General features: G+C 35.8%; 4 protein-coding genes and 1 long non-coding RNA gene across 8 annotated transcripts; 3 read left to right on the plus strand and 2 right to left on the minus strand.

Annotated features, from left to right (window-relative positions):
- The first annotated feature begins 5,518 nt into the window (after positions 1–5,518).
- Positions 5,519–6,725, plus strand: LOC104113120 (uncharacterized). Its single transcript, XM_009623220.4, has one exon. It carries the CDS (start codon positions 5,815–5,817, stop codon positions 6,415–6,417), a length of 603 nt encoding a protein of 200 aa, XP_009621515.1. The 5' UTR covers positions 5,519–5,814; the 3' UTR covers positions 6,418–6,725.
- An 8,291-nt stretch (positions 6,726–15,016) lies between these two features.
- Positions 15,017–35,702, plus strand: LOC104106331 (uncharacterized). 3 transcript variants are annotated; one of them, XM_018774220.3, is made up of 9 exons: positions 15,017–15,330; positions 16,243–16,329; positions 31,280–31,603; positions 31,708–31,943; positions 32,700–32,903; positions 32,974–33,066; positions 33,147–33,263; positions 33,365–33,794; positions 34,961–35,702. In XM_018774220.3, the coding sequence occupies exons 3-9, from the start codon at positions 31,291–31,293 to the stop codon at positions 35,008–35,010; spliced, it is 1,443 nt and encodes a 480-aa protein (XP_018629736.1). In that variant the 5' UTR covers positions 15,017–15,330; positions 16,243–16,329; positions 31,280–31,290; the 3' UTR covers positions 35,011–35,702. The 3 variants fall into 3 exon arrangements, with proteins under 3 accessions (XP_018629736.1, XP_009613151.1, XP_018629737.1); XM_009614856.4 differs by lacking the exon at positions 16,243–16,329; XM_018774221.3 differs by lacking the exons at positions 15,017–15,330; positions 16,243–16,329 and adding an exon at positions 17,071–17,276.
- A 4,282-nt stretch (positions 35,703–39,984) lies between these two features.
- On the plus strand, positions 39,985–47,057 carry LOC104106330 (uncharacterized). Of its 2 annotated transcripts, none has more exons than XR_688577.4 (3): positions 39,985–40,295; positions 41,548–41,752; positions 41,833–47,057. It is a non-coding gene; the product is annotated as an uncharacterized lncRNA (long non-coding RNA). The 2 variants fall into 2 exon arrangements; XR_011414732.1 differs by having other exon boundaries at positions 41,591–41,752.
- A 1,806-nt stretch (positions 47,058–48,863) lies between these two features.
- Positions 48,864–49,310, minus strand: LOC138907864 (uncharacterized). The gene has a single exon (XM_070198484.1). It carries the CDS (start codon positions 49,308–49,310, stop codon positions 48,864–48,866), a length of 447 nt encoding a protein of 148 aa, XP_070054585.1.
- An 8,202-nt stretch (positions 49,311–57,512) lies between these two features.
- On the minus strand, positions 57,513–58,729 carry LOC104106329 (WUSCHEL-related homeobox 5-like). The gene is made up of 2 exons (XM_009614855.3): positions 58,376–58,729; positions 57,513–57,948 (listed from the first exon to the last, which is right to left on the minus strand). The coding sequence occupies exons 1-2, from the start codon at positions 58,710–58,712 to the stop codon at positions 57,734–57,736; spliced, it is 552 nt and encodes a 183-aa protein (XP_009613150.1). The 5' UTR covers positions 58,713–58,729; the 3' UTR covers positions 57,513–57,733.
- Positions 58,730–72,089: the final 13,360 nt, after the last annotated feature.

The following is a 72,089-nucleotide window of genomic DNA, read 5'->3' on the forward strand; positions in this document are numbered from 1 at the left end:
TCTTTTCAAGCGCATTCCACAATTCTTTTAACGTCTCCACGCCACTGTATACATTATACAAATTATCATCCAGTCCGCTAAGAATATAATTCTTGCATAAAAAATCAGAATGCTTCCACGCTTCAATCACGATAAAGCGTTGATTCTCTGGAGTTTTATCTGGCAGATCAGGAACATCTTTCTTAATGAACTTCTGTAGACATAACGTAGTTAAGTAGAAGAACATCTTCTGCTGCCAGCGCTTGAAATCAATCCCAGAAAATTTTTCGGGTTTTTCTGCCGGTGCCAACGCCGGTGTTCGGCTTGTCGATGCGATGGCAGTCACCATCGGAACAGCTTGGTTTTCGCTTTCAGTCGCCATTTTTTCTGGAAAAAAAAATGACACAAACAAACATTTAATACACGTTTTCAAACTGGAGTAAAAATCATGTAGATTTTAATCTCCAACAAAACGCCATGAAGGCTTTACTCTCCAAAACGGGAGTACACAAAACCAAAAAGGTTTTAGTTTGCAGAATAATAAGAATAACACAAATACAGAAATAAATATTAAATTCCTTAAGATTGTTAGTCCCGCCAATATTGCTGTATTTGTAAATAATAATTCTGTAAAATATAAGTTATCATAATGAAACAGTAATTAATTCGAGCCCACTGAATTCACAGTGTTTCCTTAAGGAATTTAATCCCCTCCTAGTACCCAAGGTAATGGATTATTTTCTCCTAGGATAGAACGAATCACACACTGGTGTAGCGGTACTTCAAACCCCAGTGTTCCAGCGAACACAAAGTTCGGTAGCAAATCACACTTACAGTTGCTTTGTTTGAAGTTAAAACAATACAGAACAAAGGAGTAGAAATTCAGAAAATCGAATGGAAATGCTGAGAGGAAGGAGTGCAATGTATAGCCAAATCTGTTGAGCGATTTCAGTTTTGTGTCTTGTGTATTGTGTGTATCTTTCTTCAACAGCTGCTGCACATATATATAGCAGCCAGTGTTGAAGCACTTGTTTGTGGAGCAAGCACATTCATGGTGGGAAGAGCATTAGGCGGCTGCTATTGCAGCTGGTGGTCAATACACACAAATAAATTTGGTCCAAAAAATTAATCAATCAATCATTTGACCAAATCCGAAGCCGTAGCCGAAGTCGAAGCCGTAGCCGTAGCCGTAGCCGAAGCCGAGTCGAGCGAGCGACGACGATGACGGCGCGAGGCTTGCTTTCTTCTTAACTCTTTAAGAGCTACAAGAAGAGCAATTATATATATACCCACCAAAAATCTTTTCCTCTTCCAATATGGGACAATGTCTTATTGTCAAGAGGGGAAACTAATAAAATTTTATTTTCCCTCCATTTCCCATTCACCCTCATTTTAAGACTATTTCATCTTAAAAACAAAACCTCAACAGCTTCTCATCTACAATATAATTTTAATAATTAATTTTTATGTTCTGATTATTTGCAAAGACCCCTACCAAGAGAAGTAGAGAAGAGGATGGATCATTTGTAGTAGAGGTTGATAAGGATCTTACACAATTTTCAAGTGACAAGGTTAAAAGAGTAATTAAACAGGAGAAAAATCCATGAATGACTGCATTTACTTCATCTTAAATGACATTATTCATACAATTGTATTAGCAAGTACTTTGGTACGAAGGAGAAGTGGTTTTAGTTGTATTTTAATTTAGCTTTTACCATTTAGAATCATGATTTAATATCTGAAATTACTTGACTCTTTGGTGGTATCGACTTTATTTATATTAGAAGAGCTACTGGATAGTTTTGAAATATCGCATGTGAATGTTTATGCTATTATATCATTCAAAGAATAATAAGAAGGAACTTATGAATGTGAGTTAAGTGAATGAATCAAGTACCGAATAAGAATCTTTGTGTAGTTAAGGTTTCTGTATCTATTTGTGTTCGTGAGACTTCAAACTTCTGATATATGTTTTATGTATGAGATATTGAAGTCCAATAAAATAAAAAAACAGGAATAGATATTCCAGTATCTAAGCCACAACATCCCAGTTTAGTAAAATGGGAAAAATATTCCTAAAGTGTAACCTTTATGTATGAGATATTGAAGTCCAATAAAATGGAAAAATAAGAATCGATATTCCAGCCTCTAAGCCACGACGTCCCAGTATTTACTCGTGGACAACTGTATGATGCTCTTTCACGCGTGACATGTAGAAAAGGGTTGAAGATTTTAGTTTATGATAATGATGGTCAAATAACGAATGAAACTAGAAATATGGTGTATAAAGAAGTTTTCCGTAATTTAGTTTGAGATGTAGCTAGAGATGGTGGAATTCTCAGGTATTTACAATACATTTTTCTAATTTCTTGAATTGCTTTAGCTTTTGAGTAAACATTACTGTTGATTATATTTTTACTGTATTGTAGTTGTAAATGAATTGAAGATAATCATATAAAATATGAGAATTTCCTATAACAAGTGAACCTGATTACTTATCCAAAAAAGAACAAGAAAATAAACAAGTGCGACCTGATTTTAGCTCTAGAAGTAGTGAATGCTTCTGTGTGTCTTGGGTGATATAAAACATGAACATTTCAAGAAGATTTTCTGAATAAGACATTATAAGAAGGCCGATTTAGTGCTTTTTATGTGCATGAGAACATATAGACAAACCATACAAAATACAAGGAAGAAAGAGAGATCTGGTCCAGACCCTTTTCGCTTTCAATTATGAACTCCACTGTGGCAGATAGAGACTTGTGTAAATATCCTCTCGAAATGCCTACAGATGTCAGATACTACATTGGTATAAAATAGACATCAAAACAAGAAAGCTGAAACAGATTGATATAGGACATAGCAAATTCTTGTCAGAATTTACATGAATGCTAATGTCCCCACCATGATATGTTATCATAAAGTTTTTCCAAAGGTTCTTCTACTGGATCTTTCAACATGAAAGAAAATGGAATCTACGGAGGCAACAAAAAGAATAATCGGGGACTGGAAAGGAGTAAACAAAATGAAAAACAACCACAATGAATGGCTCAAGAAGAATAGTTTATAAGTAAATTTAGAGCCATATAGAACACAGGACAATGACGCGTTATACTACTGCCTTGTGTAGCTGGTAGAGGAGTTGATTTGATTTCCACTGATTCCTGGGACATTTTTGTTTCTCAACTGCTGTTTATAACTAATTCTCCTTCTTTTCTGACATAATCGACCACCGGAACAATTAAGGGAATTCTTTTTTTGATAACTTATTTTGGTGTTTAATTGCAAGGTTTATTTCCATGAAACACCCGACGAGGTCATTGATAACTTGGTAAGTATGTCAGTGTCTTTGAATGAAGAAGGAATGTTCTTTACCTGCAACACTAACTATTAGTGCAATTGTGTAGATTGAGGAGGGAATAATACTTAAAGATGCTGGTGGTTTAATGCTTGAACATCTGTAGACGTTGCCTCCATTGATATTGTGGTGCTTTAACAAATTATATAACTGTTACTAGAGGGTGTTATATGTTTATCCCTGAGGTTTTAACAAATTCTACATCATTCTATGGCACTCTCTCGAAGTTTCAATTATCTTACACAACTTCAAATTCTGGTGGCATTCTATGTCTCCCTATGGGGAATAGGAAATATCAAACAGAATGAATAACTCTCAATATCTCCTTAACTTTTCTATGTACCGAATACAAGTGGACAACTTGGTGATCTTCTTGTCTCGCCAACAGGCGAGAGAAGTCTCTCCTTTCAACAATATGTAGTTTATACTCTTTGTTCCCAATGAAGATTGGAACTGCTGATCACATCTTCTATATATCATTACAACAAAAAATATTTTTAGTGGTCACACTCTAACATAATGTCTAATGCCTTTTTAACTAGAATACACAGAGCAAGTTGGTGGTAGAGTTAGGAGACTTTATGTGTAAAAAGACAAAAGTTTAAGTATTTTCGACCAATATATTGTCTAGGGCTTTGAGGAAGCTATTTAAGATGAATGCAATAGAGTATATGTTGTCTATTTATGGCTCTCTCAAAGAGCTAAGCTACCCCTAGAAAAAGTGGAGCCTTAGAAAAAATTGATTTGCCTTAGAAAATATTGTTGTCTTGAACTAAAAGTGGCTCTCTCAAAGAGCATTTTCGACCAATATCTTTCTATCATCTATATCCTTAGAGAAAAACTGAATCAAAAGTAAGATGATAAAAAGAGTATTAAATTATTCTGATATAATACGCAAGTGCTAACCTACTTATGTAAAGTCAATAAAGAAATTTGGTTGACTTCAATGGGGACGATACCACCAGTTCTATCTTTGTTTTTTTTGTTAGTCCTTTTTTGTTCTTTCTCGTTCACTCTCTTTAATTTTCTCATATTTTTTGGGACTGAAGCGTAGTAATTGTTATTGTTTGTTTGTTTGATTTGCTCATTATTCATGTGAACAGAATTGCCTCCATGATCAAGGTCCAATCGGTATTTAATTGCTCTTCATCATTACCACGATAATGATATGCTTAAAAGAAAAATTATTGTATTTATGATACACTCTCATCTTCCATTTTCTGATTTGTATAGTTAAATGATTATCTTATTGGAAAATGAACAAGACACGGTTTCACACTTTAGCCAACTCTTCTCTTAAAAGTTGCATAAAGTCCCTATGCTTGATGTAGGCCAGATCAATGATGATTTATAATCTAAAGTTACTTGACTCTTTATGTTATCGACTTGATTGATATTAGAAGAGCTACTGAAAAGTTTTGAAATATCGCATTTGAACGTTTATATTGTTATATCATTCAAAGAATGATGAGAAGAAACTTTTGAATGTTATAGGTGAGTTAAGTGAATGAATCAAGAGCTAAATAAGTGTCTTTATGTAGTTAAGGTTTCCGTATCTACTTTGTGCTTGTGAAACATCAAACGTCTGATATATGTTTTATTAATGAGATATAGAAGTCACCCCTGTAAAATAAAAAAAAACGGGAATCAATACTCCAACCTTTACCACAGCATCCCAATTTAGGAACATGGGAAAAAGGTTCCTAAAGTGCACGATTAGAAACTATGTTATTTTTGAGTTTGAGATGGCTACATTTTAAATTCAGCATCTTGACCATATTTATGTACTATTTATATAGTAAATTTACCATACTTTCATAGCATTAAAATGAGCAAATAATTAAGAACAATATTATCATACTGATATTTTTTTTACCATCCGCGCATCGCGCGTGTTCTAATACTAGTTTTCTTAAAAACTAATCCAACCTAACCTTTTTTTTCAAAATTGTTTTCCGAACTTTTTCAAAATATAATTTTCGAACACTAAGTCAAAATAAAATCAATCTCCACTCTAGTTAAGTCAATTGTTGCTTTAACGTTTATAGTGGAAACTTTAAAGAGCAATAACTTTCAAACAAATGTACTACTATTAATAGAAAAGTAATTTTAAAAAAAAAAACAAGGAGTTCCCCGAGAAAAGAAGTAGATATCTTAAGAACCACGTCGTTTCGCTGTAATGAAGGAAAGGCAAAAAAGAAAAAGAAAAAACAGCTGGGTTAATTAACTCGCTGAAATGAGCACTACCAGTAGTACTCCAAATTTGTTAGAGAGATATTTTCCATTTCAACTGTCCAAGGGTTCCAAGCTTCCCCTTCTTCAGGTAATTGAAAAAACTAGGAGAGATAATTGAAAAATCTCCTCTTTGATTTCTTTTTCCTTTTCCTGATGGGACGCTATATGTAAATGCATATTAACTATTTGATGAAAGGAGTCACAGTATGTACTATTTAGTTTGACAACAGTATCACCAGAAAATGAAACGACGAGGTCATTTTCCCAAGGATCCAATCAAATTCGTATGCGTTCTAGTGTCTACTGTTTTTACTTTCGTTCTGTGTCTTTCTGTACTTAAACTTCACGAAATACCAGTAGGAACTAGTAATACAATCAATTCATCAGGAGTTACGAAAGTGAAGATGAATCCATTAGCAGCAGGAGCAATAGGGAAGTTGGGCGAAATGGTGATCGGAATGTTACCTCGCGATTTGGGGTTCACTTTATTTTTGCCATCTGAAAAAGCATTCGAGCGGGATCTGGGTTTGGGTCCCAATGAGTTGGTGGGGGAGAAGGGGAACGATACGTATGCAATACTAACTCGTGTACTGGGATTTTCAGCTGTGCCGAGAGCGATTAACTCGGATGATGTACAGTTGGGGAAGGAGATTGATTATGATTCTATATCGGGATATATACTGTATATATCGAAAGATTCAGATGGGTCATTAATAGTGAATAGAATTGCTTCTGAAATGGTGGATCTGAGAAGAGGGAAGATAGTTGTACATGTTATGGATGGGGTGATAATGGATTCAGAATTTGAGCAATCTGTACGACCTGGTTCCGAGGAGGATAATTGAGCTCAGTTTCGTGAATTATTGATTTTCTGATTACCCCATTTTTACTTGGGGAAAAAATTGTGAAGCTTTTACTGAGTACCGATTGATGCATTTGGGATGGCGCAGGTGGATCTATAAAGATAAAGAGGAAAACTTTATTGACCTTATTAAAAAATATTGGGCTTTGTGTAGTTTTTTTTTGTTGTTGTTGATTTTGGACTTTTTCAAGCTTATGTTTTGCTGCTGCTTGTTTGTTACATTAATTTAGCCTGTTATAATTGCTACACTATAATATTATTGTAAAAAAAGAAAAAAGGTTATAGCTGTTACACTATACTTTATTTATCGTCTTGTAGGAGAAAAAATAAATCTGTTATAACTCTACCAAAGTCAGCCCATCATAAGTGATGGAGTACTTTGCAGTTAATAAGGTTGTACTGATAGATGATAGATAATAGCAGATGATACTGAAAAGGGCCAAAAATACCTTTCAACTATTGAAAATGGAGCATATATATCCTCCGTTTTAGTTTGAGTGCAAAATTACCCTAACCGTTATACAATAGGATCAATAATACCCCTGGCTAACTGAAAAGTAAAAAAAAAAAGTGAGAAAATTTAAAGATTGACTTTTCTTTTCTTCTTCCCCTCCCAATTCTCTCTCCATGCTTTTCATTCTGTTCGTTGCCCCTTTTCTTTTCTTTCTTTCTTTCTCTCTTTTTACCCCTTAATTCAAATCAATACAAGAAAAAACCTTCAGAATTCCATTTTTCTTTACACAAAAATCTAACCCATTTTGCTTTATATGTGCACACAAGTTCCATCCACTAGCACCACATGTGACATACACTGCACTAATTGTTCTAGCTGAAAAATTTTTGCTCTTGGTATCACTCCTACACGCTAGTTTTCTCCGCTCAATATCCTACATGCAAGTTCATGTTGAATTTTAAGCAACTTATATGCAGTACAAGAAAAACTTTAAAAGGTTGCAATTTATCTTGATGGCTATATTGCCACTTGCTGAATAATAATACTTGAAGGACATTAAAACTTGACAGCCAAAACCAAAATTTGTTCAAACTAGTTCCTTTTTCAATAAGAAATGACTTGTATACAAATTCATTTACTTGACAACCTAATATGTCATCAACGCACTCCGCAATAGTATACACATTAGTTAATGGCTGTTTTTTTTTTAGATACAACCGGTGGTCGTGGGTGAAACTTGAGTGTAGTAGATAAAGCAAAATGGGTTCAATTTTGTGTGAAGAAAGATAGATTTCTAATAGAATTTTTCTGGATTTGACTTATTTGAATTAAGAGGTAAGGAAGAAACAAAGAAGAAGAAGAGATAGGGAAGGGGTTGGCAGCGGACTTAATGAGAGGAGGCATAGAGAGAGAATTGGGAGGGAAAGAATAAAAGAAAAAATCAAACTTTTTCTTATTCTAAATATTTTCTGAATCATGTTTTTTCACTTTTTCGTTTGTCAGGGGCATTATTGATCCTATTGTATAACGATGAGAGTAATTTTGTTCTCAAACTCAAATAAAGGATATATTTGCTCCATTTTCAATAGTAGGAGGATATTTTTGGCCCTTCTCCCTAGCTGATATATAATCTGGTTTAACAACTTCCTGGGGTGATATGCTTGTTCTTGGAATGCCTCGATCTACCCATGCTGCTGCTTACTTTGCAAGATCAACTAGACCCACAAGCTAGTGCATGCTCCACCATGGAGGGTCGTTCATCTTCAAAGCTGGCTGCTATATATATGTGCAGCAACTGTTGAAGAAAGATACGAACGAAAAACGAAATACACCAAACTGAAAATGCTCAACTTTGGCTATACATTGCACTCCTTCCTCTCAGCATTTCCATACGATTTTCTGAGTTTCTACTCCTTTGTTTTGCATTGTTTTAACTTCAAACAAAGCAACTGTAAGTATGATTTGCTACCGAACTTTGTGTTCGCTGAAACACTGGGGTTTGAAGTACCGCTACACCAGTGTGTGATTCGTTCTATCCTGGGAGGAAATAATCCATTACCTTGGGTACTAGGAGGGGATTAAATTCCTTAAGGAAACACTGTGAATTCAGTGGGCTCGAATTAATTACTGTTTCATTACGATAACTTATATTTTGCAGAATTATTATTTACAAATACAGCAATATTGGCGGGACTAACAAAGAATATATTATATATAGTTATGTAAATTTTATACTATTAGTGCAATATAATTCGTATAATAAATTATTACTTATCTATTTTATTTTCAGGTTACCTTATTAAGCATGTAATGGAAAATTACCTATTGTCAAGGTTATATTTAACCTAGTGGTGTAAAAAATTATATTTTATAAGTGTACATAATTTAATCTCTTTAAGTGAATGCATATCCTGATTTAATTTTCTTTTATAAAATTCTCAATAAGCTGTCCAAGGAGAAATTAATTTGTGGGAGTTTAATTACTCTATGATTTTTCAATTGTATGTTTTTCTTGTTCTCCGAAAACCATTCCAATTCCGTGCAAAATAAGAAACAATGCAAGTCGAATACAATTAAGCATATTCAATTTGGAAACCCTTTTTGTTGAGTACTTTTTAAAGTAACAAACCTTTCCGAAAAAGTTGTCCCTGTTGTGAACAAGGCTAATGCAGTAAGGATTTACGGGCCAAATTTGTTGAGCAAGACTGATTTAGTTAGGATTATTGGGCCAGGATCTAATTTAAGAGAAAGCCCAAGGATTAAACAACCAAATATAATATCGGGGAGTTATATTTGAAATCTAGGGGAATATGTAGGGCATGTGAATACTGTTGAGAAAAATGTTCGAGTCCTCTCCTCCTCAATTTCGAGTCTAGCTTCTCATCCCCTTCTTTGGTTCTATTCTATCTTACTTAGCTTCTACATTCTGTATTTTCATTACTGTTGATCTACTTTTTTGAGTTGTAATCGTTAGATATTACCATCAATACAAAATGTATTTTGGAGTTGTTACAGTCCCAAAGCTATTATTTTCACCGGGCCTTCTTCCACTCAATACATGTAACTTTTTGCATGTTTTAAAAATAATTGCATATATAGAGCAACCGTCAGATTTTTTGGTGATATGTCAGAACATGACCGCTAGTTCTGACATGCAAGCTTCAACTTTTAACCGCTATCAATTTTTGATGAACTTATTTCCTCGAGATCAAAATTTAAACAATGGTACGAAAATAACCTACTTGTGCACGCCACCCTGCGCTTTCAACACATATGAACATGAGGGCAAATTAAAGGTAAAAATAGCCACTTTTAAGGTTATTAAAAATATTGGATTACAAAAATAACCTTTTAATATTATGCATAATAACTCACGATAAAAGGACATAGTCCGATTTCTAGACATTAGCCTTCTAATCCTATTAGTTTTAGGATATAATATTACATTACCTTTAGGAATCCTATTAGTATAATTATTTTCGGGTATAGAAATATTACATGTTAGCATGTAAACCTAAAATCTTTAGGGTCATGTTAGATTTTCTATTAGTATAATTACTTTTGAGATATTGACATATTTTTAGCTATGTAATCCTATTACTTTTAGGATATACTTCTTAAACAATTTCTGTTACTAATTTAATTTAAAATGTATTATATTGTCCGAATCTATTTTGAAACATGGGAGCCTATATTATTATAAAAATACGAATATAATATTGATAGATCAAAATAGTCCTAAAATATTAAACAAAAGAATTCATAGGGAAAGGACATAGCTGTAATTACTTATTCTTTTGGACTACAATAACTTCTATGTTAATTTTTTTAATATTTAAATTTTTATAATTAATACAATCTTTTCTATTGAATTATTATTAAAAATATGTAGGAAGGTTTAATAAAATCAATTTCATAAGAATCTTCAATATTAGTAATACATTACCACTCCATAATATTCAATACCAAAAAAATAAAAAAAATGCTAAACGGACCGCATAAAGCGTTGAAATTGAGAAAAAAATCTTCACGATAATATATTATTATATTATATTTAAACTGCTTTCCTCCTCAAATAATATTTTTTTAATATTAATTTTTCGTGTAATATAGAAAAATATACCCAATTATTAAAGAACAACTAAAAAAAAAATTAGGAATATAAATGTGTGAGAAAAGAGAGAAAAAAGTTGGTAAGAGCTAGTACCATTAATTATTTTACAAACATAAAGATCTAAAAGTAGAATGTTATGTCAATCTTTTTACTCTTTAAAAATAAAATTTATGGTGGATAAAATTATAATTAGAGTTAAATATTCAAACATGAGATGAATTAATATTAAGAATCTAAATCAACAGAAAATAAATTATATTTTATGTTAAAACCAAATAATCAAATCTTTCAATTAATTATTTAGCAAGAGAATCTAATTAAATTATTTTTTAAATTCATCATATGAGTAAAATTATTTTTCAAGTTAAAAAATCTTAGGATACATAAATTTATTCCATAAAAAGAGTGTTAGAGATTTTAAAAAATAGATCGCAAAGAAAAAAAGATTAGTATAATACTAAGAAGGTCATACAAGTGTTCGATGAAGCACAGTCAAAGTTAAATTCTGAACCAGAATAAGCTTTAAAGACTATATATAAAAAGTCGACTCTAGTATAGTGGGATTATCCTTTGTAGATGCCTTCAACGGAATCGAAATAATATTCATATGTCATGCATTACTTTCAAATATCGGATCAAGAGGCATGATATTGATAGCAATAAGAACAAGTGGTATACCAACAACGATTTTATTATGAGGTCGTACAACTCACTTTAGATTTGATATACCTCTCAAAATATCTGAAATAACCATCACAAATATATCAAATTAGAGCAATAATGTTAAATTTATAAGAAAAGCAAAAGTGAGAATATGAGATGAAGCGCTTTTGGCTAAGCGTCAAACGATCGAAACAAACCCCTAGAGTTTTAGAGATATATTGGATATCGATGAACCGTTTGGTGAAAAAGTAATAGTTTGGGAGATGATTCTTGTGAAGTACGATCAATAGTTCTAAAATTGACCAAAGCAGAAACTATAAAAGCTAGCTTGCCAAAATTATGACCTCAAACGAAAAATATTCAAATGACAAGAAATATAAAAGTAAGAACATATCCAATATTCAGTGACTTCTTGCTTCGTGTCGGAACGAAGAAGAGAATCCAATAAAAGATAATTTGATTCTTCTAGAATACTTGGTTATTAAACCCGATGATAATAATAGTGCATTTAATAAGGAAAGTATTTTCATCATTAGATTAAAACTCAATTTGTACAAATTATATTATGAAAATTAAAGAATATCTTAGCTAGCAGAAATAAATATGTTGATCAACTAAATAAAAGGTTGATTGCTAAATTTTATGGTAGCAACAAAATATTTTTCAATTTTTGACTCATCAGAAGATGATACCAACAATTATTACCAAGAAGAATACTTAAATACTTTAATACCAAATGGCCTTCTACCGTACATGTTTGTTGTCAAGTTCATTATTTATTACGTATGTTAGTGTCACCATATATATAGAGACTAAGTTAAAATTGATCTTCCATTGCATATAGGTTGATTTTGAATAAAAATATGCCTGTCATGCTTCTGAAAACTTATATCCGCTGAATAACTTATGTAACAGTACACATATGGGATATATAAGTTTTGACGATAACGTCATACATGTAGAACTTATGATACTGGTTAATGCGCTTCTAAGTATGTGTTTATCCCTAAATTTAACTTTCGTCTTCCGAAACTAAAGAACTTCCTTTTAAATTTGTGTGAAAATAATTTTCAATATGTTTATGTTTTGTAATTGTGATAAATAAAGCACAAGAACAAACATCTTAAATATTGGACTATATTTATCATAATATATTTTCTTACACGAATAAATATATATTACGCTTTCAAGAGAGATATCAATATCGACAACAAGAGTTTCAGTTATGGCAGAATAACCAAAGCATTAGAAGGAAACATATACAAAAAAACACCATCTATAAAGAAGTGTTCGGTAAGATACCATCACATTAGATATCTTTAAACTACAATACATAATTATCTACTTAACATGACTAAAATTATTCGTTTATGTAAGTTCTGATGATGTCCTTTCATTTTGAATTCACGTATTATGCTAATGTAACAATATTTTTCGGCATTTAGATGATTGTTGTAGTATTAAATATAAAATTTCTCTCATTAATTAAATTTTATTGTTCTTTCATTTAAATAAGAATTTAAATCATCACGTATCATTATTAACGTGTAACACACGTTAATGGATACTAATTTTTTAAAATATAACAAGCATTTGTAAGATAATTGAGAAATAGTTATAACCTAAAAATCCGAAAAGCTAGTTGAACAGTAGTTATACGAACTTCTAGAAGGTTTCCTAAAGTTTGATCTATCACTCAAATTTCATGAGTTTTTTCATACTACGAAAAATTTCTGGACATTTGCATATATACCCATTTTTGGGGCCACTATTGAATTTATACCATATTGCATAAAATTTTGCAAAGTATACCCACCAGGATCTGAAGTAGTTCAATCTTTTCGGTGCAACTTTAAAAATCAAATCTCAAGTTCTCCTATCTTTCAACTGCAACTTCAGAAATTCAAATCTTAAGTAGTTCAAGCTCTTCAAAGCAACTTCAGGTTTCGAATCTGAAGTTCTTCTATCTTTCACTTGCAACTTCAAAAATCCGAATCTTAAGTAGTTCAATTTTTCAGTACAACTTTAGATTCAAGTTCTTCTATCTTTCAATTGCAACTTTAAAAATTCGAATCTTAAGTGGTTCAATTTTTCAGTACAACTCCAGATTCAAAATCAAATTCAAAATCTGAAATCTTGAGTAGTTTAATTTTTCAATACAAATTCAGATTCAAAATCTAAAATTCTGAAACATAAACTTGTTCTTCGAATTTCAACAATCAAACACACAATTCAACATTTAAATCTACTCCAAATGAGGTCAAATTTGAAGCATAATTTTCAAATATCATAAAAAATAAATTCCAATTATCAAATAGTTAAAACATCAACAAATTTAAAAACTCATTTTACAACTAAGAAGAAAAAGAAACCCTAAACACAAAGAAGAAGAAAGCATCAGTGAAGAAGAATAGAAAAATATATGTATTTGAAGTCACTTTAAAAATTGAATATCAGTTAAATATTTTTTAAAAAATGAGTACAAATTCAATCGGTGGTGCAAAACTGGATGCGACGTGAAAATTTTACAAAAATTCCTAAAAGATTGAATTGCCACAATTGATAGTAAAATTTCATGACCCTCATGTGCCATTTCTTAAAAGACAATTTGAGAGCCATTCATATAATTGCTTAAACTAAAAATTATTAGGGATGTATACATGGGCGGCTCAACACTATTGGGGCCTAAAGCCAAAACTTCACAAGAGGCCTTTAACTTTTTTCTTTAAAAAGAGATTTTATATATATATATATATATATATATATATATATATATATATATATATATATATATATATATATATATATATATATTATCTGAAATCTAATTTTTTATCTTTTTGAAATACAAAATTATGAATGATTATTTTATAATCAATTTATTCAATTGATAATATAGCTAATCCATTCAATGTCTCTTGCGCCATGGTTGATCTTAAGTAAGATTTTATCAATTTTAATTTTAAAAAACTTCTTTCAAAATTCTAGTTTGTGATAGACGACGACCAAAGGCAGCTGTTATCATTATTCAATAGCCAATATAAGCATTTGAAAAAGAATCAAATCTTTTTATCTAATTGAGCATATCAATTAGAGTACTATCATCTATTCTTTTTGGGATTGTATCAAAGATTCAATTTTTTCTTCTTTTTTTCTTAAGTTTTGAATAACCGCATTCATACTTTCTATTTGACATATTTAAATTTTAATAAATACTAAAAATATAATATATGCGTACGTATTGAAAATATCAAAAAAAACAAATAATTAGATGAAAACTAATATTAAAATATTGGAATAGAAGAACCTAATTCATTAATTTGATGTGAAAATAAATATTTGTTGCTTTCACTATACTTCTTGTAGGCTTTAGCTTGATAGAAGAAAGAATACAGAACAATAGAATCTTTTGGAGGCACAAAGAAAAATAATAATAGTAGTAACGTTTGGTAAGAACTGAGAAAGATTAAAAATAAAATTGAATATTATGAAAATCAAGAAAGGAAGTGGAATGGTTTACATAATATTTAGTGAGAAAAAGACTTTAAAAAAAATAAAATAATCACTTGATTCCTTCCATAAATTTTGCATTTACACGTTAGGGGCCCATTTAAAAAAAATAAAGATATCATTCCTTTCTAGTTTTTACCAAGATATATAATATGAGTAAAAATATTTAATTAAAAAATTATAGGGTAAAAAGTGGGGCCTCCTAAAGTTGGGGCCTAAAGATTGGCTTGAGTGACTTTACCCAAAAAGCCGGCCCTGTATGTATAATATATGTATATTTCTGTCATGTATAATGTATGTATATATAATATACATACATAATGTGCAACATTTTTTTAAAAGAAAAGAAAAAATGACCTATGACAACGGTTCATCAAATTGGCTTTCCCTCCGTTAGGTTTTCTCATCTAATTTCCCCTAATTCCAAGAATACTCTTCCCTCCCTCTTCCCCTAGGCATTTGCAATTGGTGTTGGTGATGCATTCTCCTCTTCAATTGGTCGCCCAATTCTTCCTATCTCAACTTTTCAGTTAATCTCCATCTTAGCGGAACAATTTTATCAGTCGTTGGCAGAATGAAAGCAAAGAGAACATAGAGAACTCCCCACCGCAAATCTCTTTGCTTTACTTCCCTCCTCACCCTTTATTCGCTTCCGGGTAAATAATTTTTTCCCTTGCTCTCCTGTTTCTCGTTTCTCTATACATTTGATGAATCTGTGTGTTATAGCTTTTGTTTTATATTTTTACTTTGTGTTTGTTTAAGTTCGTCGAAATTGTTCTCTTTTGTAACTATCTTGTTCTGTTTCTTTGGGTAATGCGGGATATAAGTAGATCTTATGATATAGTTCGAAGTTGATTTTTTATTTGCTTACAAGTAATCGGTAATGAATGAGGGAAACTTAATTCATTGTCTGAATCGGTTATGTGTGCAGTTGAGGTTTTATTTAGAAATGAATTAGCAAACAAACAAACTAATCTCCCAATGGTACTGCATTTGTAGTCAGAAATATGGAAAATTTCTTTAATGCTTTTGATGATTATCATCTTTAATCCTCTTAGGTTTAATAGTTCAAATCAAGTTAACTGTCCTTTAAATTTCAAAATACTGATATATCATAGCTAATCACCTTGATTACCCTTTAAAATTTCTACTGTTTAATAACTTGATACACTATAATTTTTTTAATTTATGCTAGTACATGCTCTGGTTTAAATGGAGTAACTCGGTCAGTGGGGATTCATATAGACAATGCCAACTTGTTTGGAACTGAAGCATAGTAGCAGTGGTAGTAGTAGTAGTAGTTGTGTTGTTGTCATTGTTGTTTATGCTAGTACTCTCTCTCTCTCCCTCTCTACCAAAACAAACTTGTTGACTTGTTCCATAGCCCAAACTTTCCCTGTTTGCTTATATTCTAGTTACAAATCTGTCAAATAAAACAGATCTGAGTGCTTGGATAAGTATATATTAGGCAGTACAATTAATGAATATCCAAGACTTTTGAATAATACTACTCCCATCAAACTAATTGATGTCGTCTTCTGTCTGAATATGTAAAATAAACCTAAAAGAGTCAGAGTATGAAGGACCCGACAGAAGGCCCCTGACGAAATTCTGGTGGTTTAAAGGAGTTTTGAAAGTTAAAAGCGTTTGAAAAGGTCTCTTTATTTCCCTATTATTTAGTTTTTCAGTTTCACATGAATATGTTGTGTGTGAGCATGCTTGAGCTCAGGTACTGAAATATTTCTAGAGTTTCATTTATGCTCATTTGTTTGTGTCAGTGAATCCTTTATGCTTGTTAAAGGCTGTGTTGCTCAGTTACGGATGCAGGTGTCCGATTCGGGTGTAGATCTAGAGGCCGGATTTGTCATCACATGAATTTTGGATTTGGGGGTATAGATTCAAGTGCGGATATGAGTGCTAGAATACAACTAATAAATTTAGTATAAGAATAATATATATGACAATTAGTTATTTAAGATTGTTGAAAAATAATTTATATGTCGATTAACAAGGTGATTTAAATCCATTAATTTTAATTAAGTTAAATGAAAATGTCTATTGTATAATTATGAATTGCTATAAATATTGTATATTTATAAATATAGTAATACAATAATATATAATATTTTAAACAGATAAAAGTAGTTATTCTATTAGAAATTGCTTCAAATCTATCATTATATATTTATGCTTCTTTAGCTTTGTTAATAACTGGAAAGCAAAAAGTATTTGTGGTAGTAATGACCGTGTTTTAATAACTAGATAGCAAAAAGTATTTGTGGTAGCAAAAAACATTTTCTGGTAAAAATTAAATTCTTTGTAAACACTACGTCATCAAAAAAGTTTCTTTGTAAACACATAATATTTGTTATTTATTATGTTATATTGTGTAATAGCAAAGTTTTCTAGGTACTTTATGTGAATATATATATGTCATAAACCAGAAATCAAACCAAATACCCAATCAACCTATACTTCTTGGCCATAAGTAAAGTCAAAGCATCCAAGTTAGGTTGACCAAATGCAGTGCAGATTGCACACCCCCACCCAAATCATGTCGGATCGACACAGGTGCGACAAAGATTTTGAAGGATCAACATAGGTTAAAACCTACTTCAAGTGCTCATTGATTTTTATGTCTCTGTCCACATTATTTTATTCAACTGCAGTTCATATCGCATTTTCTACATAGCATTGTGTGATCTATGGTATAATGAATTCCATTAAAATTACAAGTTACTTTCTTTAGCTTTTATCATCTTTCTGTACAACTCCCTGAATTTTAGAGGAGATGCAATAATTAGTGAAGATGACACAATCCTGTGAAGTTGACATGCGGAACTCTCACCATTGTTACTTCACATCTGACATGATATTTCACTCTTGCTGTGGACGATTGCCTTTTATTAAATCTGCATCTCATCTATGCTTCTATAATTCCCAGCAGATCTCTAAAGGAATAACCTGTAGGATGGCAGAGTGGGTTGAATTCTTGGCTTGAACAAGCCACCATTGCATTAAGATGTGTCTCCAGGTTCTGCCTACAGGTGGTATACCACAAGCATCTCCAAAGAATTTCCAGACTTGCCTAGTTATGTAGCTGCTCCCAAAAGCATGTTCGATAGATTTGAATTGTGGGTTCAAGCAAAAGGAACTCTTAGATATTCCCAGAAATCCAAACCTAGAGATTATATCATCAGTAGGTAGCCTATCATTTTACTGCCTTCTCATAAATAACGATACCTTAACAGGCACCTCTTGAAGGCTGTATCTTGCTGCTTCTCAAAGTAATGCTCCTCATCTGTCTCAATATCTTCGAGGCAGATTTACAATTGAAATTACCTGTAACGGGACCGGGGGGGGGGGGGGGTCCTTACAGATATATCTTTAGTGTAAATACCCTTGAAAATATTTATTTCCTTTATGTCCCAGTAAATGATAAATGATTAGGTGTATTTCCTGCAATTTAGTAATGGTCCAGTCATCTTCCTCAACGAATTCTTTCACCTTAATGTTACCAGGTTTAGGGTCAGTGTGAAGAAAGTGTGCAAGTGGGCCTAGGCCAGTCCAGTTGTCCCACCACTAAGAAATGTCACCCTTTGGGACTCTCCATGGAGTACTTGCTCCATGTTTTCTTTGACTTCCATTATCGTTCTCTAACAATGTGATTGACCATAGTCCCAAACCTTAGCTACAAGGTGTACTCTTTTGCAGTACTTTGCATCCAAAAGGTCTCTGCCAACCTATTTGGACTTTGTGAATTCTGTATTCCGTCTTCCTCTGTATCTTGTGTTATATATGCTTCTTCCTCTGTGTGAACTAGTATCAGGAGCTCATAGAAAGGAAGATTATTCCTCGTATTTGCTAGAATTATGCACCACTTATACACTAAGGGGAAGGGGGGAGGGGATGAATAGTGTATCGACCAATTTAAAATTTTCTACCAGAATTTTATGTTTTCCTCAGAACCTGGTTCTTAAACAGGTTCCTGCAATATCTAACAACAACAACATACTTGGTATATTCCTATAAGTAGGGCTTGGGGAAGGTAGTGTGTACGCAGACTTTACCTCTATCTTATACAGAAAGATGTTGTTTCTGAAAGATCCTCGATTCAGGTAAGCACAGTAAACAACAGTAAAGAAATGCAATATATATAAAAAGAAAAAAATTAGGAAGGAAACTTAAGCAATAACTATACTTAAGCAATAACTAGCGTAATGCTATAATCATCGGAAATAAAAGAAAGTACGCTATACTATCTACTAACCTTCTATCCTAACTTCTATCTCCATAACGTTTTACCAAGGGTCATGTCCTCAGTAAGCTGCAAAAGCGCCATATCATGCCTAATCGCCTCTCCCCAATACTTCTTAGACCTCCCTCTACCCCTCCCTAGACCCCCCTATGTGCAACCTCTTGCACTTCCTTACTGGCGCTTCCAGGCATCTCCTCCTCACATGCCAGTACCATCTTAGCCTCACTTCCCACAACTTATTCTCCATGGGGGCTACCTCCACCTTATCCCGAATAACCTCATTTCTAATCTTGCCTCTCCTAATATGCCCACATATTCATCTCAAAATCCTCATTTCTGCTACCTTCAACTTCTAGACATAGGAGTTCTTAACTGGCCAACGTAGATGGTCTAACCACCACTCTGTAGAACTTACCTTTAAGTCTTGGTGACACCTTCTTATCACACAAGACACCGGAGACAAGCATCCATTTCATCTATCCTACTTTAATGTGTGACATCCTCATCAATCTCCCTGTCACCTTGGGTTACTGACCCAAGGTACTTGAAACTATCCTGCTTGGGGATGACTTGAGAATCCAGACTCACTTCCCCCTCATTCTTATGAGTTACACCACTGAACTTGCACTCCATGTACTCTGTTTTGGTCCTGCTCAACCTGAATCCTTTACATTCCAGAGTTTGTCTCCAAACCTCCGGCCTAGCGTTAACGCTGCTTCGTGTCTCGTCAATCAGTACTATGTCATCTGCAAATAACATGCACCAAGGCACCTCCCCCTGAATGTGTCGCGTCAATACATCTATCGCTAAGGCAAATAAGAACGGGCTAAGAGATGTTCCTTGGCGCAACCCCATCATGACCAGGTAGTATCCCGACTCCCCTCCTAATGCCCTAACTCTGGTCTTAGCTCCACCATACATATCCTTAATCGCCCTAATGTATGCTACAAGGACCCCTCTTGCCTCCAAGCACCTCCATAAAAGCTCTCTGCGGATTGTCGTATGCTTTCTCCAAATCGATGAACACCATATGCAAGTTCCTCTTCCTCTTCCTATACCGTTCCACCAACCTCCTAATGAGATGAATGACTTCTGTGGTGGATCGCCCCGACATTGAAGCTGAAATGGTTCTCAGATATAGATACTCTTTGCCGCACCCTCATCTCCACCACCTTCTTCCATGCTTTCATAGTGTGGCTCAACAACTTGATATCTAGGGGTGTCAATGGTTCGGTTCGGTCGGTTATTTTATAAAATTTGTACCATACCAATTTTTCGGTAGTTCCATTTTGTATAACCAAAATTAGACTTTATGAAACTTTTCCAATCATCTCGGTTTCTCTTCGGTATCGGTACGGTTCGGTTAAGTTTTTGGTATTTTTTAAAAACGTCATGCAAGAGTCGCTAGTTATGTTAGAATGCAATAAATGCGTATTTGCATAGGATTTTGGCAAAACTCTCAGGACATTTTTACTATTTTAAAAGTGGTGATTAAAGGAACATGAAAAATGTCCAAGATAGAGATTCATCCCACTATTCTATGGTAGCTTAAAACAAATTAAGCAAATACAAAAGAAATATAAACCATACGAGTGGAAAGATACTAATCAAGTTGGGACTCAAGAATAGAGCTTATTAGAAGATTAGTATCCAATAAGAGAAATCTAATTCATACGAGAGGAAAGATATCCAATACCTTGTGGCTTGCTACTGAAGATCGTTGGAGTACCCAATGACTTGCTACTTAAGATGTTGGAACTAATTTAGTTTCGATATGAGTAGTAGAATAGGTATGGAAGTTGGAACTTTGGATATTAATTATTTGGTCACTTGTAGCCATGTTCATAATCCCAAGACCTAAGAAAAAACCTTAATGCTTTGTTAGTTTCAAACTTAGTATATATTTTTATATATAAATTTATTCGGTACGGTTTGGTATTTTTCAATTTATTTTTATAAAATTAAAAACCTACGCTATTATTCGGTACGATTATAAATTTATATAAAAACTTACGGTTTTATTAAAAGAAACTCAATAATCGGTTCGGTTCGGTCAGTTTAGTCAATTTTTAAGGATCCATTGACACCCCTATTGATACCCCTGTACTTATCGCAGCTTTTGATATCCCCTTTGTTCTTGTACAACGGAATCATCGTACTCCACCTTCATTCTTCGGGCATATTGGAAGTCCTAAAGATAACATTAAACGGGTTGGCGAGTCATTACAAGCCTGTCCTGCTCGCACTCTTCCATAACTCCACTGGAGTCTCATCGGGCCCGGTCGCACTTACGCATAGCCCCTCTACCTCCTCGGCCTTAATACGTCTACAATACCGAAAATCACGGTGCCTCTCGGAGTGCTCCAGATCACCCAACACAATGTCCCTATCCCCCTCCTCATTTAAGAGCTTATGGAAATACGCCTGCCACCTTTATCTAATATGTGCCTCTTCCACCAAAACTCTTCCTTCCTTGTCTTTGATGCACTTTACTTGGTCCAGGTCGCGGGTCTTCCTCCCTCTTATCTTGGCTAGCTTGTACAACTTCTTGTTCTCGCCTATGCCTTCAAGTTCTTCATACAAGCGTCCAAACGCCGTTGTCTTCGCTGTCGTGACCGCTAGCTTTGCTTCCCTCTTAGCCGTCTTGTACAACTCCTTGTTTGTCCTTTTATCCTCCTCGACTTCTCGTCTCTGCTCCCTAGTCTCTACCAACTTTAAATACACCGTCTTCTTGACCTCCATTTTCTTTTGGACCTCTCCATTCCATCACCAATCTCCTCCGTACCTCCCAGAGTAGCCCTTAGAGATGCCTAACACCTCTCTAGCTGCTTCCTTGATGCAATTCGCTGTCTTGATCCACATGCTACTATCATCCCCACAACTCGACCAGGCCCTTAGCTTTTCTCTCAATTGTCATGTTTTTTTTTAGACAACGCTTCCCATTTGATCTTAGCTTGACCATGTACAACCCTCTTCTTTCTCTCCATCTTAATATTTCAATTAGTTTTCTCATTTAGTTTTGCTCTCCTGTAAAAAAAAGTTGGTTTAGAGAGAGTATAGAATGTGGAAGGCAATAAAACTGTTGCAATAAAAATAGTATACAAAGTTAAAGAATGTAGAGGGTATTTTTGTAAACAACCAATTTTTTTTAGAAATTATGCAATACTTTAATATAGCAAACCAAACAATGGATAAGAAATAATCTCAGCATAACTAATGCCAGCATAACTAATCCTAGCATTACTAATACATCATAGTCTAGAACAAAAGATTGTCACTCAAGAGTTCTTACAAATTGCTTCTAATACAAGCTAAGTAAGATCACAACTCAAAACACTAATTATAAGATCAATACAAAACGAACTAAACTTGAATCATTTCTGGAACTAGGTTTTTCAATTTGTCTTGCTCTTGGTTTTTGCAAAGTTGCTGCTCACAAAAAGGATCTCTCAGATTTATGTGTAGGTGCACCTATGCAAAAACAAACTCGTACTATATATATAAATTCATAGTAGATGGCCAGGGATAGAAGAGTGTTAACCAAGTTAAACCAAATCTCCTAACCCTAGCAAATAAAGGAAGTAAAAAGATTTTTCTTCAATCTTCCAAAGAAGTAGAATTTACTTCTATAAGTACTTACTTAAATCATGGTCTAAATTTTCTGACATTATCACGTGATTGCTAGGTCAGCATAGTCGAAATACATCTTCGTCGGGTAAGAAAGTGAATCCTATCCTCGCTTGGGTGTGAGACTCAGCAAGTAATATGTTTGTTGATCATCAAAACTCAATTTCTAACGAATTCTCCCATTTTTGATGATGACAAACAAATGAACACGGAACCCTCCATCAGAACTTTCTGCCAATTTCATTTTTATTCATTTTCGTGCTCATACTTCCCCGTTTTGGTATCATTGAAATGATAAAATAAGGTTAACTATCAGTTTTAGAGAATATCTTTCTTATGGCCACTTAGACTACACAACAGACAATCAAGTGAAAGACATTCAACACAGTCAATTTAAGGATGCTAGCCATCAAAAAACAAAAATATCAATGCAAGATAAGAATTGCCAGGAAAGTTTTTTATTAGTCAAGGCATCATCATCAATCCATGAAAACCAAGTCATAACTATTAATTACATGGCCACAAAAACAAGTTTAACTGAATGGAAACTGCCTACGGAACATTTGGTCTAGGGAAGTTTGGGACTCTGGTCAGACTGGGCTGAATGGACAGATATGGGACCAGTTGTGACTAGATATGTGCAACTAGAGCAGTTTTAGATTTTTGGAATTCTGCTCCCTTTGTCTTGTCAAGTCCTCCTTCAGCTTTTGATTTACGGTCTTCATTCCGGCAATCTTTGCAGCTTGTATCTCCACCTGCTGTTGTAGTGCCTGCTTTTGTTGTTGAAGCTTTGAAATTTTAGCATTGTAAAAAATACCATCAAGAACAGGCTCCTCTTTAGCCTCCTCTTTATTTGGGCATGTCTGCCATAGGTTCCTCTTTAGCCTTCTCTTTCCACTTGCTGACAGGAGCTCCAAAATAAGTGATTACTTCATACCAAAAGAAACCATAGGGAAGGAAGTGCTCACTCTTGGACATGTCTGCCACTCTAGCTATGTGATTGATCATTACCCCATGCAAATTTATCTTTTCTTCCCTTTCCAGTAGATCCATATAAGTCAAGTCAAGAGCATTGGCTTCATGTCTCCTTTCTGACCGCTTAGCATTTTGTGCACAAACTGAAACAATAGTTTGTGAAAAAGAGCCATTTCTCTCTTCTATACTTTCCTCTGTTTCCCGTCCTTTTCTTTAGAGAATTTCCTTGTCTAGCTTATAGACATGTTCTTCCATCCCTGGCAATTGAAATCCAGGAGGTTGAGCCACATACAGTTCCTCCTTGAGGTAACTATTCAAGAATGTATTCTTCACATCCATCTGGTACAGTTTGAATTCCATGTAAGCTGCAAAGGCAATCAACATCCGAATGGCCTCCATCCTTGCCACTGGACCAAAAGTCTTATCATAATCTATCCCTTCTTCCTGATTGTACCCCTGGACTACGAGTCTGGCCTTGTTTTTTTGTCATAGTTTTTGTTCATCCAGTTTATTTCTGAAGACCCGTTTTGTTCCAATGACTGTCGTATCCTTAGGTCTTGGGACCAAGTGCCTTACATTGCTTCTTTCAAATCGATGCAATTCCTCCTGTATAGGCACTATCCAATCTGCATCCTGCAAGGCTTCATTAGCATTTTTTGGCTCACTGATAGATAGAAACGCATTAAATGCATATAGATTTCTGAGAGATGATTTGGTCAATTGGTCTAGATCCCTGAGTTGGAGTCGGAGATTATGTTCTCAATAGGATGAGAACTCTAATGTTTCCAAAGCTTTCTTTGAGGTTGCTGAATTTGTTCTTTTAGGGGACCAGGAGGAGGAATCTGCTCATTTTGAGGACCAACAGGAGGAACAGGTTCTTCTAACCCATTTTCTTCTTCCTCATCAGGTGGAATTAAGGTCCCCCCTGAGTGTGATGCCTCATCTTCACCGGTGTTGGCCTCCTCTTTCCTCCTGTTCACTTTCAAGAGAGTCTCCTTGGTCTTTAATATCAGAATTCTTTTTTCTTACAAGACCAGGCTCTTGACCATCATCCTGCACATTTTTCTCAATAAAAGGATCAGATTCATCAAATACAACATGCACATTTTCTTTAACACACATAGTTCGTTTATTAAAAATTATATATGCCTTACTATGTGGTGAACAACCCAAAGAATACTCCCTCATCACATCTAGCATCAAATTTTCCTAGAGCGTCCTTGCCATTATTATGAACATAGCATATGCAACCAAAAGCTCTAAGATGTGATATGTTGAGTTTTCTTCCTTTAAGTAATTCATAGGGAGTTTACTCTAATAGGGGTCTAACCATGTATCTATTTAAGAGGTAACATGCAGTGTTAATAGCTTTTGTCCAAAAGCTTTTGGGCAGTCCACTAGAGATTAACATGGTTCTCCCCATATCCTCTAGAGCTCTATTCTTTCTCTCAACTGCTCCATTTTGTTGAGGAGTTCTTGGAGCACAGAAATTATGACCAATGCCATGCATGCTATAGAATTCAGCAAACCTAGCATTTTTAAACTCTGAAGCATGGTTAGATTTAATGCTGACAAGGTGAAGATCTAGTTTCTTTTGGATTGTCCTGACAAATATGCAAAAAAACATCAAAGGTTTTATCTTTACTAGAAAGAAACAAGGTCCAGGCATATCTAGAGTAGTCATCAACTATAACTAGAATGCATCTTTTGCCACTTCTACTCATAACCCTCATGAGACCACAAAGATCCATATAGAACAGCTCCAGGGGTCTAGAGGTACTGACAACTTTCTTAGATTTAAAGGAGGACTTGACATGCTTGCCTCTAACACAAGCATCACACCCTTTATTATTTTTAAAGCTGATTTTTGGCAATCCCACAACTAGATCTTTTGAAACCAGTTTATTAAGCTGAGCCAAACTCGCATGACCTAGTCGTCTATGCCACAGTAAAGGATCATCATCAACCACACTAAGACATGTAACCTTATTATCAGCTAGAGACATAATAGATGCGATGTATACATTGTGATGTCTCTCTATTCCCCTTGTCACATATCTGGGAGACTCTTTGCAGATTGTAGTTCAACCCATTCACACAATACACATTTTTTATAGCTTGAGAGAGTGACTTACCAATCTTACCTATCCCTGTGATTTCACCTTTCTTCCCATTCCTAAAAACCACGCTCCCTCCTTGAAAGGCCGAGGGAATTTTTCTTCCTTCATGTCATGTGCCTTGAGAGCCACGATAAATATACTAGTCTTGGCTGCTTCCTTTTACTTTAGCCTGCAAAAACAGATCAAGAGTTAGATTTAGGAACCCAGACTAGCTTGGATTCCCTCTTGTGATCGAAAGAATGAATGAAATGTTTTTTAGTCCAGCATGGTAAGTTAGACTTCATCACAAAAAAGTCTTTCTTTCTGACTGATTCTGTACTGGAACCTTTTTATTTTGTGTATTGAATAGTGCTAAGCAAGTTTCCTTGTAGTCACCAGTATTACCACAATTTGTACATAGCTTACTAGATGCAGAAGCTACATACTTAGGATTAACCTTAGGGATAGATTTGTAGTATCCTAATCCAATTTTATTTTTGTTCTGGTTTTGGTTCAGCCATTCTAGAGCCTTTGAGGACCTGTTCCACTTAAAGGTTCTAGTCAGTTCATATTTAACCTTGTCAGGTCCTCTTGAATTACTATGTTTCGTTCAACTTGGTTGTACAAATTTTCCGTGGACAATTGTAATTCTTTTTGAAGGGCCTCTTGTATATCACTGATCCCACCTTTTCCTTTACATGGTGCTTCTTTCAATTTCTCATTTCAGTTTTGAGTGCTTCAATATCAGATTTTAAAATAGGGACTTGTTTCTCAAAATCTTGTTTTTCCTTTTTGAGTTCAAGACGCGCGGAACTTAAGATTATGGCATTCAAACTTAACAATTGAAAAATCATCAGCACTCAATTTTTCAATTTGATTAATTAATGAGAGCATCATGTCAGACAGTCTTTTCTTAGGAAGAAGATGAAGATAATCTTTGAGGTCAGGAACATTTACCTCCTCGTTTTCAGAGATTCAGAGTCACTCATGGCCATCATGGACACGACATCATCGGTGGGTCTTGACTTTGAAAAAATGCATGCTTGCCTTGATGATTGCATGTTGTCTTAGATTGACAATACAAAAGCAGATAATTGCTCGGTGTCCGAGTCCTTTAAGGGGAAGAATGTTCGTAATGACTCTGATTAATATGACTCAAAAAACCTGCTAGGTCTTAATATACTTAGCCTTAATGCCTAGGCGTCAAAATAAACTATGAGATGACATGCTATTGAATAACCCAATGATGGCGATATAAGACGTCTTGCTGATGGTGAAGCTGGAAAAGATGTTAATTCCTTGCGCGCAGACTTCTCTAGAGACTCGTAATGTTAAATTAGAACTTCCCAGATACTAGCCTGGTATTTAAGTAGAGAAAGGAGAGGATAGGTCTATTATCCTTCGAGTTTTGAACTGTGCACCAATGGCCCTAAGGGATTTCTCGGTTATCAAAAAAAAAGTAAGTTTAGGACTTTAAGTGATGGTTTTAATCCAGTTCGAACCATGAAAGTTTTCCATAGCACATGACCGGTTACGTTAACAAACTATAATTTATTTTTTGATAACCGTGGTATTCGGGCCGGCTTATGCGCACCTCGACTAATTATACGGGATACTTGCTATCTTTCACCAGTAACATGTATCAGATAACTCTATCCATTAAGGCTTGGACAGACGGAAGAAATCACCTAGGGTGTGTTTGGTACGAAGGAAACATTTTCTGGAAAATATTTTCTAAATTTTCCATGTTTGGTTGGATTAAATGTTTTGGAAAACCTTTTCCTCATGAACTCATTTTCCTTCTATCAAAAGAACGGAAAATATTTTTCAAAATTCTTTTTCAACCTTCTCCACCCTATTCCTCATCCCCACCAACTCCTACCAACCTACTCCACCCACCCCCAAACCAAATTCTTTTTCTTTCATTTCAACAAATTAAGTTTTCTTTTTCTGATGTAGAAAAAATATTTTCTTTCATTTTAACAAAACGAGTACTTTCTTTTCATGATGTAGAAAAAGTATTTTCTTTTATTTCTACAAATTGGGTATTTTCTTTTCATGATTTAAGAAAAAGTATTTTCTTAAATTCAACAAATGAGTAATTTCTTTGAAAAGGGGAGGAGTACACGAAACATATGGATTTTGGGGAAGGTGGGTTGAGGAGAGTAGCAACAACAACATAACAACAACAATAACCCAGTATAATCCCACTAATGGGGTCTGGAGAGGGTAGTGTGTACGCAGACTTTACCCCTACCCTAGGGTAGAGAGGTTGTTTCCGATAGATCCTCGGCTCCCTCCTTCCAAGAACTCCCCACCTTGCTCTTGGGGTGATTCGAACTCACAACCTCTTGGTTGGAAGTGGAGGGTGCTCACCACTAGAGCAACCCACTCTTGTCAGTAGCAACAACATATCCAGTATAATCCCACAAGTGAGGTCTGGGGAGGTTAATGTGTACGCAGACCTTACCCCTACCTGGCGAGGTAGAGAGGTTGTTTCCGATAGACCCTCGACTCAAGAAAAGGTGAAAAGAGAGAGAAGGGAAGAAGACGAAGAAGAAAGAAAGAATAGAATAGGGAGACAAAGAACGATTACGAAAAGGAAAAAAAGACGACAACCAAAAAAAAAAAAAGTAAAAGAAAAAGTAGCATCAAATAGAAACAAAGTGAAAAATACGAAACACATGGCGAACGAAACAATAGGCAAATACCAGAGGTCAATGAATACAAAAAAAAAACAAGAGCGCTACTAGAAAAGAACGGGGAACTCTCGACTACCTACTAGCCTTCTATCCTAATCCTTGACCTTCACACCCTTCTATCCTGGCTCATGTCCTCAGTGAGCTGAAGTAGCGCCATGTCCTGCCTAATCACCTCTCCCCAATACTTCTTCGGCCTACCTCTACCCCTAAAAATATTTTATACTCTCTAACCAAACACTAGAAAATATTTTTCATTCACCAATCAAACAAGTGAAAATATTTTCCATGGAAAACATTTTCCTTTGTACCAAACACACCCCTAGTGTTTTTGCCTTTGCTGGAATTTGACCCTGAGACCTCATGGTTCTCAACCCACTTTATTGACCACTAAGCCACACCATAGATTTGCATGAAGCTGAGTAAGTAATGTTGTCCATGATAATTTCGAGTCTATCATGGGCCATGTCTCTTGAACTACCATACCACTCATCTAATATAAAAATCAATGAGTAGATCGCACCTCCCCTTACACATAAAATAGTTGAAAGTGATAGCGTAGTCTCCAGGAAAATATATAGAATTGTCGTTCATGGGAGCCACACCCACCTTCTCCCGAATATCCTCATTTCTAATCTTATCCAGCAAGATCTAGACAAATAAAATGAAAGCAAATAGCAGCCAAGGGTGTGGCCTAGTGGTCAATGAAGTGGGTTAGAACCATGAGGTCTCAGGTTCAAATCCCAGCGGAGGCAAATACTAGGTGATTTCTTCCCATCTATCCAAGCCTTGGTGGATAGAGTTACCTGGTACCTGTTGCTGGTGGGAGGTGGCAGGTATCCCGTGGAATTAGTCGAGGTGCGCGCAAGCTGGCCCGGGCATTACAGTTATCAAATAAAATAAAATAAAATAAAATGAAAGCAAATATACAATTTGAATCAATAATAAAAATGGGGTTGTTCAAAGATAGAGGAAATACAAAGAAAGAACAAAAGAAAATTAAGGAAAAGAGAAGAAAAGAAAGAAAAGGAACAAGTAAGGCGACGATGAAAGTAAAAACGGCTTTCAATTCAACGAGTCTCGATCCTGGGCCTTGTGACTAGAAACATGACACTTAAACAGTTGCAGTTGCACCCATGGTCGCTTTGTAACTTGGGGTGCCACCATTTACTTATATAGGCTTTTTGCGGGAAATACCAGTACATACATGAAGATTCTACTCGAGAGTCTAGGTGGCGATGCACCCCTTCTCATCTACACAGATCCGCTCTTGAGTATGCTGCATATCTCATTAATGGATAATGATTTTATGGAATGAATCAGGATAGCCTGTGCAAGACTCCGAATGGTGGAGTAACTTTATAAGCAACAACTGATAGATTTTCTGTTGCTAGGGGGCCAAAACCCGACTGATGGGGAATGTCTTCCATTTAAGATGTCATTGAGATTGATTATTGGAGCACTTCGGTGTTGTAATTTCTAGGTGTGATTGGTTTCGTAAGAAACTAAATGAATATGGGTCAACTCTGGTATGCTTCAACAAATTGTATACTGGCATCTCAAGTGCATCAAGCTTTTTATGCAAAGGATCCAATTGAGAATAGGAATTATTATGCAAGGAATAAAGACCCCGGAGATTTGTATGATTTGGGGGAAGAAAATTGTTCCAATATTAGCGACATTTTGGAGGGAGTATGAGGAAACTGGTTCAGGTAGATTACTCGATGTTGACTCGAGATGGTCGAGAGAAGATATACCTGGTGATGTCATTGACATGCTATCTCATGCACTACATTCCTAAGATACAGCTACAGAGATATCTAAAGAGAAATCTGCATTTTAAATTGAGGCTGACAACTGACGGAGGAACTTTTGAACATATTTTGTGTATATTTTGAGAGGCATTGAAGTTTGTAAATGTGTAGCAAAAGAATAGGATCATAAATTATGACTTGGTTAGTCCTTTGTCCATTAAGATCTTGGCTGTGGTGCCTTATAACTATTGAATTTCTAGTGTCTTTTGATGCATGTTCTTCATCTTTTTCTAATTTCCATACGCTATTTGTCTAAAATGTTCTTTTATCTTTTGGGGGCAACATGCGAATAGAAGGAGAGAAAAGAAGATCTGCAAACCCTTGGTAAAATTTGAATAATATACACTTATACAGTTGCCACCTTACTGTTAAACCAGGAAAACAATTTGTTTTCTAGCCAGTGTTGTGATAAACTAAATGGAGCTTTCTCTAGTTTGTGAAAGACAGAAAGAATGAACATTTTCTTGCAGTGAGAAAAATCAAGAGATTTGCGTTGAGAGTGACAAGTTCTCGATTTAACATTGATTGGCTGCTTATCAGATGTTGTCTGGATTTCTTTGTTTCAGTGCACTTTACTTCCGATCATTCTTGAGTTATATGTTAACTTGAACATCCAGTTGTGCATATTTCAGTAAACTTGAATTTGATTTGACTAGTTAAGAAAAATAATATCTTTAACTTTCTGTAGCTTGAAGATTACAGTTTCTTCTCCTTCACTGTCTCCTACCACCTCTCTTATGCTAGGAAATAGAATTAGGAGGTACTATTTCCAAGTGACAGCAACTTAGTATGCTACCCACATTCAAAACTTGCTCTGATTTCAGCAGGAAACCTTTTTGTAGGATAACTGACTGACCAACACTTCTAGTTTGCTCTTCTTTGCTTTTTTATATTTATAATTAAAAAGATTGTGGCTTTCAGGATTTTTTTATGAGTTGCTTTGCTGGCTTTGTGAGATCATGGTATCTAAATTTGGTTTGGCTAAATCGTGTTCTCTCTTCATATATGAAATGTTTACAGAATTGGATTGCATGCTTTTCTTTATCAAATTAGAAATGCATAGCTTTAACAATCAAATGACAAATGATGGGTAAATGTATTGATGATATTTAGTGCTTTTTATGGTGACACAGAGAATTGGAGAATGATGAGTCAAGAGGGGCCTTCAAAACAAAATAAAAGATTAAGAAGCTCCTCGTACATTAAAGATGGACCAGTTGCAGCTATAGTAAGGAGAAAGCGCTCATCGGCAGTACAAATAATTATTCAAACTTTACGGTCAAGTGAAGTGCATTTGTCAAATTCAATCGAAGGACAACAGCTAGAGGCATCCGAACATCCATTGGTAGAAGCTCATATACAAACAGAAGCATGTCCATATGTAGAACAACCAGTAGAACGACAAGCACAAATGGATTCAACCACTATTGCAGCAAATGAACAGTCTGATGAACAAGGCAAGAGCATATAGATTGTATGTAGAGTTATCGACTTTGTATTTAATTCATTAACTCAACTAACATTAAGAATTTGGTGATTATCTTTGGTACTACTACCACAGGTCCTACTCAAAAAAGGAAAAGAGGTAGAACAAAGATGTATACTGTGCATGGGCGACATGAGTGTCAACTGATAGTATTGAATGAGTTCAATCAACCAATTGGTCCCAGTAAAGCTGTTGTAAAAGAGTTGGGTAGTTTCCTTGGCACATTGGCAAGGAATGCAACACTTTGCCCTCTTGATAAATTTGACTGGAGGAAAATGGACACAAAAGATGATTTGTGGAAATATACCAAGGTTTGCAATCTCTTCTCCTTATCTAACCAGACACCTTGCTCGTTCTTGGTTTATAGATGTTCAATCTTCTTCTCATTTTAATGACGCTGTGAGGATAAGTACCTTACCAAAAAAGAAACAATTACACTGTGAAAAAAAACTGTGTTTGTATCCCCTTCGCTGTGCTGTTTTACTCCGGCTGTCTGCTTCAAGATAGCATCCTCAATAGTTGAATGAACTCTGCATTTGCTTTGTTTAACAAACCTCTATCGTTGTGAATTCTTTCTAGCTTAAGAAAAAACTTCCATTGTCCTTAAATGTTGTCTGAAATCACATTCTCCTCCATTAGTTTCACCTTTTTCTCCAGTTCTGAGGCATCTATAGTTAGATCTCCAAAAGCAACTCAAGACCAAGATCTTAACTGCTTGCTGACCTTTTTGAGTTTCTGGTAGAACTTCCACATAGGATTTCCAACAGTCGTTTAAGCCACATTCTTCCACTCATTCTATAAGGGACATCGGCCATTCTTTCATGAATGTTCATGATCAGATTAAAGTATCCTCGTTACCATCCATGATAACACTAATTGTTGTGATCTCTCTAATCTGTCCCACAGTGAGGTACTGAAGTAAGCTTTAATGGCAAGCTTGCAGATGTTCCAGAACCTCAATTTAAGGATCCTCTTAAATACTGGAACTCTAAGTCAGTTATGCGCATGTGTATAGGTTTCTGTATATGGATTTATATCGTACTAAACACAACAAAACCAATTTGTAGGAAAAATATGATATTCCTGATGCTGCAAAAACATGGGCTTTGGAAGCAATTCACACTGCATGGAGAAGGTATAAGAGTCAATTGAAGAAAGATCATTATGATACCTATGTCAATGATGAAATTCGAATAAAAAAGCGGCCTGCATATGTTCCAGAATCTCAATTTAAGGGTCTTCTTAAATATTGGAACTCCGAAGCAGTCCAGGTGAGATATTTTTCAAAAGTCCAATTTGTACATATACCTAATGCATATTAATTAAATCATTTACTTGCAGAAAATGTCCAAAATCAATACCGAGAATCGGAAAAAATGGAAGAATCCTCATACTTCTGGAAAAACAAGTTTTGCTGTAATCCGTAATGAATTGGTATGTTACTATATTTATCAATAAAAATAAACTTGCTTTACTTTTAAAAAAGGTTTCTGATATCCATTTTATGTAACAAGGAAAAAGAGAAGGAAACTTTAGAGGGTATATCGCTTGAGGAACTATTTGTGGCTACAAGGAAAAGGAAGCCTGGTCGATCGTACAAGGAGCCAGACGAAGATACAATTAGTAAAATTGTACGAATTTTATCTAATTGCAAGTTTACTTTGATGAGTTATTTTTGCTTGGCAAATTATTTTTTATTTGTTTAAATTCTCTCTTATTGAATTTTTTGCAGGCTGAAATGAAAAAAATAGAATCAAAGCAAAGTGGAGAAGGAAGTCAATCTGTAAATGCTTTTGCATCCGTCATGGGAGCTGAACATCCGGGACGTCTAAGATTATATGGACGAGGGGTTACAAAAACTTCTTTGAAAGGTAAAGTGGGACATGTTGAACCTGCTTTAAACGTTACTGATGATCTATTGCAGAAGATGGCAGAGAGGATGGAGGAAAAGCTCCAAAAACAATTTGAGGAACAGAAGGAAGCTATGCGGCAAAAAATTGTTGCAGATGTCATTGCACAACTTCAGCATTTGATCCCAACATTTCAAGTTGATCCTAACATGTTAGCAACCATATCTACTCGTTCACCTGGAGAAGCTTGCTCTGCAACACGTACTCAACCAATCCATAAGCCACCTATTGGTACCAATCATCGCAGACTAGGTAATTCACATAAACTCAAGCAGAACTATGGAATTATAATGATGGGTTTGTTGGTTACGTTGCACAATAATTTTGTCTTCTACTTCCACCCGTTAGAACTATAAGACCGACAATTGTATGGTAGTGAATGTTGGGCTGCTAAAGTGTTACATATTCAGAAGTTGAGTGTTGTAGAGATGCGGATGCTAAGATGGATATGTGGTCGTACAAGGTGAAAACCGACCATATTCGCCAGAAGGTGCAAGTAGCACGCATTGAGGATAAAACGAGAGAAAACCGCTTGAGATGGTTTGATCATGTCTTGCATCGACTTACAAATGTACCGGTCCATGTGAAACTATGGTGAGTGAAGGTGTTAAAAGAAAACGGGGTAGACTTAAAATCACATGGAAGGAAGTTGTCTCGAAAGACCTACAAATCTTTGGAATCAAATATAAACTTAGCTAAAGATAGGGTACAATGGAAGAAAAAGATCCACGTAGGTGATATCTACTAGTCGGGAATATGTTTTAGGCTTGCTAGAGATATGCGTTAAGGTTAAAGAAAGAAGTGAGGATTCATATAGCCGATTTCAACTTATTTGCGACTGAGGCATTGTTGTTGTTGTACTTCCAACAGTTGGAAGTTGAATATGCATCATCTTGTGGATTTAATAAGGAGATTCAGAACTAAGTTTGGGAGCTAATTATCAAGCTATTAGTACTTGATTTCATGCTCGCTGTCTTGCTTATGGAGGCTATACTCTTGAGTTGTTTCCTTTTTGAACACCTTTAGTTGTCAACTTTTGGTAATATTTTATCATTTCTATGGCATATAGATAGATGTTGGGCAAGTCTTATATTCTTACAAGTATTGAGATAATTATGTTGTGTGCGTATTGCTTGTAACTCATAGAATATTGTTGTATTGATGTGATGAATGGATATGAATCTGATTATTGGAGATGAATATGTGTTGTAACTGAGAATGTGATGGTTTTATGGGATAGGGTTGTGCCCATTTACCAGGAAACTTTGCCGGAATTTCTGCTGATTAATTGGGTTTGCTAGGATGAGTGAATTTTTCTACGCTATGGTCTAGTTTTAAGTCATGAATTTAATATGTATATTGAAATTGTATTTTGCCGAAATTTTTTGTTAAACTCATTTATTTATTATCTTTTGTAGGTGGATCAAATGAGCAAATGATAGGTGAAAGCAGTGAAGACACTATCTAGAGTTATGAGATTGTTATTACTAGAACTAGTGGGTTCTTCGTCGTATGCAATAATATGTTTACGCTACCTGGTTTTCTGAAACTTATCGAATATATCTGACTTGCTTTTCCTAGCTATAGTTGTAAAAGCCCTCTTAAAAATATGGTCGTTTAGCATTATTGTGATTTATTCCTTCGGGGGTTAGCTCAATTGGCAAAGATTGAGGGACCTGTGTCTTAGGTCACAGGTTGGAGTCCTGTGTTAAGCGAACTATGGTATTTAAGTGGAGTAGGATAGAGGAGATCTCATCATCCCGAGTTTCGAAAGCATTATTGTGATTTATTTTAGAAGTAACGAATCGATTGCCAGTAAGTCTTAGCAGGGAACGGTTTGTGTGTGGCTTTGATAGATACATTCAGGGGGATATGACAGACTACAGAGTTGCACCTCGGGGACAAAATAATTATGGTCGGTGCTCCTAAAATACATGATTATCGTCGCTGCCCCCAAGCTATGAAGGTATGAGGAAATCACGCAAAATTCCGACGACATTGACTGCTTTCGACGGTAAATTTGTATGGATGGTATTTAGTATTAGCATTTGGAATATATTCGGAGTTGTGCAAAAACTAAAAAGATAATGTTTGGAGTTATCAACAAAATCAAGCTTCTTGGAATCCTCTTTTTATATTAAGTGTCACCATTATGTTTAACTTTTTCTTTACATGTTTACTCTCTTCCACTCCATTTTAATTCCTCCGTTTTATATTTATCATTTACTAAAAGAAATTATTTTATATACATACACTAAAAAGTGTACGATTTGGTATAATGTTGGACACATTTGATAATCAGTATTGGACATATTTAATAAATAATACTCCATACTATTAGTTTACCAGTATATCTTTGATTAAGTATATATTTCATAAAAGTATACTATTTCACATTGTGGTGTACTTTTAATTTAGGTTTAAATTTAACAAAGAGTTGTATACTTTGATTTAAGTCTATATTTAACAAATACTTTATCAACCCAATTTATATGATGGTGTTTGACTTGACAAGAAATTAAGAAAAAGAGGAAACTTTTTAAAATTTGGTCTAAAATAAATCATAAATATTTATGTGACTACAAATCATCTCATTAAGAATAAAGTAAACAATTTAAAATTAAATTACTTTTAAATAAAAAAGTATGATATTCTTTTTAACAAAAAAGGAAAGTATGAGACATAAATTGTGATAGAGAGAGTAGTACACTATTTAGATGAAGGAGATTAGAAATTGTATACCGTGAATACTGTGATTACAATCATGTTATACTATGATTACTGGTATTTTACATGATATTCACAATATACAAGTAATGTATTGGTATACTATATAGTATACAATGTATAATGTTGAGTTATTGTATAATATGATCAAAAGGTATTCTCATAATTATTGATATACTACATGGTATACCATGACTAATGTTGAATCATAGTATACTGTGATTACCGCTTACGAAACATTTTGCAGACGCCACTGATGATTACTGTTGAATCATGGTATATTTTATTTAAGTTTGCTAAATGATATTCTAATACTCTTCGTATACTACATATTGGTATACCATAATTACTATTAAATCACGATATACATTAATTACTGTTGAATCACGATATACATTAATTACTGTTGAATCATGGTATTGTATGATTATTGTTATATTACATGTTATTCACAATATTCCTGGTATATTGTGTAGTATATCATAATTATCATTTAATTATGGTATACTGTGGTTACTGATATGTTAAATGATATTCACAATATTCTTGGTATATTCAGAATAGTAGTATACCAACATTACAAGGGAATACTACTAACTATGGTATACTCTAATGGGAATACCAGTAACCATGGTATACTCTGATGGAATACCTGTAACCATGAAATACTCTATAGTATACCAACTCTAATTGGAATACCAATAATCATGGTATACTCTGTAGTATACCAAGAGTAGTAATATACCAACATTATGGGGAATACCACTAACTATGGTATACTATAATATACTAACACTATTGAGAATACCAGTAATCGTAGTATACTTTATAGTATACCAAGATTGGGAATAATGGTATGCTCCATAATATACCAAGACCCCTGGCAATATCAATAAACATAGTATACTACAGAGTATACTAAGACCCCTGATAATACAAGTAATCGTGATATACTTTGTAGTATACCAAGACCCCTATGAATATTAATAATCGTGGTATTCTATAGAGTATACCAAGAATAGTGGCATACCAACAATATGGGGAATACTAGTAATGATGGTATACTCTATAGTATACCAAGACTATTTGAAATAATTGGAATAATGGTATTCTCTATAGTAAGACAATTGGATATATAGCACCTCATCACATTAACAAAAAAATAAACTGAAATGAAAGAAAAGAAATTGAGATAAATAAAACCAATATACTCCTTGAACTTTTAGGGAATCTTACAGAAATGTGCCAAATAAGTTATAACTTACCAACCTCTAGCCATTAATCATAGACTTATCAAAACTAGCCAAGCAAATATAAAAATTAAAAACCTAAATAAATAAGAATTCTTTCTCTCCAAGAATCACAAGCAAAGATCTTCCTCCATATATTTTTAAGCATGTTCAGCAACATTAGATGCAAGACGGAAATAAAATTTTATAGATGACGTAGCAAACAAGGTGATGAAATACTATATATATATATATATATATATATATATATATATATATATATATAAGATTCCAAAAATCTAAGTAAAAATGGACCTTTTTCGATGGGTATGGATGAAATTCATTGAAAACATATAGATGAGTCAATATACAAAATTTGAGAAAGATTAGAGGTGATTTGGACTGATTTGGTATCAAAATTCGTAGTTAAAATCGAGTTCAAAAATTTCTTCTGCAACACACGTATCAAACAAGTATCTCACACACAGGTATACATGGATATACATGTGATACACATTTAATACAAATATGATACATATGTGATACACATATCATCTTTTTTTTATGTTCATCTTCTACTTCGAATTTTCAATTCAAACCACCTCAAAGCTCTACCAAATCATCCTAAAACTAAGATTTAAACTCCGTAAGATGTATCTAATCTATTCCAATAACACATACTCAAAAGAAAGCAAAAAAATGATATTTTTTGCCTACAAATAGCTAATTGGCTAATATTAAAATATTTTATAAATTGGCTAATTTTCATACTAACTTACTCACTGGGTAACATAACCGGTAATTTCCCGAACTATTATTCCAGAAATGTATATATGAGTAACACTATTACAGTAATGCATTAATACTCTTAATATTCTTAGTATATTACACATTGGTACACTATAGTTAACATAGTATACCAAATTTTAGGATTCACCGATTTAACTAGAAAGAACAAAAAAGGTAAAAAAGAGTGACAAATTTTTGATTTTAAAAAAAGCTTTAATTTCTCTAAAAATTACAAAAAAATTTATCTACAAATATAAAATAAAAAAAATCAAAAAGAGTGATACCGTATTTATCGATAACTATATTCGATTAATATTATGTAGAAAATATTCCAATACTAATTTTAGGACTAGGTTATTTACATAGAAAGAACAAAAACAAAAACAAAAGTGGAATAAAGTGATAAAAATTTGACGGAGAAATTTTACTAATGAATAATAAAAAAACTAAGATAAAAAATTATAATTATATTGGAAAAAAAGTTACAGATGTTTTGAAAGATAAAAATTATAAGTATATTGAAAAACAGTTACAGATGTTTTGAAAGGAAATATTTTACTTTGAAAATAAAATCTAAAATTTCTTAGAAAACTGAAAAAAATTATCAATAAATATTAAATAAAAAAATTTAAAGAATCAAAAAGAGTAACATAGTAACTCTCGGGAATCATAATCGACTACTAATTGTGTAGAAAGTATCCCAATACAAATTATAAGACTCGATTATTCATTTAAAAAAATAATAACAAAAATGAAAGAAAGTGATAACAGTTTTTGGCGGAAGACTTTTACTGAAGAATTACAGAAAAAATTAAGATGAAAAATAATAATAATAAAAAAATAGTGACAAAATATTTTGGAAGGGGAGATTTTAGTGAAAAAAATAAAATGAAGAAATATAAAAAACACACCGAACAATAAAAAATCAAGAAAAAAATAAAGTAAAAAAGAGTGAGAGGGTTACTACTAGAAATATTAAAAAAGAAGAAGAAGAGAAAATAACTACAAAAAAAGAAAATAAAATAAGAAAAAATGAATACGAGTGCATAATTTTATTAGAAAGAAAAAAAAAGTGAAATAAATAACAATAAATACAAAAAAAATAAAAATAATAAAAAAGATAAAAAAAAAGAACAAAAAGAAGAAGAAGGACATTTGGTGAAGCCTAGAGCTCTAGGCATAGAAAGCAGAGGCAGCCTTGTCTTAAAATGGACATGTTTTGTCTTTTTTCAAAAAGAGAAGCATTTTGGTAATTAAGTCTTTGAAAAGAGCTCTAAGTATTATTTTCTCTACATTCAGGCTATGTTATTTTGAAAGATAAGAAACATTTTGAGGATGTGCATATAGATACCATGCTGCTTTCCTGTACTCAAGTTATTTTGAATGGGTAGGAAACATATTACTGTATACTCTCAAGGATTTATTTTTTTCTTTGATTTATTTTCACATACATTTCTCTTTCATGGAGTTGTCGCACTTTACCAGTTGCACCCTCATACTTTGCGGGGGTCTTATGACCCTCCTGAATTTATTTTAAAAGAAATAAATACAAGGAAAAAGGTCCGGATTTGACCTATATTATGGTATATAGTTTATATTTGACCCTCATTATACTTTTCGTCCAAATTAATCCGTACCGTTAATAAAGTGTGCAAATTGCCCTCATCTCTAACATCCCTCCACTGTGACACTCGACCCGTCTATTATTTTGTCCATGTTGCCAGCCAAGTCAGCATGTCCCACTAAAATAATAAGACCCATCTCCATAATAGTTGACCCATTCTACCCGATTGACCCATCTTCCTCACACATTATATCCTCCATTATTGAATAACTACGGCTCATATCTTCCATAAATTTCTCTTTTCCCTAAATTGCGTTCATCTTTGATTCTTATCATGGATCATTTATCGTCCTCTCTCAAGCTAGGAAGCACGAGCAGATTCGCTTGGGGAATTTGGTCATGGCTGATGAATATTGTCAACATTTAGAGATTCAAAATACTTCAGTGAGTACTCTTTCACCAAATTATTACAATAATTGATGTATGTTCTCGAATTGTTTAAGGAATATTGCATATTTTGTTTTATAGATATTACTTCTTGAATATTAAATTATAATTATATATTAAAATTTTACTTTAGTGATTTAAATTAATTTGATTGCATTATCTGTCGTTTTATTATATTTGGAGAGAATTATAACAACAAAATAAAATAAATAAAGTTGTAAACCATTGCTTTAGGTACTAACAAGATCGTTGCCAATAGGTAATAAAAATTTTGCAATAGTTTAATTAAATTGTCGCAATTTTCTTTCGAAATCGTTACAGTACCCTGTTAAGCCGTTATTTTATGTCCTACTCCCTCCGTTTCAATCTATATGTGAACCCATTTAATTGAGCACAGAGTTTAAGAAAAAAGAGAAGACTTTTGAACTTATAGTATAAGATGAGACTTTGTGTGGCTATAAATCATTGCATAAAGGTAAATTATTTTTAGATAAGAAAAATTGTCATTTTTTTTGGCACAGACTAAAAAAGAAATAGGTTTAAGTAAATTGAAACGGAGAGAGTATTAATTTTCTACCAGCTATAAATTAAGGAAATGAAGAGACTAAGAAGCAAGCTTGCAGAGAAAGAAATTCTCCTTCATTGCTGAATCAGAAAGGAGATTAGAAAATGATCTCTTATAAAATGGAGTCTAACTACTGCCGTTAATATAAACAACTAACTTAAGTCAATTACTAACTTCTAATATATATACCTCGGTCCCTCAACCTTCCATATTAACTAATTCATCACCCTGGCTCAATACTCCCCCTCAAGCTGGAGGGTAGAAAAATATTCTTCACTCCTAACTTGCTAAGTAGGTGATGATGATGTGCTTTACCAAGACCCTTTATCAATAGATCTGCTATCTGATTCTTGGTGCTCACATGAATGGTTGTGATAACACCATCCTTGATCTTCTCCCTAATAAAATGACAGTCGATATCTATATACTTTGTACACTCATGAAATATTGAATTTATTGCTATTTGGATTGCAGCTTTTTTGTTACATATCATGTGTACTCGTTGCTTATGTTTAACTCTCAATTCACTAAATAAACCAATTAACTAGACCACCTAAGTAACAGTACATGCCATGCTTCTAAACTATGCTTCTGCTGAGCTTCTTGCTACTGTCTCCTGCTTGGATTTCCATGAAACCAAAGCATCACCATAGAATACTAAGTAGCTTGTAACTGACCTTCTAGTTTGAACACAAGCCCCTTAATCTGCATTGCAATAAGCTGTCAGATTACCATCACCAGTTGAGGAGAGCAACATCCCTTGTTCGGGTGCTTTTTTGATGTACTTTACAACTCTCATTGCTGTCTCTAGATGGGATTGTTTTGGAGAGTACATAAATTGGCTAAGTGTCTGCACAACAAATGATATGTCCGATCTAGTCATTGTGAGGTATAACAACCTTCCAACTAGCCTTTGGTACTCACCAAAATCTTTTAAGACTTCATCCTGACATCCTTTTTCTTGTGCAGATATCAGCTTATCAAAGTCTGTTGAGGTTAGTTTCTGATTTATTTCTAGAGGTGTGCTAGCGGGTTTAGCTCTTGCCAATCTAGGCTCTGAAATGAGTCCAGTGCATATTTCCTTTGACTCATGTAAATTTCATTTTTTTGATCTTGCAAATTTGATTCCCAGGAAGAACTTTAGCTCTCCTAAGTCCTTCATTTAAAAACCTTCTGCAGATTCTCCCTTGTTTTGCTTATCTCTATGTTGTCATTTCCTGTGATTATCAAATCATCTACATAGATCAATTCTAAGATCAAACATGTATCATCCCTCTTTGTGAAGAGTGAATAATCTTAATGGCTCTGTGTGAAGCCCATTGATTGTAAAGTAGTTAACTTGATGTTACATTGTCTCGAGGCATGCTTTAGCCCATATAGGGATTTGTGCAACTTGTATACTTGAGACTCCCCCTGCCTTGCACTATCCTTAGAAAAACCAGGAGACACCAACATATACACTTCCTCAACTAGATCACCTTGTAAAAAGGCATTGTGAACATCCATCTGATAGAGAGGCCGCTGCCACAACAATAATATATCTAGCAATCACTATTTTGGCAACATGAGAAAATGTATCAATATAGTCTAGGCCCTTCTTCTGTGTGTATCCCTTTGCGACTAGTCTAGCTTTGTACTTTTTCACCTCCCCTGTAGCTTTATACTTAATCTTGAACACCCATTTGCATCCAATAGCTTGTTTTCCAGATGGTAAGGGCAATATACTCCATGTGTGATTATCTTCTAAGGCCTGGATCTCTTGTTACATGGCATCTACCCATTTAGGGTCCCTGATAGCTTCAACAAATGACCTTTGCTCTACTTCTGAGGAGTAGACTGCAAGGCACTTAGAGTCTGCAAGCTTCAAGTGAGTATAATACATTGAGTTAGATATTGATAAGGGCAAAATCCTTTACTCTTCTGTTGGAGAACATAATCCTGCATCCATATAGATGGCCTAGATATTCTGGGAGGTCTTCTAGGTACAAAATCAGCCATAGGTACTATGATCTACTTCATTCAAGCCTGGACTAGAAGTATAAAAGGAGTCGGCTTGCATCTGAACAACATGAGTCAAACAATAAGGTGAAATGCTGTCTTAAAATCCTTCAGCTGAGGAAGCATCTGTGGGAGCAGGTGAATCTCCTGGTTCCGGTATGGAATCATCAGAAGACTCATTAGCTGGAGGGAAACCATTGTGAGACTCTGAATTATCAGTAGTCACTGTGCAAGTACATGGCATGCTTCAAAGTCAGAACCATCCATGTATGGACACTGATCCATAGGAAGAACAGTGGTGTCTTATATATTTAGTGATTGTTTGAAGGGAAAGCTTCCTTCTTGAAAGATAACTTCCCTACTGACAAAGAAAATATGGTTATGAAGACCAAACAACTTATAACCCTTTTGCACCAATGAATACCCCAAAAAACTGCAGGAACTGCTCTACTTGAGAATTTGTCCCTTTTCTTTAGATTAGCAGCATAAAAAAGGCATTCAATTTTTTTTTGAGGTGATCAAGTGAATGACTCATGTTAAACACCAACTCAAATGGACATTTTCCATCTAGAGTACTAGTAGGGATTTTGCTGTCAGGATACACTCACCCCAGAATTTTAAGGGTAGGTTTGGTTGAAACTTCAGTGATCTAGCAGTATCCAAGATATACCTGTGCCTTATCTCTACTACCCCATTCTGTTGAGGGGTATAGGTACATGTACTTTGGTGTGCTATTCCTTCATTGTTTAGTAGCTATTTCAACTGATTATTGAGGAACTCACCTCCATTGTCTGTTCTAAAAGTTTTAACAGTTGAAATTTTTTTAGTCCTAATCATAGCAATGAAGTATTTCAGTACCACAACTGATTTATCCTTGGAGTTCATAAGACACACCCAAGTATACCTGCTTAAATCGTCCACAAGAGTTAAAAAATATCTTTTACCATCATGAGTAGGCATTCTAAAAGGTCCCCAAACATCTGCATGTATGAGTTCACTAAATGCATCACTTTTATTATTGCTAAAAGGAAAAGGCAACCTTGTTTCTTAGGCAAAGGACATACAGTACAATGCTCATCCCAGTCAACAATCAATGCATTCCTAAACATAGGTATTCTTTTCATAGCATCCATAGGCACATGACCTAGTCTTTTATGCCAAAAAGGGCCATTTGTTCTATTTACAATTACTGTGGAAGTAATGAGGCTAACCGGTAATCCTGCTTCACATTTGTTCTTGATGGTCTAATCCAACACATATAATCTATGCTCCACTCTACTAATCCCCTTCACATTCCCATTGAAGATGTCCTGGAACACACAACAGTCAGGAAAGAAGGATATGAAGAACCCTACATCTTTGGTGAGCTTAGAGACTGATATCAAATTGTATCTAAACTGGGGTACATAGAGCACATTTTTAATCAACAATCCATTTAATATGCTGGAAGAGCCTAAATGAGTAATCATACTTGTTTCTCCAGTAGGCAACAATACCTTTATCATGTTAGCCCTAGACAACTCCACATAGTCAATATACACATGCATGCTAGCTACCATATGATTAGTGGCCCCTGAGTCTATTATCCACATATTTTCCTTCACCATACTGAGGAGTGACAAGGGTATACATGTAATCTTATCACGTGCTGCTGTATTAACAAAGGTACTAGTCTTGTTAAGCATTTGAAGAAGTTGATGATACTGCTCTTCAGTGAAGAAGTGTCCTGCAAGTGTGATGATTGTGTTCCCCCTTTGCTCTTTTGTAACAACCCGGTCAGTTATTTTGAGTATTTTAGCCCCGATCCCCTATTTATTGCCTCCTCTATGTTGTATTATGGTTACGTGACTTGGCGGGGGGTGTTTGATTTTAGTTTCGGAGTGAAATTGGACATATAGTCCATAAGTTGAAGGCTTAAGTTGAAAGAGTTAACCGTAGTTTGACTTTTGTGTAGATGACTCTAGAATAGAGTTTTAATGGTTCCAATAGCTCCTTATGGTGATTTTAGACTTAGGAACGTGTTCGGATGTTGATTTGGAGGTTCGTAGGTCGTTTCAGTGTAAATTGGCGAAAAGTAGAAAGTTAAAGTTTTGGAAGGTTCGAAGGTTTGATCGGGGGTTGACTTTATTGATATTCGGGTCGGATTCTTATTATGGAAGTTGGAATAGGTCCTCATGTCATTTATGACTTGTGTGCGAAATTTGAAGTCAATCATAGTTGTTTTGTTAGGAATCGACATTAGTTCGGAATTTGGAAGTTCATAGTTTCCATAGGCTTGAATTGGGTTGCGATTCGTAGAATCAATATTGTATGATGTGATTTTTGGCCTTGAGTAGGTCCGTTATGTGTTTTGGAACTTGTTGGTATATTCGGACGGGGTCCCAGGGGCCTCGAGTGTGAAACATATTGAATCCGGATCAAAATTGAACTTGTGTGATTGCTGAAGCTGGGCTGTGTCTGGTGAAATCGCACCTGCACATTTTGGGTCACAGCTGCAGCACCGCAGAAGCGGCCTTCGAGTCGCAGGAGCAAAAGTTGCCTTGTCCAGCTGAGATCGCAGGTTTGAAGCGGATGTAGAAGCGGGCTCACGGATGCGGCGGCTGCCCTCGCAAAAGCAAAATTTGGGGAGCAGCATTGTGCGTGACCGCGGATGCGGTCGTTTCTCTGCAGAAGCGGGCTCGCAGGTGCGAGCTTTTGTTTGTAGAAGCGGAACGTCTGGATTTAAGTTGGAACTGCACCAGAGATGGATTTTTCATAGGTGCGGCGTCGCAGGTGAGACTCTAGGCCCGCAGAAGCGAGGATCGCTGGGCAAAAAAGGGGTCTTCGAGGGTTTGAGTTTCATAATTCATTTTTAGACCTAGAGAGCTCGGTTTGTGATGATATTTCGGGAGATTTGTAAGGAAAATATTGGGGTAAAAAATTCTAACTCGGTTTTGGTTAAATTATATGAATTTATTGTTAATTTTATCATATAATTAGTGATTTGAGTTGGAAATTTGATGAAAAATTGTGAAAACTTCTTAGGCTAAAATTTGGGGATTTGAAAGGCGATTTGAATTCAGATTTGAGTAATTCTTGTATGGTTGGACTCGTTATCGAATGAGTGTTCTGATTTGGTAATTTTGGTCAGGTTCCGAGATGCGGGACCGAGTTGACCTTTTGTGTTGACTTTTTATTTCTTGTAAAAATCATAATTTTATTGTTCGAAATAGTTTCCTATAGTTTATATTTATAGTATGAAGTTGTTTTGGCTAGATTCGAGCCATTCAAAGTTGGATAATCGAGAGAAAGACTTACTCGTGGATTGAGTTAGGGTGTTTTGAGGTAAGTGTCTTACCTAACTTTATGTGGGGAAATTAACTCTTAGGATTGGTGTTGTTTATGATAACTGTGATGTGTGAAAGCCGTGTACGCAAGGTAATGAGTGTGTGCACGGGCTAAATATAAAAATTACCGATTTTAGCTATGTAGATTCCTTTCATGCCTTAATTGAGTTACTTTAACATGTTATATTCATCATCATTAGGCTATCTTCATATGCTCTACTTGTCTTATCTATTACTTATTAATTGCTCTACATGTTTAGTTGAAGTAGTTGTTTCCTGCATTCCTTATTCATTATTTAACTGTGAATTCTTTATTTGAAGTTGCTATTCTTGGAATATCTTGTTCTTGAAGTTGGTAATGAGTTATAAAGTCCGTGATTCATATTGAGGCAAGGTAATAAAGTGTGAAATACTATTCTTGTTGAGTTATTCCTTTTTGGTGGTTATTGCTGAGACTCTTGTGAACATTGTGGTTGAGCCATGTACTATTTATTGTGAAAATACTGTTATTGTTGATTTTTTTGACAATTGTGATATTGGGAACTTGAGGTATGATTTGTGATACATTGTGATTTTGATACTCATGCGGTGGTATAAAGTTTTGGGGTTGAAACGCATGCGGTGAGATAAGGTGGGCTTGATACGCGTGTTGCTAGTAGGGGAACTACTTGAAGTCACACGATGTGATAAGGTGGGCTAAAACGTGGGAAGCTATTTCGGAAATATAATTTTCAGAACTAAATGCAAGGCTCCCGTGGTGATATAAGAGAAGATTGTGAATTATTTTGTGATTTAAGACTATGAGGCGGTACCTCGGTAGTGACTCTTGTTGATACTTCTCTATTACTTCACTTGTGTTTGGTTGTTTTATTTCCTTAGCATAACATCCCTTGTTTCCTTTCATGATGCATTATTTGTCTTATACAGTGTAGTTAATCTTGGTATGTTCCTTACTTGTTTCATTTCCATTGTTATTATTATTACACTGTTAATTACTCGTTCTGTTTCTTATTTATTCCAGTAGGGCCCTGATCTGACCTCGTTACTACTCTACCGAGGTTAGCTTGGCACTTATTGGGTACCGTTGTGGTGTACTCATGCTACACTTCTGTACATTTTTTTGTGCAGATCCAGGTAGGGTTGTGCATTTGGATCGAATATCCGAAAATCCGAACCGATCCACTCTATTCGGATTTTCGGATTTCGGATATTTGGATTGGATATGGATTATGTTTTCTTAAAATTTTAGATATCCGGATTGGATTCAGATTGATATAGTTTTAATCCAATCTGACCCGAAATCCGAAATTATATGGACCTATATAAATACTAGACTAAAATTTTAGGGTTAGGTCTTCTTTCTTATTTCATTTTTTAGACTTAGCCACTTAGGTTATATCGATACACTCTCTCCCACTCTTCTCTGTTGCGCCTTTCTTCTCTAAGACTCCAACTCTCTGTTCGATTTCCATTCTCAGTCACAGCCCTAATCGACGGTAAGACTGACGTCTCTTTCTAACTATTAATTATTATTGGTTCTATGGTTGCTTTCTCCCTCTTTCTTAGAGCTTAAAGGTGGTGTTTTTCACCTTTTATTTCACCGAAGAAATCAAAACAGAGGTGTTTCAAGAAGAAAGCATTGAACTGTTGAAGGAGAATAATGGTGTTTTCATCATATTCACTGAATATATTTTGTTAATTCAGAATGTGTTTTCATCATATTCACTGAATATTTTCCCCCTTGGGAATCAATCATATGAGAATAACCGAAGACATGCTTTGGCTTAAGCTGTCACTGCACAAAAAATTTCTAATGCTTTTAAATTTTAATGCCTCCTTGTGTTGTATCCTGTTTCAGGTCTTTTAACTTTTAAGTATAAAGTAGTTTATCACTCTATTCTAATCAAGCATTCTTTAGGTGCAATAGCTTATTGGAATCTTAGATTAGAAATAGTTTCTAAGTCCACTGGAGACATTAACTACAAAGTGCAGTAGCTTATTAGATTAGCAATAAGCCTTAATAATACGTACAATTCGATCCGAAAATCCAAAATATTTACCCGATCCAAACTTTAAAATCCGATCCAATCCGATGCTAATTCGGATTGGATTCAGATTGTATTTTGTAGAATCCAAAATCCGAAATTTTAATCCAAAATATGCTAAATTCGATCCGATCCGACCGATGCACAACCCTGGATCAATGTACCTCCTATCAGTCCAGGCATCTGTGAGTTGAGTTCGTACGTGGAGACTTCAAGATACACCTGCCAGCATCCGCAAGCCTCGGAGTAACCCTTTATCTACTTTTATATTTTCCTTCTTTTACTAGTTATAGTTGTATAGGGATGACTATGATACCGTTGTAGAGCTTGTGACTCGATATCACCAGGTTTTGGAAAAATTGTATATGTTTAGTTATGGAATTTTTCTTTATTATAAATCGTTGTGTGTTTGGTTTTTTTTTTGTTATTTCAGTTATATTCCGCATGTTTGTTAGGCTTACATAGTCTTAGAGACTAGGTACCATCACGACATCCTACAGAGGGAAATTGGGATCGTGACATCTTTCAACTCTTGTTGTCTGTCTACTTGTGCATTGTTTGTTGTAGTTGCATTCCTTCCAAAAGGCTTCCTTTTGGATTTGAAATCTGTAGGATATTCAATGGGTTTGTATCATCCATCTCTAGTTTGACCCTTCATTCTACAATAATCACAATATAGTTGACTCTTTGGCTTGTAACCTCCCATGAATCCCTGCCCATTGTTATGGACTATGGTATTGGCTCCATGTCTTGTGTTGTAGGCCATTGCTTGAGCTTCTATCTCTAAGGCACTAGGTCCAATATCTCTGGCTCCTTGACTATCATCCTGCACCACCATTGCATAAGCTTCATTGATGGTCAGAGTTGGAATCATCAACATTATTTGCCCTTTTGCTTGTGCAAAGGACTCATTCAAACCACTCAAAAATTGCACCAAGCGCTGCTGCTGTATGTATTCTAGGAAAACTTTCGATTCAGGACATAGACATGAAGGAGTGGGAATCATGGCATCATATTCGTCCCACAGATCCTTCAGCTTTGAGTAGTAAGTGAAAACATGTGCTAAACCTTGCTTCATTTCTATAATCTCCTGATGCGGATTGTAAACTCAAGAAATATTTCTTTTGTCAAATCGCTCCTTCAAATCCTTCCATACATTATGCGCAGATAAGGCATACACTACATTTCTATAGAGTTCCTTCATTACAACATTCATTATTCATGATAATACAAACACATTGCATCTCTCCCACTGATCATGTATCTCCTTCTTAAAATCTTCCTTCTTACAAGTTCCTTCGATAAACCCAATCTTATTCTTCGTAAAAAGTCCAATTCTCATAGACCGAGACCATAGATTGTAATTTTCAGTTCCTATCAGTTTGAATTCGATCAGATGCTCCTCTGGTGTATCGGAAGGTCACAAATACAACGAGTGTGTGTGAGTTAACACCGTTTCACCACTCATTCCACTTGTTCCATCCTCAATCGCCATCTCAGCTCTGAATCGACAAACCTTAGCTTTTGGAATCAATGAACAATCTGTAATTAGATTCCAAATCAAAAATCAAAAGAGTAAACACAAAGTCAACCGACGAGAATCAACAACATGCGCTGCCAGATCGATGGTTCTGATACCATATTAACTTTCTACTAGCTATGAATTAAGGAAATGAAGAGACTAAGAAGAAAGCTTGCAGAGAAAGAAATTGTCCTTCATTGTTGAATCAGAAAGGAGATTAGAAAATGATGTCTCTTACCAAATGAAGAATAACTACTACCGTTAATATAAATAACTAACTTAAGTCAGTTACTAACTTTTAATATATACACTTTGGTCCTTCAACCTTCCATATTAACTAATTCATCACCCTGGCTCAATACTAACAATGGTTAGATTATGCAACAAAAATCGTTGCAATAACTTATCTAAATGGTTGCAATAGGCCCACTAGACGTTGTATAGTCTCACTAAACTATTTTTTTTTGGGTCAAACATTAAAATTTTTATTTAATCAAGAATATATTTACAACCGCTTGTTCTTTTTGGACTATAAGAACAAGGCCTCTATTCCATATTCTACCTATCACATAGACAGAATTCAACTCTATATCTATCCGCTATGGCTAGCAAGGAAAGCTATCTAAACTATTTAGTATCTTTCTCCATCTACTTTATTGTTGTCCTCTAATGTGTAGCTGGAGTACAATCTCCCTAATGATCTGCTTGGTGTATTTTTGCTTCTGTTAGAATCTTCGAGCATTGCGTTTCCCCCAAATGTGATAAATTGTTGCAGCAAAGAGCCAACTCAACACTTCTACTCGCACTCTATTGTTGTTCACTTTCCTGGTTATCCACTTAACTTCCTCCGTCCATATTCCCAATTGCCTGTGTTCTCCCATCCATTTCAGTAGCACATTCCAGATAGTAGCAGAGAATGCACAGTCAAAGAAGAGGTGATCTAACTTTTCCTCTGTACCAGTGTTACATAGTACACATTCCTTAGGGACATGTATTTTCCATCTTTCTAATCGATCAGTTATAGCTAATCTTTGTTGTACTGTAAGCCAAAAAATAAATTGATTTCGTGGTAGCATTGGCTTCATGATCAGACATTTCCATTATACTTTCTGGTGCTTGGGGGGTGGGGTGGGGTGAGAGATAGGTATGGCTTCTTGATACTAAACTTTCCTCTTTGGATAAATTTCTGCAATTCATGTTGAGGGTCACCACCTAGTAACCACTGTCTACCATCAATTATCTTCCTTACAATCCAGCATGCTTGTTGTGGAGTCTTCATACTACTCAGTTCTTTGCCTTTTATATAGAAGTTGTGGATCCACTTGACCCAAAGGGTGTCTTTTTTTTATGCTACTTCCCAACGCAATTTACATATAGCTGCCCTATTCCATGTGAAGAAATCAATTATGTTTAGACCCCCCGCACCATGGGCTAGCCCATACACCCACTGGACGAGTGGAATACTACTTAGTCAAGTAGGGAGGAACAAGGTCTCCCAAGTCACTAATGCTCTTTTAGATGCTTGAGCATTCCCAGTCCACAAGAAGGTTCTACAAACACTAGTGAATAGTTGTAACACCTTTTTTGGCAGTAGGAATACTTGAGCCCAGTAAGTTTGCATTTCAAATAGCACACTCTTGATTAACTGCACTCTACCACTGTATGATAAGAATTTTGTTGACCATCACCTGATTCTGGCTGTCATCCTCTCTATCAGTGGAAGACATTGATGTATGTTGATCTTCCGAGAAGATAGAGGTACTCCAAGGTATTTGAATGGGATCTCCCCTAATGAGAATTGCATCTCAGATAAAATCTGCTCCTTCAGTGTTTGTGAGACTGCAGTTATATACAAGGAACTCTTTTCTTAATTGGCTTTAAGACCTGAGGCGTCAGAGAAGTGATTGAATGCTTGAAACATCAATCTTATAGAAATTTCATCTGCCCTACAGCACATTAACAGATCATCCGTAAAACAAATGTGCACAGCTTACCACATCTAGGGTGATAATTAAAGTCAGGGTTGTGTCTCAATTGCTTTAAAGACTATTTAGATATTCCATTGCCAGCACAAACAAGTAGAGGGGCATTGGGTCCCCTTGTCTTAGTCCTTTCTTTTCCTTGAATTTAGGAGTAAGGCCCCCATTGATCAGAATAGAGTAATTCACTGTGGAAATACACTCCATGATTAAGTTGATAAACTTCCTTGAAAAACCAAACTCCACCAGAATTGCTTTTAAAAAACCCCATTCAACAGAATCATATGCTTTCCTTATATCCACTTTCACGAGACATCTTGGAGACAAACCTTTCTGGGAATATCCTTTGACAAGTTCATGTGCCACTATTATGACATTATCTAAGATATTCCTCCCTGTTATGAAAGCAGACTGTGATGATCCAACCAAGTAGTCCACGACTAGTTTGAGTCTAGTAGTAAGGACTTTTGCTATTATCTTGTAAAGAGTTGTACAACAGGCATTTAGTCGGAATTCCTTCACAAATGTAGGATTGGCCACTTTTGAAACCAATGTTCTTGTGGTACTATTGGTGTCTTTGAGTAGCCTACAAGTTTTAAAAAATTGCACTACTGCCTGTGTTATATCATCCCCTACAATGCTCCAATATTCTTTGAAGAATTCAGCAGTAAAACCATCAATTTCCGGGGCTTTATCATTAGGTAAATCTTTGAGGACCCGAGTGATCTCCTCACTGGTGACATGCTTTATAAGCTCCAACTGTTGCACTCTAGTGAGACAGGGTCCATCCTTTGCAATGTTGATGTTAATACTTGGTAGTTCTGCAACAGTAGTGCCCAGAAGGGAAAAAATTGACAAACTCATTTTGTACTCTGTCAGGGTCAGTTAGTGTCACACCTTGACTGTCACAAATAGTGGCAATGTTGTTTCTGGCATATCTTGCTTTGAGTTGTGCATAGAAGAACTTTGTATTGGAGTATCCTTGCGTTAACCATGTATCTCTAGAGTTTTGTCTAAGTACCCTTTCATGAATATCTGACCATTTTTTCAGAATTACTAGGACTTCCTTTTCTTCCTCGATGAGGGGAGGATTATATAGATCAGTTTCTAGCTTCTCTTGCACAGCTTGAAGCTTGCCATGTAGTTGCTCTAATCTGTGGTCCAACTTGGACACTTCTCTATTCATTTGGGTCACAACAATTTCAAGGAGTTTTAGCTTCTTGCATATTGCATACATAATGTGACCAGGTACTTGTTGTCTCCAAATAGACTGAGTGGCTGCTGCAAATGCTTCCTGTTTGAGTAGGACATTGAAGAGTCTGAAAGGTCGAGGCAGTGTATGTTTAGCCACCTCAATAGATATTAGAATTGGGAAGTGATCAGAGCATCCCGGTTGGTGATAATGTGCCACAAGGGAGTTGTATTTGTTGAACCAGTATTGATTACCAAATGCCCAATCTATGAGGCTGTAATTTCTATCTTCAGGAACATGCTTGTTAGACCAGGAATATTTGCACCCTCTTCTACAGATTTGACCAAGCCCTATATCTTCAACACAATCCTGGAAGTCCTGCATCTCTTCCTGTTGTACAGGTGCCCTATTAATTCTATCGTTAGTTGTCAAAATTGTGTTGAAGTCTCCTAATACTATCCACGGTTCAGTCATAGTAGTATTGATCAACCTCAAATGTTGCCAGATTTCCTTTCTACCTGACACTGTGTTGAAACCATATACAAAGGTGGTATGGCAGCTAAACTGTGACTCTTTGTCCTTAACTTGACAATGGACAATTTAGCTACTAGTCATTAGGATTTTGACCTCTACAAGTGATGGCTTCCAGCATACCCAGATTCTTCCATTTAGAGTTGAGATGTAATCAGTTGCAATTTCCCACTCTGTTCCTAGCTCCCTCTTTACCCTTTTAACCCCTTTAACTTTAACTTTAGTCTCTAGACACCCCATTAGAACCACTTTATTTGTAAGCATGAAGGATTTAAATTCCTTCTGCTTGAAGGGCTTATTCAGCCCCCTAATGTTCCATGATCCGAAAATCATGGGGGGTTCTGTTTCATTGGAGTGGATGTCCCTCCCACTGTATTAGTGGTTACTTCTGACTGAATTCTAAGAGCACTGAACCTATTTTGAGTCAATATCCTTTCCATAGTATCAGTTTGTGAAGGTTGTTGAATTTGATCTATCTTTTCTTTCCCTCTATCTTTCAATTGGATTTGACCTTGTTCATCCTCAATTGAAGAAGAGGATAGCTGATCTACTTGGTTTACCACTTTTGGGATCACATCTGTTGGTACATGCTCCTTAGGTTGTACTGGTTGCTTTGGTTTCCATTCCTGCTTCTTCTGCCCCTTCTTCTTAGTCTGCTGTGTTTCTCCATAGTGTCATGAACTGCAGGTACTGTCTTACAAGTCCATGTCTGGTGGCCAACTTGTAGGCAGTCTTGACAATATAGAGGTCGCCATTCATACTCCACAGCTTGCATTCTTTCCCCTTTGTTAGGAATTTCGATTGGTATCTCATTAGGCAGGGGTTGGGAGACATCGGCTTCAATGCGTATTCTAGCATAGGACACCCTATCCCTTTGTAAAGTTAGCTTATCCGCACATATAGGTTTTCCCACATAGTTGGCCAATCTAGATTCTCTGTCGCCCAATATTGAATTGGCAAATTAGGAAAAGTGACCCACAGAGGGATAACCTGAGCTGGTTCATTCTCCATTAGAAAATCTTGGTCCCATTGCTTCAATATCAGGGGTTTGTAATTGAACGTATAGGGTCTAGACTTCAGGACTGTGCTCTTGTCTTCCTCATTCTCAAATCGGAAGATGAAATCACCATCATTATGCAGAAATAGCTGTGGAGTAGAGACAAAGTTCCAAACTCCATAAACATTTTTTAGCATCTCCTTAAATGAAGGATTACCTCCTATAACATAGCCAATCAAAGCCGATTTCCATTTTTTGCTTTGTTCCTTTATCTCTGCTAAGTTTAACCTAGCCACTTTGACTCCATCTTTTAAAACATAGGGGAAGTAATCAATTTTTATACCCGTTTGCTGAGTTCTATTTCCTTTGACAATGTCAGCCATGGTAGGTGTATCAACAGTCCCTTTAGCTAAAAAGGATAACTTCCTCGCCGTCGTCGAGGCATTAACTTGCAATTCCGGTAATACTTGTGGTGCTTGCATCATAGGGACCTTTTGCAGAAGAATTGGGGCACTCTCCATTCCAATTTTCTCCGATAGACTCTCTAATTCCGATGTCGAAGGTTTCCCTTTCAAAATCGTTGGTCCACTCCCCATTCCTGTCATCTATTGAGTCAGCTGTAGAGGTGCTAGACTCTGGAATACCAGATTCAAGGGTTATTTGCGTAGCCGTTACTGCTTGCGATTTAGGTGAGGTAGGGGTCGTCGTCCCTCGTCTTTTCCGGTGAGTCATCGTAGATGGTGCACGTTAGTAAACCCTAACTAAACGTGCGCTGAGAGAAAACGTACATGACTCGTTTACACCAGTGCTTCAAATATGATATTTTTCTTTTTAATGTTTAGTTAAAGAGTGATTTTTCCAAAAACAATTTTTCTCTCACTAAACTGTTGCATAATCATATTATATAACGGTTATATAATATGCTATTAAAGCACTTCTGTTCTTTTAGTTTGACAATTAAAAGTTGCATCTAGTGATATTGCAACAGGTCGAAGAGATCCATGCGCCCATATTAATCAATGTAAATAAATAATGGTTCACCGTTGCAATAAGTGTATCTAATTCATTGATGCTTTGGCCATTGCAAAGAATAGTTGCATTATCGTTATAGCGATGGTGAGCAATAAGACAAACTTCCATATCATTATTTCATCTATTTCAATTTTTGTATCATACTTAGATGGTATAAAGTTTTAAAATATAAAAGATTTTAAAATTTATGATCTTAAATTAAATGTGTGTGTAACATATTAAAAAGTACTCCCTCCGTTTCAAATTAGATGGAGTACTTTCTTTTTTAGTCTGTTCCAAAATAAATGACACATTTCTAAATTTGAAAATAATTCAATTTTAAACTCTTTATTTTACCTATTTTACCATTAATGAGAAGCTTTTATAACCTTATAAATGTCATGGACCCACAAAGCTTGTACCTCTTAAGCTTGTAAGACCACAAGTTTTAAAAGTCTTTGTTCTTTTTCTTAAATTTCGTGACGAGTCAAACTACCCCATCTATTGAAATTGAGGGAGTACTACTTATTTGAATCTTGTCATCCTAAATATACAAAGTCATACCTATAATGAAGTGTCATTAAATTTATAATGATAATGTACAATTTAAAAATTTACTAAATGCAAAATATACTCAATTTGTTTTAATTATATGAACTTATTTCCTTTTTAGTTCGTGCCAAAAATAATGACCCCTTTCCCTATACCTTTATGCAATGATTTATAGTTATACAAAATATACGTGCCTCATTTTACACAAGTTCAAAAGTCTTTTTCTTTTTTCTTAAACTTTGTGCCCAGTCAAATAGGTCGGGCTCACGTAAATTGAAATGAAGGGAACACTATCTTTGAAAACATATCAAAAGGAAAGAAAAGACATACACAATAAAACCCAGGGAGTGCAGTAGAACTTTTGTCGCAGCTTCCTATCATTTATCAACAGTTTTGGAACCGTTGTCACAGGCCAGATTTCTAGTAATGTAGTACTGCGTCTCGTCCTTCTACTTAATTCCCGTCTTAATCAAAGAGATAAGTAAACGTTCAACTGCTTACTTTTAAGAAGCAACAATGCGCAAATGGAGATAGGAAAAAGAAACTTCTTTAAGAAAAGATACCGCACTGCGAGATGCTCACTCTACTGGATAAAGTATCTTCTTCTCCATGATGTTACGGTTATGCTCAAGTTGCACTAAATTATGTTATTGCTTAGAGCAACGATAAGAACAACCCAAAGTCCTATTCTTACATGCTCCAAATTTTATAACGTAAAAAATAATCTTTGCTTTGTAACTTGGGATAATTTTCAAATTTATCCTTATACTATTCAAAATTGCAATTATTATCGCTTATACTTTCGGTCAACTGATACTGTTACCAAATCGTCTCAAATTTGCCTTAATATATATGAAGCTCCGGTAATAAAATGAGTGGATTTCACGGCGTTCAAATGTACCTTCTAGAAAAGAGATCCAAATTAACCGACAACTTTTGATTATGGTTTCAAATTACCCTCAAGTTGGAGCTCGAGGGTCAAGGGCAAAAACGAAGGTTTTTTCAAACTTCATGGGCAATATCAGACAAAGTTTATCTGTATGGTAAAATTACTCAATTTTAAATAGTGCAAGGATAAATTTGAACATTATCTCCTGTAACTATAAAGAAATTTGAACGGTAATCTTGCTTGACTATGTTGTCATCAACAATCTTGGCTTTACTACAACAAAGAAATTAAAGTAAACAATTAAGTATTCATGGCGATTAGGAAACAGTCAAATTTTAACTTGCTTTTCAACCAAGTTCCTTGGCAAGATAAGCCTCTCTTGTATTCAATTCACAATCTGGGAAACCGAGCCATTGTGAAACGACTGCTTTGCTTACTTTGCATGGAAATAGTATTACTCCTTGGGAGAAGAAGCACAAGTCCAATTTTCCAAGCGTTCACATTTATACGAACAAAGTGAAAAATTCATAAAATATCCGGCAGAGTAAGCGCAGAGAGTAATAAAACAAAGTCGGCATGAGCATGTAGAGGAGAATGTCGAAGCATATTACAAGTTTCAATTCAATTTCTTGAGCGACGTGCATTTTACAAATTCATCACATCAAACTTTCAGCCCCACCTGCCATTACTATTTTCTATTCTTACTAGTACTAATGATCTTAATTTTATGTTCATGCTAAAACCTAAAAGCTCAAAAACCATGCATAAAAATACTAGAAATATGTTTCTACTGCTCGGAATAAAAAGTACGCCATAAGTTTTTTTTAATCACAGGAAGCTTAAACGCAGATCCAAAGTTGGATGATCCATTTCTGCCCCAATATTGTACGAAAACGCCGCGTTCTCTTTGCATTCTTCTGCGAAAAACCTTAGCTTCTCTGACTCCGATTCACTTAACGAATTCAGTGGAAAGAGTTGCAGAGTTTCTTTTACTCTTTCTGGTTGTTCGGACCCTTGATTATAATTGTATATCTCTGAAAAATCTGCAAAGAACAATACATAGTGTTAAGACATACTTCATATAACTAAGTAATTAAATATAACTTTCTCAAACATTCTAAGCTTTTATATGAAATTATCACAGACATTATGCAATAGGTTCATGAGTTCAAAACTTACCACCCAAAAAGCAAAAAAAGAAAAAAAAAGAACTTTTTAAATATTTGACTAATGAAAAAGAATTAAGCTCGAGAGAACGTGATCAGGCAACTCGATGCACAAAGTATCTCGCATTATATAAAGTCCGGGAAAGGACTACATCTCGAAAGATGATGTAGCAGCCTACCTTAATACAACCTTAATACAAACGTAGTGACTGCTTTCATGATTCAAACTCGTGACCTATAGGTCACTCAGTAAACAACTTTGTCGTTGCTCGAAAGGAAAAAAATAGGTGATTTTGCAACTCACGTTTGGTTGAAGTGATATTATTGTCTTGGCAGGAGAAGTGGATTCCATCATCTTTTGGTTCATCAACCAAAACTCTGCGACGTTTCTGTCTTTCCCGAGCTTTATGGTTTTGGAACCAATAAAAGACATTTTTACTCTCAATCTTTCCATAAAAGCTAAGTTGGGAAGATATTTTTTGTATCTGATCAGTACTTGGGGTACGGAGTCCTGACCTGAACAAGTCAGTTAGTACTTTTACTTGCTCATTCGTGGGATTCCACCGCCCACACTTTGTCCCTCCTCCGCCGCCACAACCACCGCGTGCCCTCACCGAAAACCCTGACATTCCCTCTTCCATTTACCTGATTTGTATGTTTTCTGGAACTTCTGAAGTGAGAAAGCTAACGTGCATATATATAGTACGGTTTCAAGTTAAATATATTAGGGTTTCTCTTTACATATTTTTAATAGGTTTAATTTATCGTTATATAAACCTTAAAGGTATTTGTACAATAAGATCACTTATAGAGCAAGAGTTAGGTATGCGTATACACTATTCTTCTTGAATCTTACTCGTGGAATTATGCTGAAATTATTGTTATTGTTGTTGTTATTCTTATTGAGTAGAATAAAAGAAATCATTTAACTTATGCAGTGAAAGAGGTTCCTCAAAAATTATATTATGTAAACAAAATAGAATAATTCTTTTATTCATAAATAAATTTTTGAATATCCTTGATCTAAGATAAGTACACGTTCAAATCTTAGATGTGACATATTCTTACTGTTCTAAATTCTTTTGTAAGATTTCTAGCTCCATCACTATTTATAAGATAATTATAGATAAATTTTTGTAACAAATAAAATTTATAATCTGACAAAATATTCATTAATCTGTTAAAGTATTACTACAAATTATTTAAAGTATATAACCTAAAACTTTTTAAATTTAGGGATTGAATAGAAGCAGAATAACGGGTTTTGTTTATGCCACACTGCTTTGAAATTAGGGAATGTGAAAGTAGAACTTTGAGGATTGATCAAACTATATTGTTTATTTCCTAGTTTTTTGTGTCGAGGGGGATAGACATGCATAAAAGCTGCCACTGTCTCAAGTTTCGGTCTGCGAACAGACAAAGAGGTGAGTCCTCAAATTTTTCATTAGAGTTAGTAGACTATAGATATGGTTAGATAGGTTGGTAGGTTATTAAAAGATGTTAAAATAATATTGTAGTGGTCACTTATTACAAAGATTCATTGATTAAGATAATATAGTACTGTCAGTGGAGCTTATAAGGATTTGTTTGGTTGTGAATATAAAAATGAAATGGTGCAATGAGAACAAATCCACCAAGACATAAGAATAGTCCAAGGAATTTCCTCTAAATAATTAGAGATATAACTGTTAAACTGAACAAAAAGAGAGTGGCAGTAGCAATAGGCAAAGGAAAGAAGATAGAGGATATGAAAGTCAAAGTTCACATTGTCTGATCCCAGTTGGAGGTTGTGATTACAAGGACTGACAGACAAAGACAAAAGACACTGAGTTTTGAGTTGACTCATGGGAACTATTTATTGATCAGTCAAAGATTGTGGGGGTTTAAGTTTAACCTTCTTTTTAGGGTGTAGGGACAACAAACTAAAGGACATAAGAGCCACCAAAATAAAATAAGGGACAACACATGACCAACTAGAAGGAGACCATAATGGCTTTTTCCCATGTCATTACTTCCTTTTTCTTCATTCAATTACTATATATATTATTGCCCGATCAACTTTTGAGTACTTAAGAAGCACATGTACTTCTAAACTGGCGCTCCTGCAATTTGTAAGATGACAAAAAGATAGACAGAATATTTTGAATATTCTAAATAATTTTTCTATCAAATTCCACAAAATTGTATTATAACTGGAATCCCTGTAATTTGGTTTGGTAATTCCAGACTTTAATAATTCGTCAATCCTAAATACACGGTTGGACCCTGTTTATAAATAGTAATGGCGGTGGTTATAATTGCAATTCAAAAGGCAAATCAAAGTGATCATTCCCGATTTTAACACGGGTGTATACGGTCGAAATAGATATCGGCCTTTTTATGTTCGATCGAGTTCGAGTGTTAAGAAATCGGAATGAGATTTTGGGAGTGAGCTCTGAGGTCGGTACTAACGAACCTCGAGCCCGAAGGTCGCTCTAGGAGGCGGCTCGATAATCCTATCGAGCCTGTGACCGAATCGATCCGCAAGGCACTGCTTCGAGGTCGGAAATGTGCGACGCCCATCTCGAAGGTCGAACTCGATCGAAGACCGAAGGGCCCGACCCAGTAACGAGTTCGAGCTAGTATCGAGCTCACAAGACAAGAGCCGTTGTAACCACACCAAGAAGAGAATCTTGGCGGGAATTAGTCATCATGGATCTTCCACTACATGTTTTATTTTATTATTTTTTGGTAATAACCTTCTTCTATAAAAGGGGGAATTCTTGTAAGCTAGAGAGAGCAGAGCATAAAAAAGATCACTTCTTATATTGATAGTAATCCCCTTGTGCTTGTTTTACTTATTCATTCTTTTTGCTTATGATTTTCGTTCTTACAGTCAACAATACACATATTTTCATTTCTCTATGCGATTTATATCAAATTGTATCGCATATCCTTAGAACCATTCACAAATCTAACGTTATCCGATTTTTTCGGTAAACAGTTTGGCGCCCACCGTGGGGCTAAGGGTAACAGTGATCGTTTGATATGAACCTAAAGTACACGCCAGTTTGCAACTTCAAATTAGTAATGGCTTCACCTATCGACCACGAAGCCGGCCTTCAAGATGAAATCAATAACTTAGCACCCGGGGCCGGAAGGCCACTCGATGAAGGCGCTGAGGCTCGAATCGAAGCACCCGAAATTCGAGCCGAAGTATCATTGGATGTCAATTCACAAATAGCTCTAGAGACGAATCAGTATTCCGAACCGGAAAATGAGCATTCAGGGTGGCACTCGATCCGTAGCTCGAGACACCCATAACGTGGAGGAGATCAGAGTCAGCTTACGGATGATCTTCGAGATGTAGCAAGCCCAGCAAATAGCGATAGCTCAGTTGCAGAGCCAAACTCAGGTACAAAGCAAGCCGAAGCCCAATCCGCTTCGAAAAGTCACCCACAGAACGGAACCAAATGAGCCAAATGAGCAAGAATCGGGGACTACTCCCGAAATTACTAAATTGCTCGAGGAACTCACAAAACGAGTCGAAGCCAACGATAAAAAAGTAAAAACATATAATTCCAGGGTCGACCAGATCCCGGGGGCTCCACCAATGATAAAAGGGCTAGATTCGAAAAAATTCATTCAAAAGCCTTTTCCCTCGAGTGCAGCCCCAAAACCAATCCCCAAAAAATTTCGTATGCCCGAAATATCCAAATATAACGGAACGACTGACCCCAACGAGCACATCACTTCTTACACGTGTGCCATCAAGGGCAATGATTTGGAAGATGATGAGATCGAATCTGTATTATTAAAAAAATTTGGTAAAACCCTGTCAAAAGGGGCAATGATATGGTATCATAATTTACCATCTAAGGCAATGATATGGTATCATAATTTACCATCTAACTCCATTGATTCTTTTGCTATGCTTGCACATTGCTTCGTAAAAGCTCATGCCGGAGCCATAAAGGTCGAAACCAGAAAGTCGGACCTGTTCAAGGTAATGCAAAAGGATAACGAGATGCTAAGGGAGTTCGTAGCTCGTTTTCAAATAAAACGAATGGATCTGCCACCAGTCACAGACGATTGGGTTGTTCAAGCTTTCACTCAAGGTCTAAATGAGTAGAGCTCGAGGGCCTCGCGGCGGCTGAAGCAAAATCTGATCGAGTACCCAGCTATTACTTGGACCGATGTGCACAATCGATATCAATCCAAAATAAGAGTCGAAGATGACCAGTTGACTTCTAGGACCATTACGAAAAAGCAAAAGTCGACCAGAGATTGATACCAGCCATATAGCGGAAACGATACTACTGCTGAGTATCCGAGGCCTCTTTAAAATCAACCTCGTACACAGGGGGCTTTATCATTGAGCGCATCTGTGATGATTATCAAGTTCAGTGCAAAGAAAGTTACTTCGTTATTTGATGATAAACAATGTCTCAACGGGAAATGTTGTAAGGGCCAAACGGTCAAAACGAACTATGCTTATATAGTTGGCCCGAGCCCTGACGCAAAATATGAACCCATGTATAATGACCTGCAAAGAAAGCTCTCCTCCTTACCGATATTCTATGTTCAAGATTTATTATACAAACAGGATCGAGTTCGAATCATTCACTAGATTGCCAAGCTTACGGGCCACCTTGTTTCGAGTTCGAGAAATCACTCACTCTACCACTAAGCCTACGAGCTACTTTGACTATTACGCCTACAGGCTACATTGCATCGAATTCGAATCATTCGCTCGATTGCCAAGCCTACGGGCCACCTTTGTTTCGAGTTCGAGCAATCACTCACTCGACCATTAAGCCTACGGGCTACATTGCATCGAATTCGAATCATTCGCTCGATTGCCAAGCCTACGGGCCACCTTTATTTTGAGTTCGAGTAATCACTCACTCGACCATTAAGCCTACGGGCTACTTTGACTTTTACGCCTACGGGCTACATTGCATCAAGTTCTAATCATTCACTCGATTGCCAAGCCTATGGGCCACCTTTATTTCGATTTGAGCAATCACTCACTCGACCATTAAGCCTTAAAGCTACTTTGACTATTACGCCTACGGGCTACATTGCATCGAGTTCGAATCATTCGCTCGATTGCCAAGCCTACGGGCCACCTTTATTTCGAGTTCGAGCAATCACTCACTCGATTATTAAGCCTACGGGCTACTTTGACTATTATGCCTACGGGCTACATAAAGCCGGGGACTATAAAGACACATAAGATGATCGAGTATTACGTACGTCATGGTCGGGATCGATAAAAACATAAGTGTATATCTGATCGAGCTGCTGAAAAATCATATCGTTTCTCGCCACATCCTTTTTCGAGAAATGAGGGGACTATCTGTATACGGTCGAAATAGATGTCGGCCTTCCTACGTTCGATCGAGTTCGAGTGTTAAGAAATCGGAATGAGATTTTGGGAGTGAGCTCTGAGGTCGGTACTAACGAACCTCGAGCCCGAAGGTCGCTCGAGGAGGCGACTCGATAATCCTATCGAGCCCGTGACCGAATCGATCCGCAAGGCACTGCTTCGAGGTCGGAAATGTGCGACGCCCATCTCGAAGGTCGAACTCGATCGAAGACCGAAGGGCCCGACCCAGTAACGAGTTCGAGCTAGTATCGAGCTCACAGACAAGAGCCGTTGCAACCACACCAAGAAGAGAATCTTGGCGGGAATCAAGGAAGAGACAAGTCATCATGGGTCTTCCACTACATGTTTTATTTTATTATTTTTTGGTAATGACCCTCTTCTATAAAAGGGGGAATCCTAATAAGATAGAGAGGGCAGAGCATAAAAAAGATCACTTCTTATATTGATAGTAATCCCCTTGTGCTTGTTTTACTTATTCATTCTTTTTGCTTATGATTTTCGTTCTTACAGTCAACAATACACATATTTCTATTTTTCTACGCAATTTATATCAAATTGTATTGCATATCCTTAGAACCATCCACAAATCTAACGTTATCCGATTTTTTCGGTAAACAACGGGCAATGCAGAACCTTTCGATTGCGAGCTTTCTATCTATTTGGGCAAATATTTATGTAAATCCAAATTAAATGAGACAATAAATTTCAAATAGCAGATGGTAAAAAAGAAATGGATTTCTTAGGAGTTACTTTCTCCGTTCACTTTTATTTATTTAGTATACTAAAAATATATTTTTATATTTATTTGTCTATTTTAGTAAAAGTGAAAATTCTTTGAAAGATAAGAATCAAATATTTTTTTGTGGTGAAATAAAATATATCTCATCTCCCTCAAACAGATTCTTTTTTTTTTCCCCAAAGGAATGATGTTTTGAAGGGTCACTAATCCCTTGAATACGGTACCAACGGGTATCACTCTCCCCCTCCCCAAATAACATTCTCTTTTAAGCCTTTCAACTAATCAATATAACCCGGAGAACCGCTTTTACAAAAACTCGAGCAGTTTCTTAAAAATTTGCTTCAGATGTGAAACTTTGAAAATTAAGATCTAGATGCTCTTGTTATTTCCAATAAGACGATTCGGTCACAAATAACTTCTTTTGTTTTACTCTTGTCATTAACAACTCATTTTTCATATCATTTTTCAAAACTTTTTAAAATGATATCTTTATTATGAGTATTTTGGTAAAAACGTATAATTTATTTATTATTTCTTAAAAGAGTACAAATACATTATAGACAAGCAAAAGTAAATAGCTAAAGGACAAGGCAGTAGAACGTATATATTGACAGGTGCCAGCAGACAAACAAGTTTTTGATTACTAATATAGGAGTAAGGAGAGTGTGTTCAAGTTAAAGATACGATAAAACATTGTTGGGAAACGCAGAAAAGCACGCAAAGCTAATTGACCGTCTCACTTTCTCGGTTACTCGATCTCATTTTAGAATCAAGAGCGGATCACAGCAAGGAGATACTATACAATACACTAATAGAGGAATGCAAATAGCTTTTTCCCTTTTCATTCACGTCTCCTAGCCTCTAGAAAAAAGGTTTTGAAGTATAAATCGCTGTTCTAGTAAATGAGAAATTTAGAGTTATCATAATTTTAAAATGATTTAAGTCACATACATGAACAATATAATTATTTTTACACTATGGTATAGTATAATATATTATAACAAGTTAGTTATTATCTTACTAAGTTAGTGATTAATATTTGTTTTAAAAATTATATGTAATTGTCTTATAAGTGACGTGATTGTGTAATTATTTTTAAACGGACCATGCATACATAAAAATTAACTCTTTTAATAAAATTGAAGGGTGCGGGAGGGGGGGGGGGGGTGTTTCTGAAGCTTTTCTTACTAGCTGGTCATTTAAGAAGCGAGGTGTCAATGGAGGAGGATATATGAACTTATTGATGTAATGTAATACTTATCTTTTAGAGTCTTTTTAATTTGTATATATATATACATACAGCTAGCTCATTGGATCATCAAATTCAAATTGAGCCTTAAGCGACGGCCTACAAATCCTTTCTTATGCTTACCTTTAAATTGATTCATTTAAAATTGAATGCACTCAACTGCTTAGCACTTTAGTTCAAATTACAAAAAATATATGGAAATACGCCCTTGCGATGAATTGACAAAATGAAAAAATAAAACTAGCATGCTTGCATGCATGGAGATGCCCAAAGTAAAATTTCATAGTTTGAACAACGAACTCTTCTTCCAAAAAAAGTAAAGAAACTACAAGTAAAAAGGAGGGAAAGGTAAGATTGGTAAAAGCGCAACGTGTCGGATTTACTTTGTCCTTACCAAGTGTCCAAGTAGATACTTCTATCAAACTTTCCCTTCCCTCTCTCTCGTACGCTTCCTTTTAAACTAAAAATAAAAAATATTGTCGACCCTCTCATTATTTTTCTGTTTAAGTTGTTGATCGTGACCGGGGGCTGCCTTCCCTAAAGCAGGTAAAATAATACTTTAGGCCTCTTATTTATGGCCCACCTAATAGGCTATATATAAGTTTAATTTTTTTTTTTTCAGATGAAAATATTTGATTTCTTTCTTTAATAAATATAGAGAATAAAGATTTGTAACTACTATAATTTTTGCGATTTTAAATGAATATCGAATCCGAATTTCGTAAGAAATATGTGGTATATTAAAATAAATAATTTGATTAGAATATTGATAATGAAATCTCAAAATTACTCTAAAAATCCGTTAGAGTTGATTACCTTTTATACAAGGCTAGTATTTTTTTTTTTTTACTTAAAAAGAGATTTGAACAATTCGAAGCACATGAAAATATTTTTGATTTATTTTTAGCGGTAAAAAATTGAGATCACTAGATGATGAAAATTGATAAAAATATTACCTTAATCTTGAATAGTTCTTAAAGCATAATAATCAATCCGATATTGATGGTTTAGATTTATTTTCTTAATTAAAAGTGTTTAAAAAATAGTACAATTAGAAGATAACAATTTAATTTATATACTCAATCAAATAAAAAGATATGATTCTTTTCCAAATACCTATATTGCTTATAGAATAATGTTAATAACTCTTGCTACCGTTGCTACATCAAAAAAAAAGTTTTTCAAAAGTAAAACTAATAAAATCTTATCTAAGATCAATGTCTCAAGAGAGGTTAAATGAATTAGCTATATTGTCAGTTGAAAAAATTTTATTAGAAAAAATTAATTATAAAATAATTATTAATAACTTTGCATCTAAAAAAAAACTAGAAAATAAACTTTAAATAAAAAAATAATTTTTGTAAAAAAATTGTCCTTTTAAGAAGTTTGGCTTTAGGCCACGAACCCTCGAGCGTGACAGACACATACAAACATGGTAAAATGTTTTTCAGTGAAATTCGAGAAGTTTTAACACCACTATTATGTGTCTTCAAACAGAAAATTAATTAAACTTAGGCGCCTTAATTTCTGATATCAGAAATATATATGTTAATGAAAAGGCAGGAGTGAAATCAAGGCCGCCCTAATTTCCGTCATTATCTTACTTGTCGCCACTAAGTTTGTGAGGGGCTCAGCGAATGGAAGTTGTAAGCACACCCCATTTTGGGGACACCTCAAATCAAGAGCACCATTTAGAGGGCAAGACAGAACAGTACTCAATCATAGGTTGTCTGGCATTTTATGACTAGTGTCTGCCAGATTTTAACGGCTAGTTTTCATCGAATTTTTACACAAATACCCACCCGAATTCTTTTTTGTTTGTAATGTTATGACACGTGGAAAATCATATCCCGCACAGAATTATTAACTTCCATTAATCTGATGAGAAGTAAGCTAAGCTAGGCAAAGAAATAAAGTAAAACTGAGTGAGTCGAAGAGAGAACAAAGAATAAACAACAACAACATTGTATACGGTCAAAACCGATTAGTCCGTCGTACGGACTGATCGGTATAATAATACTTTGATTGAAGGGCGGCTTCGTAATACCAGGTCGAGGTCCGAACTCAGGTCATCAAGCTTCGAGTTCTAGGACCGATCAATGACAAGCTCGGTATCATTATCGAGCTCGTATCCAAATCAAACTACGGGGCGAGGCAAAATTATCGAGCCTAAGATGCATAGGCCAATCGACACCGACCCCGAATCAGTACCAGACTCCGAGTCAGAATCGAGCTCGAGTCAAGATCGAAAGCTCGAGTCAATATCGAGCTCAAAGACACGAGCCGTTGCAACCGCACTAGGAGAGAGAATCTTGGCAGGAATTAGGAAAAAACTAGTTTCTCATGGGTTCCCTACTATGTATTTTTTATTATATCTAAAGTAGGATCCCCTCCACTATAAATAGGGATGATTGTTGTTTCTGTGAGGACATTCACACATTGTAACAAAAGATTATCCCTTATATTGAAAGATCAATCCTTTGAGCTTTCTTACTTCATTTATTTTCTCTTTTCAACAGTTTTTATCTTTCGTTCTTATAGTCAAGATAGGATATTTCTATTTTCTTTATGATTTGTATCAAGCTATACCGTATACCCTTAGAACTACGTATAAATTCAACTCTATCCGATTTTTTGGGTAAACAGTTTGGCGCCCACCGTGGGGCTAAGGATAACAATGGTTATTTGATACAAACCTGCAACACACACCGTTTTACGCTTGTCTTTCGAGAGTATCTTTGGCTTAGGATTAGCAAGGACAAACCCCTAATTAATGGCTTTACCTATCGACAACGAAGCCGGCCTTCAAGATGAAACCAACAACTTGACGCCCAGGGCTGGAAGGCCGTTTTTCGATGTCGTTGAAGCTAGAGTCGAAATACCACTAGACGTTAGTTCGCATATGGCCCTTGAGGCAAACCAACGTTCTGAACCTGAATATAACATTCATGGTGGTACTCGATCTGTAGCCCGAGACACCCATAACATTGAGGAAAATGACGTCAGCTTGCGTATGATTTTTGAAATGTTGCAAGCCCAACAGGTAGCGATAGCTCAGTTGCTTGCAGAGCCAAACCCAGCTACCGAGCAGGCCGGAGCCTAGTCCACCTCGAGAAATTGCCCACAGAACGGAGCCAGCCATAGTGAGGTCAAATGAGCATGAATCGGGGACTACTCCCGAAATTGCTAAAATACTCGAGGAGCTCACAAAGCGAGTCGAAGCCAATGATAAAAAAATAGAAACATATAACTCCAAGGTCGATCAGATCCCGGGGGCTCCACCAATGATAAAAGTGTTGTATTCCAAAAAATTCGTGCAAAAGCCTTTTCCCTCGAGCGCAGCCCCAAAAAATTCCGTACGCCCGAAATTCTCAAATATAACGGAACGACTGACCCCAACGAACACGTCACCTCTTACACGTGTGCCATCAAGGGCATTGGTTTAGAAGACGATGAAATCGAATATGTGTTGTTAAAAAATTCGGAGAGACCCTCTCGAAGGGAGCAATAATTTGGTATCACAACCTACCACCGAATTCCATCGACTCATTTGTCATGTTAGTAGATTCTTTTATAAAGGCCCACGCCGGTGCCATAAAACTCGCAACAAGGAAATCAGACCTTTTCAAGGTAAGACAAAAGGATAACGAGATGCTAAGGGAGTTCGTATCTCGTTTTCAAATGGAACGAATGGATCTGCCACCAATCACAGACGATTGGGTTGTTCAGGATTTCACTCAAGGTTTGAACGAACGAAGTTCGACGCCTTCATGGTGGTTGAAGCATAACCTAATCGAGTACCCAGCTATCACTTGGGGCCGACGTGCACAATCGGTACCAATCAAAAATTAGAGTCGAAGATGATCAGTTGGGGGATGAACCCGCTGCTCGAAGGGATATTAATCGAGAAAAGGATTCGATCAGGGAACGATATCGACTGTATAGTGGAAACCACAGAATCAATGAATCAAGACGTAACCCTGGACAAAGCAACAAAAAAAGTGATCAAGGTCAAGGGCTCGGGGGCTGACGGACAGAAGTGGGTTCGACAGGCCTACCGGATCTAAGGAAGCACCACGGTTATCGGAGTATAACTTCAGCATTGACGCATCCGCCATCGTGTCAGCTATCGGACGTATCAAAGATACTAAATGGCCTCGACCCATGTAGACCGATCCTGCCTAGAGAAATCCCAATCAAATATACGAATATCACGACACTTATGGCCACAAAACGGAAGATTGCAGGCAACTAAGAGAGGAGGTAGCTCGGTTATTCAATAAAGGGAACCTTCGAGAATTTTTAAGTGACAAAGAGACGAACCATTTCAAAAATAGGGATTTCGACATAGAAAACGGATAAGAAGAACCATAACACGTCATCCACATGATCATCGGCGGCGTCGACACCCCTCAAGGGCCAGTGCTTAAACGCACTAATACATCGATTATGAGAGAAAAATGACCTCGAGCTCAGGATTAAGCACCCATAGGAACTTTGTCCTTCAATGATGAAGATGCAGAAGGAGTCATACAACCTTATAATGATGCACTGGTAATATCCGTACTTATGAATAAAACTAAAGTTTAGTGTGTGTTAATTGATCCAGGTAGCTCGGCCAATATCATTAGATCGAAGGTTGTAGAACAACTCGGTCTACAGTACCAGGCCGTACCCGCAACTCTGGTTCTGAACGGATTCAACATGGCATGTGAAACCACCAAAGGCGAGATAATTCTACCGATAAACGTGGCCGGGATCATCGAGGAAGCGAAGTTCCACGTAATCGAAGGCGACATAAGGTACAACACCCTTTTTGGAAGGCCATGGATCCACAACATGAGAGCTGTACTTCGACCCTACACCAGGTTCTTAAATTCCCAACATCGAGGGGAATCAAAACAGTGTACGGAGAACAACCGTCCGCAAGAGAAATGTTTGCCATCGAGGAAGAGAATCCAATATCCTCGCCTTCGTCAATAAAGGGATCAGACTCAAAAGTGGAACGAGATGCCAAATAGCAATCACAGACATCAGCTTTAACCCAACTAGAAAATCAGAAGATCGATGAAAATGATGATCAAAGGATCCCTCGATCCTTCGTGATTCCCGTTGATTCCGACGCAACCCAATCAACGATTGAATAATTGGAGCAAGTCATACCAATCGAGTATTTTCCCGAATGAAAGGTATACCTGGGAACAGGATTGACCCCCGAACTCATGAAAAGGCTTATTCAATTTCTTATTGATAACATAGATTGTTTTGCTTGGTCCTATTTAGATATAACAGGGATACCGCCGGATATAATGACGCATCAGCTAGGCCTGGACCCTAGGTTCACCGGTGAAGCAGTAAAGAAGACCCTAGTCCGAGGTAATGCACGCATTCATAAAAGACGAGGTAACTAAACTTCTCAAAATAGGGTCCATTCGGGAGGTGAAATATCCCGAATGGTTAGCCAATGTAGTTGTAGTCCCTAAAAAAGGGAACAAACTTAGAATGTGTGTAGATTATAAGTATTTAAACAAGGCATGCCCTAAAGATTCTTTTCCGCTGCCCAACATCGATCGCATGATCGATGCCATGACCGGCCACGAGGTACTTACATTTCTCGATGCCTATTCCGGGTATAATCAAATCCAAATGAACCCGGAAGACCAGGAAAAGACTTCATTTGTCACCAAGTATGGAACATATTGTTATAATATGATGCCCTTCGGGCTAAACAATGCAGGAGCTACTTACCAACGCCTAGTAAATTAAATGTTCGAGGAACAAATAGGTAAATCAATGGAGGTTTATATTGATGACATGCTAGTTAAGTCCCTGCGCGCAGAGGACCATTTGGCTCATTTGCAGGAAACATTCGAAATTTTAAGGAAATACAACATAAAATTCAACCCTGAGAAATGTGCTTTCGGGGTCGGTTCGGGCAAGTTCCTCGGCTTCATGGTATCAAATCGAGGGATAGAGATTAACCCCGTTAAAATCAAGGCTATCGACGACATCGCCATCGTGGACAGTGTAAAAGCCGTACAGAGGCTAACGGGACAGATTGCTGCCTTAGGCCGATTCATTTTAAGGTCATCAGATCGAAGTCACAGATTTTTCTCTCTACTCAAAAAGAAGAATGATTTCGCTTGGACCCCGTAATGACAACAAGCATTAGAGGAATTAAAGCGATATCTATCAAGTCCACCACTACTTCATACTCCAAAAACTGACGAAAAACTTTGCTTGTACTTGGCAGTATCGAAAATCGCGGTAAGTGGTATCCTAGTTCGAGAAGAGCAAGGTACGCAATTTCCTGTTTATTATGTAAGTCGAACCTTAGGAGAAGCAGAAACTAGATATCCACACCTACAAAGATTGGCACTTACACTGATAAGCGCCTCTAGAAAGTTAAGACCGTACTTTCAATGTCACCCCATATGCGTATTAACCACTTGCCCGCTTCGTAATATTTTGTACAAGCCCGAACTATCTGGCCAATTGGCCAAATGGGACGTCGAACTTAGTGGGTACGATATCGAATATCAACCCCGTACGACCATCAAGTCTCAAAGTTTAGCGGATTTCATGGCCGATTTCACACTGACCCTCGTACCCGAAGTTGAGAAAGACCTCTTATTGAAATCGGGTACATCATCGGGGGT

The sequence above is a fragment of the Nicotiana tomentosiformis genome, chromosome 3, assembly GCF_000390325.3.
Source record: "Nicotiana tomentosiformis chromosome 3, ASM39032v3, whole genome shotgun sequence".
Classification (NCBI taxonomy): domain Eukaryota; kingdom Viridiplantae; phylum Streptophyta; class Magnoliopsida; order Solanales; family Solanaceae; genus Nicotiana; species Nicotiana tomentosiformis.

Coding starts and splice junctions, on each gene's coding strand:
- LOC104113120 (XM_009623220.4), top strand. CDS start 5,815: ATGAAACGACGAGGTCATTTTCCCAAGGATCCAATCAAATTCGTATGC.
- LOC104106331 (XM_018774220.3), top strand. CDS start 31,291: ATGATGAGTCAAGAGGGGCCTTCAAAACAAAATAAAAGATTAAGAAGC. Junction 31,944..32,699: donor ATTTGTGGAAATATACCAAG/GTTTGCAATCTC, acceptor ACCAATTTGTAG/GAAAAATATGATATTCCTGA. Junction 33,067..33,146: donor CTGTAATCCGTAATGAATTG/GTATGTTACTAT, acceptor TTATGTAACAAG/GAAAAAGAGAAGGAAACTTT.
- LOC138907864 (XM_070198484.1), bottom strand. CDS start 49,310: ATGAAGCAAGGTTTAGCACATGTTTTCACTTACTACTCAAAGCTGAAG.
- LOC104106329 (XM_009614855.3), bottom strand. CDS start 58,712: ATGGAAGAGGGAATGTCAGGGTTTTCGGTGAGGGCACGCGGTGGTTGT. Junction 57,949..58,375: donor TAATATCACTTCAACCAAAC/GTGAGTTGCAAA, acceptor TGTTCTTTGCAG/ATTTTTCAGAGATATACAAT.